Source organism: Adiantum capillus-veneris, chromosome 16, assembly GCF_014529385.1.
Source record: "Adiantum capillus-veneris isolate H3 chromosome 16, ASM1452938v2, whole genome shotgun sequence".
NCBI lineage: Eukaryota > Viridiplantae > Streptophyta > Polypodiopsida > Polypodiales > Pteridaceae > Adiantum > Adiantum capillus-veneris.
This window is the reverse complement of record NC_140946.1, coordinates 91,599,090-91,671,178: the sequence shown is the minus strand read 5'-3', so window position 1 is coordinate 91,671,178 and position 72,089 is coordinate 91,599,090. Positions and strand designations below refer to the sequence as shown.

General features: G+C 42.9%; 1 protein-coding gene across 3 annotated transcripts; it reads right to left on the bottom strand.

The window, feature by feature from the left end:
* Positions 1 to 33,468: 33,468 nt before the first annotated feature.
* Positions 33,469 to 68,535, bottom strand: LOC147439449 (BTB/POZ domain-containing protein At1g01640-like). 3 transcript variants are annotated; one of them, XM_086485302.1, is made up of 5 exons: positions 68,401 to 68,477; positions 67,731 to 68,282; positions 35,343 to 35,751; positions 34,753 to 35,254; positions 33,469 to 33,963 (listed from the first exon to the last, which is right to left on the bottom strand). In XM_086485302.1, exons 3-5 carry the CDS (start codon positions 35,733 to 35,735, stop codon positions 33,950 to 33,952), a joined length of 909 nt encoding a protein of 302 aa, XP_086341428.1. In that variant the 5' UTR covers positions 35,736 to 35,751; positions 67,731 to 68,282; positions 68,401 to 68,477; the 3' UTR covers positions 33,469 to 33,949. The 3 variants fall into 3 exon arrangements, with proteins under 3 accessions (XP_086341428.1, XP_086341427.1, XP_086341426.1); XM_086485301.1 differs by having other exon boundaries at positions 67,763 to 68,282; XM_086485300.1 differs by lacking the exon at positions 67,731 to 68,282 and having other exon boundaries at positions 68,401 to 68,535.
* Positions 68,536 to 72,089: the final 3,554 nt, after the last annotated feature.

The following is a 72,089-nucleotide window of genomic DNA, read 5'->3' as shown; positions in this document are numbered from 1 at the left end:
ACAACTAGACTTGTAAAACACCATAGACGATTTGAATCTCAATAGAATTGACTGACTAGAGATGCTTGAATTTCATAAATATGATGATTGATTACATTGGCATAAAAATTACATCAAAAGTGCCATCGATATCTTGAAGAATAATTATAAGTTGTCCCGAAGAACCAACCAAAAATATGATCAAGGGTTCGGACAAAATGGAGATATTGATTTGATTCCAAAAGGTCTACAATATCTGAATGCAAACTTACAGAATTTCCCTAGCTTTAAGGAGCTGCGTTTGGGTTTGACTCTGAGGAAAACTTGTTCGCCTTCGCTAAAGCTTCTAGTGATGCGATGAAGATCAGCGGAGCTCTTCTGCTTATCACTAGCTCTCTTCAGGTTGTCTGTAATGACTAGAAGTTGATAATCTATCTCTTCCAGGGTAGACTTAACGGCAGGAATATGAAGAGCTGGGTCGGCTAATTGAAGAGGGACTAAACATTCCTGACCATATAAGGCTTTAAAGGGTGACATTCTGAGGCTGCGATGGTGAGAAGAGTTATAAGAAAACTCAACTAGGGGAAGAAACTAATCCATTATTGGGGATGCTGGTTGCAGTATGCTCAAAGCATATCTTCAATGACTTGATTCACTCGCTCTATTTGACCATCAATTTTCGGATGATATGCTGAGCTGAGATTTATTTGGGTACCCAGATATTGAAACATGGCTTGCCAAAACTTAGAAGTAAATTTGGCATCCCGATCACTGACGATTCTTGCAAGGATTCCATGTAATCTTAATACCTATTTGGAAAATACTTGGGCTATGTCGATGGTGGTGGTTGTCTGCTTGATTGGAATTAGATGAGCCACCTTAGTGAGCTTGTCTACTATGACAAAAATAGAATCATAGTTTCCAGTTGTCTTTGGAACACCATTGAAAAGGTCCATACTCAAACATTCCCACTTCATCTGAGGAATATCTAGGGACTGAAGCTTTCCTGGTAGTAAAGAAAGACCATCTGCTAAGGTATAGTCAGTTAAGTGTTCCCTCGGGCTCTGAGCTTGAATCTCTTGCAGAAGAGGTCTAAAATAGGGGTCTACCTGAATTTCTTGTTAAACTTCCTCGGGTAAAGAAGAGCTAAGGAGTGAATTAGTCAGGGTTGATGAGGACAGGACTACTGGTCAAGAGGTCTATTGAAGGCAACATCTCTCCCCAACAAAAAGGAATAAAGAGGTGTCCTCAACTCGAATAAAATACGTAATTGATGAAGCTTCTTGGATACGTCTTGCGACTAAACTTCTTGTTAACGCTTTCAACTTGACTTCTCTCTTACACTTCTTCATCTCCAAAAATCTGCTAATATAATATTGGAGTCATGGGAAATCAAGTTTTCGGTTGTCTTTGGAAGACCAGTCACAAGGTCCATACTCAAACATTCCCACTTCCTCTGAGGAATATCTAGGGGCTGAATCTTTTCAGGTGCTAAAGAAAGACCATCTCCTAAGGTATAGTCAGTTAAGTGTTCCATCGGGCTCTGAGCTTGAATCTCTTGCAGAAGAGGTCTAAAATAGGGGTCTACCTGAATTTTTTGTTAAACTTCCTCGGGTAAAGAAGAGCTAAGGAGTGAATTGGTCAGGGTTGATGAGGACAGGACTACTGGTCAAGAGGTCTTTGAGTCTATTGAAGGCAGCATCTCTCCCCATCAAAAAAGAAGAAAGAGATTTCCTCAACTCGAATAAAATACGTAATTGATGAAGCTTCTTGGATACGTCTTGCGACTAAACTTCTTGTTAACGCTTTCAACTTGACTTCTCTCTTACACTTCTTCATCCCCAAAAATCTGCTAATATAATATCGGAGTCATTGGAAATCTTTCTTAATAAGCTATCTTCTTGAATAAGTCATCGTGTTTGTGGCTTCTTCGATACGCTACTTCTTCTTTATAAGCTACTAATAATCCCTTCTTTATCAGCACTTGTTATCCTCTTATTTTTGCGATCTTCACTCTCTTGTAACTTAGTAATTTTCTTATATGATGGCGTCTTGGCAAGAAGACTTCGTTCTTCCTGTATGCATCTCTCACTTGCAAAGTGCAGATGAGGCACTTAAAAGACAGTTCTTAGAGCGATACAAAGATCTCCTCTTTTCTCAGTTAAATTCTTGTGTCAGCTAGACGATATGGAAGACATGGGGACATCTCACAATAGTGACTCTCTCGGGTAGAGACCATTTCCGCATCAACACCCGACTTGCTATGATTACAGAGGCTCTGGGACTTGGCCCGCAATACTACTGTGCCAAAAGGACACGAGATCATGGGTTCTCCGCAAGATTATTCTTGCTTGTGCAGTTTATCCCCCATTCCAAGATTTTCCTTGATACCATCTGGAGTCTTCCTCTTAGAGGTCCTTTTCTTTTCTCAGCTCATACCCGAGAAATTGCTCAAGCTGTTTCTCGTAGAACCATTGCAGAGGGTGAGCGTCCTAATATGTGTGGGGATTGCGATACTTGGTTATGTGACCATATATTGGAGGATCTTGAGGAGATGTAAATTTTCTTGACTCTCTCGTAATTACTTCCTGCCTCCCTTGTAATCCTTTTTGGCTTTAATTGAAGAAATAACACTTTTTTGAAAAATTTAAGTATTGGCCGTACTTCCTTGTCTTGAAATGTCAGTCTGTCCTCTTTAAATAAATTCTTAAAGACATCTTTTTTTAGTGCTTTCAACAAAGGGTCTTTTGTCTATGATAGTCTTGAGTAAAGATTCCAACTTTGAGTTCTTGGCGAACTCATAAGTTTGTTTTTTTCATTCTCCTTTGGAGTTTAAATGTCTACAATATTTATGAGCTTACCTTTTGCACTTTCCTATCTTGTTTCCTTGTGAGTTTTTAAGCACGACTCCTTTACTGTCTTTTCTATTTGACTTGAGATGCTATAAGTAGAAGTTTACTTTCAAAATCTGGAAATAAGATTGGACCATAACATATCTCTTTGGTCCCAATCCCAGCTTTCTCTCATCATTGCAATCCGTAAATTATTCAATAGTTGTACGCGTCCCCATAGGGTTAACCAAGTAACTCCACTCGACCCACATGTTCTCTATTTCTTAATAGAAATGGTACTTTCATTAGGAGAGAAAAGTTTGATAAGGTGTGTCAACATGGTTAACGTTGTGAGCGGGATGAAAACACACACAGCGCCTCTATAACGACCCGACACACACTCTTGGAAGGATATACACACACACTATGGGACACCACTCGGCTTACACAATACCCTTGGGCGAGACGGGGAACACACCTATGGAGTGCGAGGAGAGAGACTACCCGTTTGCCCACTGCGCACACACACACACACACACACACACACACCCAAAAAACTCAGCTCAAAAGAGGAGAATTTCTGATGTTTAGATACAAATGAGCTTGGGCCGACACCAATGGGGCAAATAGCTCACACAATATGGGTAAAATATGCCAGATACAATCACAAATCGGAGAAGAAACTTCGCTCGTAGGAGAAACTTACACAGCCAAAACAACAGAAAAAGAGGGAAGAATTTGGAAAAATGGACAGTGCCATCGCGTCCGGAACGGCCCAAAATGCCAGTTTACAATGTCAAAGTGCTCAAATCCGACCTCGGATGAGAAGTTTACGACCAAAACAGGCTCCAAAAACCCCAAAAACACACCTGCGGCTGTTCCTCCTCTCTTCTCCATGTTTTTTCTGGTCTTCTCTCTGTTTTTTCAGTTCCCACACTTAGCTTTATTAGTTGGGCACCTTGGTCTTTTAGATGACCTCAAACGGACCCCGAACAGGCCAAAAACTGACCTCAGAGTGCATAGTTGTCACCTTTTTGCATCATCCGCACACCTGGCACTCAGCTTTTTTCAATAATGCATCCCGCCACCACGTGAAGTGGCCCCAAAGTATGGTCCTCATGATGACCTTTCTGCATAATTCTCACAAGAAAACATCCACGTTGTGTCTGTACTTATCCACGTGCAAGTATTGACCCCATTTGGCCTCCTGACGCCACTAGATGCCATTTGACGCACCTGCTTACCTCATGTCGTCGGCCCGCGGATAGCTTCCTCGAGAAGTTTTACACACTATAAACTCCTCATTATTGTAGAAAAAACATACTGGTACTAGTGATAGTGAAAATCGATGCACTATGTACATGTTGTCCTACCTGTACACATGTGGGCCCCACGTAACCACTTGGCTATGGAAAATGGGCAATCCTTTATTCGATGCACCATGCATGTGTATGTACATATGCGCAATCCCTTGCTCCAAAAAACTCCTGACGTAATTTACCCACCCCCTAGCCTGCTAGAGCATTCATGCTCAGCAGCAGCACTAGTAGATGCTCATTCCACCTGGATCAAAAGGCCAAAGGCATATCACCTGATTCACAAGAAGCATCATAACACCACACATATATTTGTCACCAATCAACCAAAATGCACCAAAGGCATATCCAACTAACACATCCGCCCTGTCTGGAGTTCCGAAAGCATAAATATTGCATGCCACATTCCACCTAACCGATAGAGACAACTCAAGTGACTCATCACTTGGCATCTTGGCTTCACCAGCCATAGTAGCAACTTGCAAATCATGCACCCAAGTACCTAAAAGCATTGTGTGAAGGTAAAGTTGTTGATATCCAAAGCACAAAAGTATCCCCGCAGCACACATATCCCTAGCATAGGCATCCACATAGCTGAGATTGGACTCATATATACCAAAACCCCTTCTCATCATCATAAGCATACTCATCATCACACATAACTTTATCCACATCATACTCATGGCTAGCACCACTATCCATAGCTTTTAGCATGGGTTCATCAGTCTCCAAGAATACAGATCCCTGCTCTAAACCACAATCATGCTCACAAATCGGTTCAATCACTGCACATACATCAAAATATGGCTTCAAAACAGGCTCCACATCCAACAAATCCACAAAATGGCTCTCAACCTTGCCCTCTTCCCTAATTTCCAAGGAACTAGTATCCAAAGATACGTGCTCATCATCAATAACCTCAACCTCACACTCACACCCAGAATCACAAGGTACACAAGTAGCCAATGCATCCTCTTCAAGACTTTTCAATCCTGCATCCAAAACATTACTCACCTCTTTAGGCTCTTCCATAAACCTGTCAACCTGCAAGAACTCTTTACGCTTCACAATAGACCTTGGGAAGAAACGAGAAACATCATAGGATAGGCTACTTTTCACCTGCTTAGGCTTAACTTCATCTTCCATGTCAAATCCATCTTGCACATGCATACCTGTACTGATACCATGTTCCTTAAGACACTTAAACTTCCATTCCTTGTGCTTTGCAATGCATACTGCATCTTCAAAAGACTCGGGCCTCTTCAACTCAACCTCGAACCGCAACCAAGGTGACAAACCATCAACAAAAAAACTTCTCTTCAATGAACAAGGGGGGGTCTCATCCTTAAGAGCAACACACCAACGAGTCCATAAATCTGTAAAACCGTGTACATAGGCATCAACACCTTGACAAGAACCTTGCTTAAGAGCATTGAGCTCATTCCATACTGCATTTGCATCTTCAAAAACTTGGAAACGCTCTAAAAAAGCTTCTATAAACTTGTCAAGACTCAAACCATAAGAAGAAGCCATTGCTTCTTTAGCTTCCAAATCCATGAACCAAACACGGGCCTCATCTTTCAAAAGCAATCCAAATAGCCTCAAAATCTTGTCCTCATCACACATATTGTTGCTTATGCATGCCACCTCGACTTGCTCCAGAAAGTCTTCCGCATCTTCACCACTTCTTCCATGAAATTCCGGATAAGAGAAAGCCATGGCTACCCAAGTTTAATGCTTTAAGAACCTCTTCGAACACACGTGCAAGAACCCAAAACTTTTCAGTACCTTAATCTTCTTGGCCCGAACATAAAGACTAGGCGCTGCTGGAAAAAAATCTTCCTGGACACATGAACATTTATCTGGATTCTTTGAGTTAAATGAAATGGAGTGAATTGAGGGCCATTTTGATCATCCATTAAAGCCAACCATGAAACTCCCAAGAAGGCACACCTGACTTAACCTCTGATTTTGCCAAAATTTCAGCAGCATAACAGCATAAATGGCTCAAAAGACCAAAAAACCAGCCATCATAACTTGGAAAAATTTTGGCAGAGTTTCCCTAGAAATAGAGCAGTAGGAACCCAAAATATAGACTGTATATGTATGCATAAACTGTCAACAATAGAACCCGAGCATCAAGTAGGACTCACTAGTACATAGCCTATGGCGAGGTCACAAAAAGGGTGCTCCAGCTACCTGTATCACCGAAAGGATCTCCACATTTGAGAATCCCCCAGCTCAATAAAACCTCACGCTATCGACCCTCACACGAAGGCTAATGCAAATCGCGTATAGTCAAGTCTCAGAAATGACTATCTTCCAAACCAAGTCTCAGAAATGGGTGGGACTGCCAAATAAAACCTAAGTATGGCTCCACAAATACGTACAATGGCAGTTTCCACAAGTAACGTACAATCCAGCAGACAATGCGCTAAATGATGCATACCCACAACAACTGCAAGTGACTCCATTGCTAGTATATCACTGTACTCCAACTACCTGTACCTATGTGAATCACTTATACCTATCCCTGTACCTGTAACCTGTAACCTGTAATCTGCACCCTGCAACCTATAATCCCGAAGCTCGAAGCTCGAAGCTCGAAGCAGAAGATACTCGAAGAAGATCCTCAGTGGGGGCCCCAAAAGAATGTGAGCGGGATGAAAACACACACAGCGCCTCTATAACGACCCGACACACACTCTTGGAAGGATACACACACACACTATGGGGCACCACTCGGCTTACACAATACCCCTGGCCGAGACGGGGAACACACCTATGGAGTGCGAGGAGAGAGACTACCCGTTTGCCCACTCCACACAAAGACACACACACACACACACACACCCAAAAAACTCAGCTCAAAAGAGGAGAATTTCTGATGTTTAGATACAAATGAGCTTGGGCCAACACCAATGGGGCAAATAGCTCACACAATATGGGTAAAATATGCCAGATACAATCACAAATCGGAGAAGAAACTTCGCTCATAGGAGAAACTTACACAGCCAAAATAGCAAAAAAAGAGGGAGGAATTTGGCAAAATGGACAGCGCCATTGCGTCCGGAACGTCCCAAAACCCCAGTCTACAATGTCAAAGTGCTCAAATCCGACATCGGATGAGCAGTTTACGACCACAACAGGCTCCAAAAACCCCAAAAACACACTTGTGGTTGTTCCTCCTCTCTTCTCCACGTTTTTTCTGGTCTTCTCTCTGTTTTTTCAGTTCCCACACTTAGCTTTATTATTTGGGCACCCTTGGCCTTTTAGATGACCTCAAACGGACCCCGAACAGGCCAAAAACTGACCTCGCAGTGTATAGTTGTCACCTTTTTGCATCATCCGCACACCTGGCACTCAGCTTTTTTCAATAATGCATCCCGCCACCATGTGAAGTGGCCCCAAAGTATGGTCCTCATGATGACCTTTCTGCATAATTCTCACAAGAAAACATCCGCGTTGTGTCTGTACTTATCCACGTGAAAGTATTGACCCCATTTGGCCTCCTGACGCCACTAGATGCCATCTGACGCACCTGCTTACCTCATGTCGTCGGCCCGCGGATAGCTTCCTTGAGAAGTTTTACGCGCTATAAACTCCTCATTATTGTAGAAAAAACATACTGGTACTGGTGATAGTGAAAATCGATGCACTATGTACATGCTGTCCTACATATACACATGTGGGCCCCACGTAACCACCTGGCTATCGAAAATGGGCAATCCTTTATTCGATGCACCATGCATGTGTATGTACATATGCGAAATCCCTTGCTTCCAAAAACTCCTGATAACGTGTTCTCTGGTTTGGCTATCCCCATTCTTTCAGGACTATCCTATAAACTTATTCTTTTTGAATATTCCAAGCCATCAATAATTTTACAACGAGTCTTATTATATATACTTATAGCTTTATCTGTGGCTAACCACAAGAACTTCTTGGATTTCTTCATTATTACTCAAAATTATCTTTCAGTAAATGGCCCAAAAATTAATTCTTCAAGTGGTAGCTACTTTACCCAATCTTGCTCCTTATTACTAAGCTTAAGGAAGAATGACAAGTAAAGCTCAATAGAAGTTTTATCCATGCCACTTTCATGTGTCTTCGCACAAGTGCATGCGTCTTTATTCATTTATGCCACTTCCATGCGTCTTCGCACAAGTGTATTACATATTCTTTCACAAATTTCTATATCGTTCATTTCCAACTTTACTCACACTTTCCAATTGCTTAAATGCTAGGGACAAGTATAGGTTTCAGAAAATAAGAGCTCCCTAAAATGTTCCCAGCATAGCGAGCCTTCACTCTAGCGTAGCAGTTTCCATCCTCTCATAGATAATCCGTTGAATTACTTCTAGCAGATCCCAATCCATTTTGAAATTTTTTGAATAATTTATTGGAACATCAAGACTTCATTTTGGGTGTAGAATAGACTGAGTTGTTTTTCCCTCATGCATTAATCCAAAATTCCAAGGTCCAAGATTCAAAATTAGACTCTGATACCACTTGTGAGGGCCATACCCAGACTGAACCCTTCTCATCTCCCTCAGGCCACCATACCGTTCAAGGGAATGACGTAGATGTATATGCAGGTATCCCTCCCACTTGGGATCGACACCGAGACAGAACTCCGGCCTATCTCGAATGCCAACCCAACGGGGTACATCCCTTCATTCAATGATTCTATCCGCTTCTTATAATCAATCTGTCCTTGACAACTTTCTACACCCCAAGATGTGGTGCTTAGTTTTGATTCTCTTAATCTTTAACTTAAGGATGTGCTCTTGCTTTCTTGTTCTCCCTTGGTTCATGGCGATAACCCCTTTTTCCTGACAAGCAGGCACAGTAGTTATCACTTTCCCCTAGGAAGAGGGATCTTGCAATCCTACCTGGTCTTGCTCGTCCTCGGTTACCCATTTTTATCCCACGTAGTCCGAACGTTTAACATAAAAATTTTAAATCAACATCCAGCCATCTGACCCTCCAGATCCGCCTACCCACCGAACTATTTCATGAAAATCCCTTTTCGAGGTAGTACTTAACTACTACAAAATCAGGAAGATAGTAGTCTATCAAACATCATCAAACAACAAGCAGCATGCAATCTGTTGCATACTCTCGTTCAAGGAAATTCATCTGGTTGTTCCTACCAGATCTTTATTTAGAAACTTTTAATTCATTTCCTTTCATTTATCGACTATAATTAGCTTGTAACTAGTTTCCTAACTAATCATGCAACACATTTAGTTTCAACCAATTCATCTTGCCTACCCATTCAAGGCAAGATAATCGGTTACAAGCGATCAAAATGGCAGCACCTTCACAATATTTCCCAGAATTAAGTGTTTGGGAAAGGCTCATTAAGTAATTTAATCATTCCTTCCTAAGCATTTTATTTCGAGAGGTATAGCACCATTTGGTGACAAATGCACAGGATAGCCCCTATATTCCTAGCCTTTCCAGTTCCTTTTTAAGCAATCAAGTCGAACAAATTTTCTTAATTAAATTCACATCATCCTCCCTAAGTATGACCTTCTCATCCAACTATTGGCATCAAGCCCTACCCGGATTATGGCCGATTTCCAATAAGATACCGCGGGTAGTTCACCCGACAGGGCAAAAATAAAACAACTTGCCGGTTACACTGCTCTCGTCGAAAAGGGTCAATCTCCGTAAAGCTCCCCAAGAGCATCCTCTCAATGGGCCGGCCTTTCAATCAAATTTATCCCAAGAAGAGCCATCTTGGTTTTCGGTCATTTCCAGACAATCTTCAAAACTCCTAGTTAAATCTATGTTTTGCAATGGGCTATCCCTATCACCTCTCGAGATTCCTTTTTAACTCCTAGTTGGTAATTCCCAGGTTCATTCCTTTATAAACCTTAATTCCTACTTTCATTAATTATCTACCAGCCAAGTTTATTTAGAAAATACAAGTGAGTTTTTGCCATAGGCAGTTTTGATGATTAATGTCTCTTCAAAAATGCCAACTTTTTAAGTTCAATCCCCGTTTTGTACGAATCCCAGGTTTTGCAATACTTTGCCATCCATGGGGCATCTCCATGGAAGCCTGTGGAGTTTTCGGTTCAAAACAACACGGATATCAATTCCACGAAGTTATCCCTTATCTCCCCCATCCCATATTTGCAAACAAACCTGAAATTGACAACTTTAGAAATACTCTTCAATACCAAAAATTGAACTGCTTCTATCGAGCTTAGACTACTACTCTTTTCTTATGGTACAAAGTTACCATTAAAGCTTAGCTTAAGAGTGCAATTCTACCTTTAGTGCTTAACTTAATGATGCATAGATACTCTTAGCACTTAACCCTAATTGTGAGGTTTCAATTAAAGTTTAACCCTAAAATACAAGGTAGTCACTAAAGCTTACACCTAAGTGCAAATTTACCATCAAAGCTTCGCTTACGAGTGCAAATCTACCTTTGAAGTTTAACTTTATGATGCATAGATACTCTTATTACTTAACCCAAATTGCGAGGTTTTCATTAAAGCTTAAACCTAAACTGCAAGGTAATCACTAAAGCTTACACCTAAGTGCAAAGTTATCATTAAAGCTTAGCTTAAGGATGTAAATCTACCTTTGGAGTTTAACTTAATGATGCATAGATACTCATAGCACCTAACCTTAATTGCAAGGTTTCTATTAAAGCTTAAACCTAAAATACAAGGTAGTCACTAAAGCTTACACCTAAGTGCAAACTTACCATTAAAGCTTAGCTTAAGAGTGCAAATCTACCTTTGAAGCTTAACTTAATGATGCATAGATAGCACCGAATCCTAATTGTGAGGTTTCCATTAAAGGTTAAACCTAAAATACAAGGTAGTCACTAAAGCTTACACCTAAGTGCAAAGTTACCATCAAAGCTTAGCTTATGAGTGCAAATCTACCTTTTAATCTTAACTTTATGATGCATAAATACTCTTATTACTTAACCCTAATTGCGAGGTGTCCATTAAAGCTTAAACTTAAAATGTAAGGTAATCACTAAAGTTTACACCTAAGTGCAAAGTTACCATTAAAGCTTAGCTTAAGGATGTAAATCTACCTTTGGAGTTTAACTTAATGATGCATAGATACTCTTAGCACCTAACCCTCATTGCAAGGTTTCCATTAAAGCTTAAACCTAAAATACAAGGTAGTCACTAAAGCTTACATCTAAGTGCAAAGTTACCATTGAAGCTTAGCTTAAGAGTGCAAATCTACCTTTGAAGTTTAACTTAATGATGCATAGATACTCTTAGCACCTAACCCTAATTGCGAGGTTTCTATTAAAGCTTAAACCAAAAATACATGGTAGTCACTAAAGCTTACACCTAAGTGCAAAGTTACCATTAAATCTTAGCTTAAGAGTGCAAATCTACCTTTGAAGCTTAACTTAATGATGCATAGATACTCTTAGCACCTAACCCTAATTGTGAGGTTTTCATTAAAGACTTAAATCTAAAATACAAGGTAGTCACTAAAGCTTACACCTAAGTGCAAAGTTATCATTAAAGCTTAGCTTACGAGTGCAAATCTACCGTTAAAGCTTAACTTTATAATGCATAGATACTCTTATTACTTAACCCTAATTGGGAGGTTTCCATTAAAGCTTAAACTTAAAAATGCAAGGTAGTCACTAAAGCTTACACGTAAGTGTGAAGTTACCATTAAAGCTTAGCTTACGAGTGCAAATCTATCTTTGAAGCTTAACTTAATGATACATAACTACCATTAATACTTAATCCTAATTCCAAGGTTACCATTAAATCTTAAACCTAAAATGATGCACATAAACCTTCCTAGTATTAAAACACATGGATTAATTAAACCTACTAGAAGTGAAGATTAGCTCCTCTAAACAAGAGGGAAGTGAGATTGAAGTCCTTCTTAAAGAGATGTGAGGCTCAAGGAGGAAGGAAAGGGATTTAGGATGAAGAGGAAGGAGAGAGGAGCTTCTTCACAAAAACCTCAAGGGTTTGGCCTTCAAGAGAGGGAGAGAGCAAGAGCAAGGTTTAATGGAAACCTTGATTTACTTAAGCATAATCTTGAGCATGACAAGTATGCAAGTAGCTTAGCAATATGTGTGTGTAAAATTACAAACGAGAGGGAGTGCTTATATAGAAAACGGTGGGTATTCTTTTCTCAATTCCTATTGGACCCCAATTCTCTTCTCAATTCCTATTGGACCCCAATTCTCCTCTCAAATGCTATTGGACCCCAATTCTCTTCTCAAATGCTATTGAACCCCAATTCTCTTCTTAATTCGTATTGGACCCCAATTTTCTTCTTAGTTCTTATCTCTTAACTTTATCTTTCAATCAAGTTAGTCCCTTTTTCTCCAAGTTCCCGATCTAGATCAGTTCCCATGCGGATCTTCACGAAGAAGTATAAAAATAATCGTAATCTTTCTGGAAAAATATATGGATGACGTAATTTCTTATCCAAAATATCCTTGTCTTTTCATGCTAGAGTAAAGTCTCGTTGTCCGCATGACTTCTTTGTCGATCTTGCTTTTTCTAAATTATTTTCTAGGCTGAAAAAAGTGTTGAATGGCTCTAGGGTTTAGGGAGGGACCTTACACATGAGGGATAAAGTCCTTTAATACTTTATTTATGTTGTTATCATATGAGCTACATAATTAGTAGGACCTTGTGGTAGAGGGCACATCCTTACCAAATTGAGAGGTATGCGCATCGTAGTAAGATCCTTGCTCTCCAAAGCTAACTGAAATTGATCGTATCTAGAGTAATTGGTAGATAATCAATGAATGGCATAGTAACATGAGGGATAAATTCTCTCAATACCTTATTCATGCTATTCATCATATGAGCTACAGAATTAGTAGAACCCTATGGCAGAGTGCACATCCTTACGAAATTGAGAGGTGTGTGCATTGTAGTAAGATCCTTGCTCTCCAGAGCTAACTAAAATTGATCATATCTAGAGTAAATATCACCCATAGAGTAACTAGATCTACCTGCAAAGGCCTCAACAAATTCATCCACGATTTGGTCAATACCCACATTGCGGATTGTTACCTTGTTAACCGGTTGCATGTCATGTATGAATCTTAAAGTACCATTTTTCTTTGAAACAATGAACCACCAATTGGAGTATGTTAACCATCGGCGTCCACTTCTAGTAGTCATGGACTAGGCTTGTCGGTCCAATAGAAAAAGGGTAAGAGTGATCGTCGATGAGAGGCGCACTCTAACTGGAAGGATTAGTTGGGTAAGCATGGGCACCCAAGTGTTAACGGGCGAGATAATATAAAAGTCACCTAAACCTAAAAAGCGCTCATTCTCTCATTTGTGCAATTGAAGAGTGCTCTTTCTCCATCTCCATCTTCTTCTGCATCTCCTTGTGTGTGTGGGTATGCGTGAGAGAGAGAGAGAGAGAGAGAGAGAGAGAGAGAGAGAGAGAGAGTGATTGAGCATTGCGACGGCACGGTCGCGACGAGGCGGTTGAGCGTGGCACGGCGGTAGCTCCCTCTTCTTCACGGAAAGGAATCCTCTACGAAGGTGAGCGTAGGGCGGTGAGTGACACCCCCTTGCTCTCTTGAAGTTGCTAGCTTAATCTAGTTGTGTGCTTGTAACCATTTGTGGCTCACACACAGTGTACGACAAGTCCCTTGCTTTGACACGTGTGATAGATGCGTACATTTTTGGCGCCGTTATCGGGGGAATGCCGTGCACTAAGCTCGAATAGCACTCTATGCTGCTTTGTGGTGCAATTTGAGATATAGAAAATGCAGAGAAAGAAGGTGTGTGGCTGTTGAGAAGGATTTGTGAACTTTGTTTTTGCTGCAGTGTATTGTTTTCTGTTAATAAGGTGTTAGTTTTTTTTGTTGCAATGTACTATTTTCAGTTCATAAGGTGTTAGATTTAAGGTATTAGATCTATAATATAAGCTCTGTAAGGTGCAGTAAGTAGATTTTCTAGTTGATTAGTTGTTGTAGTATTGTGTTAAACAGTGTAGTAAGAGTAGCTCTGTTAGTTGTAAGTAGGTAGGTTAGGTGTGTGTGTGAGCGCGCGCGCGATGACCTTATCCAAAAAAAAATAAAAATAAAAGGAAGGACCGTGAATGAGAACATTCCCCAAGTCCAAGCCCAAGCCCAAGCCCAGTCTCAGGCCTCAGTAACCCTTTGGATTTACTTATTTTCGCCTCACGCATAAGTAAAAATCGACCCTTTTGAGGACCATCGAAGCTTCGGGTAACCGAACACTGCTTAAAGCACATCACAACCCCCTGAGTGGTACGCTCGTTTTGAGCTATCACACGCTCTAATCCAAAAACCGATCGTGAAAAGACATTAGCAAATATAAAAAAAGAGTGAAAACGGGGTACAAAACGCCCAAAAAATTAAGCGGTTAACTTTCGAGGGTATTCACCGACGCTTATAGGGTACCAAAGGCACATGCATCTGAGCTCTGGTCGTGTGCTAGAGGCCGAGCAACTAGCGAGCACTTCGACTTATGTGGATTCTCATCCCACCTACCTTAGGTTCCGGGCCCTCGACGGGGACCCAAGGTAGTACAACCCAAGACCCAAACATAGCGGCTAGTGACTCTTCATCTGACTACGATATTACGGAAGGGCATCCTACACCAAACCCCAAGCAAGTAAATGAAAATGTACTTGCCTGGGCCCCACAGCTTGGATCTAGTGTGTTTAGTCGCTTTATAGAAACCTTTAGTAGAGCTACTCGCTCTGAACCTGTGGGCTAGTGAAGTTAACGAAGGTGAGGGAGAGGTAGATTCTCCCCCTTTGGTATCTCACGGGGAGCCTATACTAGCCAAGAGTGTCCACGTTGATATCCTGCCCCCTGCTTGCATGGAAGACCTTACAAAGCAATCATCCCCCGAAGTTCTACTACCCGATGGTAGGAGTCTTGCAGAGGTGCAAGAAGTTGAGCGTTATATGCAAGCAGCTAGGGAGAGGGAAATGGAGAGTTTCCTACAACAACACCGAGACATGAATGGAAAGACCCCAGAGACAATAGGCATAGCAATTGAGCAATCAAGTGCTCCTGAGTTAGTAGGAAATGTGGGTCAAACTATGGGGACAACAATGCTTCCACCTCAAGGGAAACCTCTAGTACATCAGGCCTAGAAGGGTTATTTATCAACAAAAATTGGGAATATGACCTACAAACTGAAACCTCGACTAACCTGTACACGGGTTACACATACAATATAGGTTGGTTAGAAGTTGTACAATCTACTTCTAGCGCCACAAGTCTAGAGGAGCGGCAATAGATGGTTTGCAATGTCATCCATAACATCATCCAATCGGAGAGGCAAAATTGAGGAATTAACATTCCTTCAACGGGACTTATGAGATTCTTGGATACGGGCAAGGCCAGACAACCAACACTATCACAGATGGAAACTCCTTCAGTGAGTCCAATGGACCCTTCATATATTGTGTCGCCTGGAGTCTCAGTACAGTTTGAACCCACCAGTAGTAGTTTTACTTTTTCAAATCTAGCTTATCTGTCTCTCAGAGACACTATTGCTACGATACCTACTCTGGATATGAGTACAAAAAGTGCACCTTGGACCTTTTTTGTTAGCACTATAGCGCTACCTAGTAGCACAGTGCCCCCAACAATACTTACAGGTGTGCATCAAGCCTATATACCTATTGCACCTCATGCCCACGTAGCTCCCAAACCCTCAGTTATGTCAAGGGATCACACTCCACCATGGCATAATATCCGAGCTCTTATTCAATTTGGACCATACCATTTAGCAACAATAACATGTTGTATCCGGCACTGGCTATGCCTAGGGCCACACCTATGAACTTTGGACCACCATGTGGTACACCACCATACAAGGTATGGGACCCGAGACCTTGCGTATACCAAGGCCAAGGACAACTCACATCCCACATGTAGTTCCAGGAGCACTTGCACCTGCAGCCACTATACTTTCTCATTTAGGAGATTTGGCCACATTTTCTCAAACCATCGATCGATCTATTGCTGAGAATATGCGTAACACACCTGATAGAGAGCCTAGAAGCAAGGCAATACAAATAGACAAGCTCACACAAAAATTTAGTAGAGACGGGGATGTGAGAAAGCATATCGAAGTGTTTGAACAAATATGTGACTCTCTAGGAGAACACAATCTCCTGCATAAGAGTAATTCTTTAAGCCTAACCTTAAGTGGGAAGGCTGAGGATTGGTATAGAACCCTAAGGGTGGAGGAAAAAACGATTTACCCTACTCTTAGGAGACTGTGCTTGAAAGAATACATACGAGAGGGAGTGCTTTGGGGTGTAGCCTCTCAACTCCAGAAAGCCCAACATAATCCAAAGGAGCGCTTCAATAATAATCAATTGCTTGATAGATTCATTAGGGGATTACGACATGAGGATATCTACAATGGCCTAGTCATTAGAGGTATCATCACTTGGGAAGTAGTCACCACCAACACGATCCAATTGGAGGATAATTTAATGACTCAAGGAGAAAGAGTGTCTGTTGAGCCTAAATCTACTAGCTCGCAAGCATCGGGGCATCAACCAATGACCCTAAAGCCTATTGCTAAGGAGCCAAAGATATCTAAGATGACTTTAGCGGATCTCACCAAGGTCATTCAAGAGAGTCTTAGAGAATCGTGCTCTGCAAAACAATCATATGTATCCAAGAAGGGAGCAACAATGGTGCTCAGTATGCTATGGTCTGCATAGTACCAGTGAATGCCCTACTTTTAGAGTAAAATTCAATGGGAATTGCAATGCCAGTGGGAGGTATGGTCATCAAGCTAAGGATTGCATAGTATCTAAGCGAACGATGGCCAATAGACTAACCTCAGCATGGACAGACACACCTCGAGTGTCTGCATTGATGCCGGACCCACCTCTTGAACAAACGTCACAACACATGGTCCCTAGGGCCCAAAATGTTGTTCAAACAACACCCTTACCACCTCCAATTCTAGGACCGCAACCACCACATCCGAGCATCACTTATGTGAATCAAGTGGGTTGTGAGTCATCTATTGCTTGTTTGGAAGGCTGTATGGGAGATATAGACCCTAATATTGCCTATGGCATTGATGCACTTGAAGAAAGTCCACAATACTACATGGATGACTATTGGGGACAAGTCAAACCTGTCTATCAAGGAGCTGCTCTTTTTGCAAGAGCCCAAAATACCAATTACACTGCCAAGAGACCACCTCTTCAATGCTATGAGTGTGGAGGTCCACACCATGTAGCCGAGTGTCCTATTAGGCTACAAAAGAATGCGACACTAATGCAAACCAATCAAGCGAGTACATCTACAATGTCGATACTCATGCGTAATCAATGTGCCATAGATCATTTGATTGCCCAATGTCCAAATAATCCAAATGCACCGAGGATCACGCCATTAAACTTGATTGAGGTTACCAAGGAGCCATCATAAAAGTACACCTATGGTACCAGTAAACGTACTCACACGATCGATGCTCCAAAAACAAAATTATATTCTTGAAGAAAGAGACACGGCATCAATTGCCCAATCTCAGAAGAAGAAGAAAACACGAAGAAATAGATCACAAAAAGTAGCGAAGTCAGACCCCAGTTCAAAGACCAACATAGGGACTGGTGATGACCTCATATATATGGGTCATCCACGAAGAAAGTGACTTAAAGTCATGGAAAAGTGGCCGTACTCACTTCTTGTTGGTTGGAAAGAATGTTTACAGAGGGACTACCTGACCCTATCAAATAAATGGAGATTATCTTCCCCACGTCAAGGGACTGAAGCCCAAAAGGTGCCATTAAATATTGTCAAACTGATGGATTTCATGGCTTTAGAAGTCAGAACCACCATCATGTCCAAACTATATGGAGGCCCTGAGCTATTCTTAGCTCTTTGAGCTTTCCTCAATTGAGAACTGAAGGTTGGGCTACCACAACTTGCACAGATGGATGGAGCTACGGAGATGCCAATAGAGGAGGAACACTTAGATCCACAACCCAACCTAGATGAGAACCTTGTTGTAGAAATACATGTTAACAAGTTGGGACAATACTTTGAGGGTGATGAATCCAATGCAGCCATACCAATCACTAACAAGGGATAACTGTGAAGGGAATCCTTGATGGTGGCGTTGGGGCTGGCATTGTGACTAAGAATTGCTAGGAAACTATGGGAAGACCTCACCTTGGGACCACAACCATAGTAGTAAAGATGGCCAATGGGTCTATTGTTAAACCTATTGGGATGCTAGAAGATCTCAAGATCAAGCTCTTTGGACACAAAATAAGAAATACCTTCATTGTTATGGATTTCTCCAAGCACACTATGGCATCTAAGATGATATTAGGATGTCCTTTCATGAGGAATCAAAAATGATGCATGACTGGTCTAAAAACCACGTCTACTTGCAGTTCCAAGATTCTATCATTTGAGTGGATCTTGTAACTGGTCAAGCACATCCTCTAAAAAAGATGTTTATAATTGATCATAGATCTGACACCACAGTTCACTCGGTCCCATTGCAGTATTGTTACACATGTAAAAAGGACACGAATATTTGGGAAAACTCTCCTTATATGGATGTACTACCTGGGATGACTGAGTGGGACAATGTGGATTAGGTCCACTTAGCAGCAAGCATAAACACTTGGGGAAATAGGGGGACGACCTTGGTAACACCTGAGGGGGATGAAATGCCACTACTCGTACCCTTAAATATGCTAGAAGCAATGCATATAGCTTTTGATGACCTACAAGATGAAGGTTTGACTCACATTGGAACCAGTAGCGTCTCACAAGACTATAGCCCACATGATTTGGGTCAAAATCATCAATCGAAATTGACTCTGAGGACAAATAATCTGAGTTAAATCTTAGTGCAAATGTGTGGACAAACCATTAAGGGCCCAGTGGTACCCTAGATGACAATCTATCCAAGGGAGCAGAAGACACAAGTAGCGATTCATCTAGTGACTCTTCACTAGAGATCGCCCGTAATAAAAAATTAAACAAGAAGAGTAAGAGATATAAGAGGCAACGATATCAAGAAAATGTGCGTGCTAGAATAAATGAAAAGAAATCTACCGTAGAATGGCTTAATTATATAGGGGCATGTGATGCTCATCGGTAGTTTGTAGATAATTGGGGTGAATACCTTCAAAGCGTTATGTGGTGTAGTCCACAACCCATTGACATCATACAACTAGAGGCTACAGAGGAGCCAAAGTTGAGCCATACCATAAGGAGATGACATAATAAAGAGTTACAAGCCATCCATCAAAAGAAAGCAGCCAAAGAGCTTAAAAAGATCCAAGCCAGATTTGAGGCTCGAGAAAGACAACAACATCTTAGACGCCAACGAGAGGCTAATCTAGAAATCACGGAAGCATTTTTTGAAGACACTGATGATGATTCATTGGAATCTGAGCCACCTCTATGATATCCAATTGAACTAAATAGCCTCTATGGGAGAGTACTATATAACACACTATTAGATACAGGAGCTCAACATAATTTTATCCTATGAAGTTTGGTGTCAGCTAGGAAAACCACCCCTATTCACAAGCACCATCCAAGTCAAGGGTGTCAATAAGAAGAAGACCACTGTTTTTGGAATCCTACACACTCGTGTTATTTATGACAGTGGGGGGACAATGGAACCGTGGTTGGTCTTGTTGATCTTCAGCCGCTTCTTGTGATTGATTCCTCTGGACGGCTGTTGCTGCAGGTGCGACTAGGTGTGGTTGGGTCCTACCCGGTTCCTCTTCCTCGTAGTCTTGGCTTGTAGACTTCCCTTCAATTGTCCCGACGGTCCTAATGTGTTCACACACATCACAACCACATGTATATGGTAACACGAAATAAGAGAGATGCAAGATGGAGAACTTACTGCCTGGATGTTGATGACGGTGTATTTTGGCAGTAGCACTTCGATGAAGGCTCTTAATTCTTAATGCGTCTTCAATTTCTTCCTCCTCCGTTCTCCAATTGGAGAATTCCTGCAGCCACTCGTCCATGGTCAACAACGTGCATCATTTTTAGCGTTGTGACTCTGTGGGGGCACCAAAATGACAAGCGCAAGTGTAAAACAAATCCCAGCGGCCTCGTGTACCCAAAACTCGTCACGAGGAGTGAACAGGGGAAAAACCTAGCTTTGAGTGGCTAGGATGCGGACATGAGTGATTCAAATAACACTAACACAGCACATCACAGGGGGGGGGGAAGAGAGAGAGATGGAGACGTGGACGAAGGAGATGAAAGGCCTTCGGAATGTGAGGGCAAACTTGATTCAAGATGGTATTTACAAAACCCTTTGTTTCAACAAAATGGAGACCGCGGTGAGAGAGAGAGAGAGAGAGAGAGAGAGAGAGAGAGAGAGAGAGAGAGAGAGAGAGAGAGAGTAGTGCATTCTCTAGGGAAATTTCATGTGTGCAAAGATCCTACTCTTGTGCATAGTGACCCTTGGATTCAATGTGTGTGCATGACTTCTCTTTCAAGTGCTAACCCCCCCTGATAGTAACCTCTCAGTGCTCTTTTATAGGTGCAGGCTGCATTAGTTTAGTATAAACTAATTCGGTTTAGGGTCCTAAGCTGGACAGACAAAGCATACAGCCATGTCTCGGATGGTTGATTGGTGCTTTGTTTTGGGATAAATAAGAAAATGATATTCTCCTAGGTTGGCCTTTGTGAGCATCACCTAGAGAGAGGTGGAATATACTAATGCTTTCTTTACAAAGTTTGGCTTGGAAAACGGAAAGTGAATTATCCTACGGATGTTTACTAAGGAAGTGTGTCGTGGATGGGATGTCGGTGAATTGCAGGCTTTACTGGTGTGTTGGTGTAGCGCGCTGGTCAAATTCGGTGCTGGCTAGGGCATGCCTTCGGTATCATTCTTTGATTTGTTGTCGTCATCGCGTGTTTTTGGTCCTTCTTCATTTGTCGATGCGTTGATGTCCATTTTCTTTTGCTTCTTCCTTCTTGTGTGTGCCATGTGTGTGCGTTGTTGGTGCGTGTGTGATTGTGTGTGTGTGCTTATGCGTGCAGTGTATGTATGTGTGTGTACATGTATGTGCTTGTGAGAGTGTGTGTGTGTGTATGTATGGAAAGAGAGAGAGAGAGAGAGAGAGAGAGAGAGAGAGAGAGATTGAGAGAGTTGTGAGGGTGAGTGTGTGTGGGTATGTGTACATGTATGTGTTTGTGAATGTGTGTGCGTATGGAAAGAGAGAGAGAGAGAGAGAGAGAGAGAGAGAGAGAGAGAGAGAGAGAGAGAGAGGGTTGAACAAGAGAGACAGAGAGAATTGAGAGAGAGCGAGAGATGGAGAGAGAGGTGTGAGGGTGAGTGTGTGTGTGTGTGTGTGTGTGTGTAAGTGTTTGGGTAGTGTGTGTGTGTGTGTGTACGTATGGAAAGAGAGAGTGGGAAAGATATTTTGCACTGATAATGCTCACACACACACACACACACACACACACAGAGATGGCTTTTTGCAATAATGGAGGAGAGAGAGAGTTTGTGGCGGCCCCTCTGTGAGCGCAAGGACAAGGAGGGGAGTTGGTGGCGAAAACCTACAACAGAAAATGTTTTTTTATTTTCTTTTGGACTTATAATGCTCCCCTTCTTGGGGTCAGTACCCATGGTTAGGGCCTTCAAAAACCAGCCATCATTGCAAACTGCTGCATCATTTGTTCCATGGCTGCCTTCCACGGTGTAGACATCTTTCTTCAAAAAACATTTCCCACCTCGGCTCAATTTCGCGTCGGGTTCACCAGGTTGTCGGGGGATAAAGGGTTTGAAAGGCAAGCCGGGTGAGCGATGGGCTGCTAGTTGTGGAAAAGAGAGAGGAAGAAGAAGCACCACACCACACAGTATACTAATAATCTCTTTGAAATGGAAACGAAGCACATAAATAATTAGACTTGCAAACATAGACAAGATATGACGCTCAATTGCCAAGGCGGCACCGTTAATGGCATTGTTAATCAGATTGCTGTAGATTAAGGAGTTCAAGCTCCCTTACAACGAGTTAACCTTATTCAACACTGATAATAGAGAAAAAGCTTAGAAAAAGTATGCACAAGGAGATAGAGAGCGCGCGGCGATCTCGATGGTGATGGTGAAGCTCTCTTCTACCCACTATCATAATTGCCTTCAAGAACTCTCCTTCTCCTGCTCTTCTTGCTCAAAAATTTTCTCTATGATTGCCTTCCAAAAACCTCTTCTTTCTTTGATTGCATTTTAAAAACTCCCCAAAAATGTTCAAAAATTGGGTTTTATAGAGCCCATTGGCTACTTTTAGCAAGTCCCATGAGCATCGGACACTTGTCCCTCTCTTTTTGAAATATTGCATTCAAACTACCTCTTAGTAGGCTCAACAACTTCTTCTTCTCTCTCTCTCTCTCTCTCTCTCTCTCTCTCTCTCTCTCTCTCTCTCTCTCTCTCTCTCTCTCTCACACACACACACACACACACACACACACACACACACACACATTGTCTTTGCACACCCGCCGCAGGAAGGGCTCCTCCCCTAGCACTAGCGTTAACACTAGTGGGAAGGGCCATTAGCCTTGAGAAATATTAGGCCCTTAAGGGCGCTAGGGAAGAGCCCCAACAAACTACCACATCATCATCTGCACCACGGCCAATAGCAGACGGTCGCAATAGCACCACCATCAGCTCCGTCATAGCGCTCCGCAAACGCTCGGTAGAGCGCCCACAAGCAATGTCAAGCACCAATAGCCATGGACAAGCTCAAGGGGTACCTCTTGCCCACCTTACACTACAGTATATGTAGAATAGCTTCTTGACCTGCTTTACCCCATATAGCTTCATTCAACAGACACATGGCAGCCTCCCATCGTCTCCCCCCTTTGGTGAGTGACATAAGCCGCACTAAACTCAAATTTTTCACTCCCCTTCAGAGCCTTGCAACCTAGTGCCCCAAGATCCAATGGTTGACCCGTGAAATCCAACAAAAAGCTCTCCATGTGCCAACTCCAAGCCGTGCAAACTCCATTGTCTTTGGACTTTTATGAGCATAGCAATTGATGCCACCAAAACTGGAAAAGATTATCTGTAACCATCCCTTGGGTTATTGTCCCAAACTTTCATAAGCCATAACTTGGCGCTCGAGACTCAGAATGAAGATCCATCACTTCTTGTTAGCTACATATGATGCACACTACCTTTGCAAACCCAATAAAGCTTCCAAAAAACACCGGATGGTACATTGATCAAAGAAACCAAATTGTTACAAAACTGGCCCCGGTGAAACTTTAACTAGCAATATCTTGGCAACCAAAATTCTGATTGCCGATCTGAAAAGACCAACGTGCTCTAGATGATGAGCACTTGAGGCTCATGCACTCACTTCAGCCCTGATCCTTCCCCAACAAATGCCCAATCCAGTACATATCAGCAATCGATCCCAACTTCAAACTTCCACACCATAGATCCAATTGACAATCCATAAAGACAAGTATGTAGAGCACTTCGAGTACTACAGTTCTTAGATCATAAACTTCCACTTCTCATAGCTTCAAACATCTCCACTTTTTAGCATTACCAAGACTAGTTTTGGCCCTTTAAAGCCACATCTGGCATACATTTATTAGCATAAAGCTAGCTTGTTACCAATCCTTGATCATTGTTTGATAATCATGTAGACTTCAATTAGGCATAATGTGCATCCTTCTGCTCTTTTTCTCATCATGGCTGCTGAAAGCATGAAATGATGGTCAGTTTTAAGGGCTTTTCTAGGTGGTTTTTGAAGTAGTTCTCAGGTTTTACTTGTTCCCTTCAAATAATTTGTTGGGGACGTGGAAAATTACAAAAAATGGAAAATGTCGCCACTTCAAGAATGCCATCATTTTTTGAACATTGTTTACGGGTAGAGGGTGACTGTGACTTCTGCTATATGCCAATCTACATAGCAAGAAGCTACCCATGCGCTACTCCATCTTCATGCACCATGTTTGAACAGAACAAGGAAGAACTGCGGACGCCTGCCCTCTCTGTGTGGCCTCAATCTTCATCGGGGTACTGTAATCCCCCCCCCCTCTCTCTCTCTCTTGTTGCAGTTGAGCAATGTGTTTGTTTGAGGACATTGTGAATCATGGATTGTGTTTTTTTGTTTATATAGTGATATGAAGACTCCACCACGAAAGTGCACCATGGCAGCACAGCTGATGGTGGTTCAGCTAGCATGCTTTCATCTAGTAGCAAGCCTAGGAGCTCCACAACATTGGGCATAAAGTCTAAAACTATGGGTGACAAAAGCATTGGTACATATCAGCTCTATCTCTTCAATTGTAGAAATGCTCTTTTCAATGTTTGTTTACTCTGTCAAATGTGGTTTGCAGCAAGATCTTCCTAGAGGATTCAATACCCCAAGAAAACTCAAATTTGCTACACACAAGAGGAGTTGCATGAGGAGTATGGCTTAAGCTTGGAGGTAAATCTCTACCAACACCTCGATGAGGCTGATGTCACAGATCAGGATTGGTTGTCGGTCTTCATGAAGAAAAGGGAGAAGGGCTCTAAATCTTTCTTCATATGATGCGACCTGAGTTTGTAGACGAATGCAGGTTACTGTTTCACAAAGTCTACCAAATCATGCCAGCCAACAAAGAGGTCACACACAAGTTTGCAATGTTGTTTGTGTACGAGCAATGCCCAGCTGTTCGGCAAGATCCTACAGGTCGAAAGGTTGCATGGGCTGCTTTTGGTGAATAGGTTTTGGACCATTGCAAGAAGCTTCTGGGTGGCATTGACAAGAAAGTAAATATTTGGCTGGAGAATAATAAGGGGACATCACTTCAGCCCCTTAGTCTTGACAATGTCGGGGCAAGTCAGAAAAGTGGGCAAAATGCTCTCTGTTCTGGCAGCACTTCTCTAGTTAGTGCCTCCTTCATAAGCCAGTAAGTAGAAGCACAGGTGGAGCAGATTCTAGATGCAAAAAGGGATGCATTAAAGGTTTTGAACACAACATTGGATAATGTGAGAGTAGAGCTACAAGACAGGAACCAAAATATGTGGAAGATACAAGGGACATCTTCAGCGACGGCAGTGCTTTAGGGGCAATTACAGGAGCTCCAGATATTGCGATCTAGCATGAAGGGAGCTATCAATACTGACCCTGATTTTTTGGTGATTGAAGGCAAGATGGCTGCTCTAACTAGTGCACTCACAACTCTTGGGGCCGATGCAAGTAGCTCGAACATAAGAGATGAGGTGGATCGTCTCCAGGTATGTGTCGACCAAGTCAAGGTGGGATTTTTATTTATGTGGTAATGCCCTAGGTACTTGAGATGGTACTCTCTTCTATTTAGGTGGTTGTTTTTGTCATGCTAGTTATTTTTGTTTATGTGGTAATGCCCTAGGTACTTGACATGGTACTCTCTTCTATTTAGGTGGTTGTTTCTGTCATGCCAGTTATTTCTGTTATAGTGCTAAGTGCCCAACCTACCTGACAAGGTAGTTTTTTCTATTCTGGGGTTATATCATGGTAATAGTGCCCAAGGTAATTGGCATGGTACTTTCTTTTAACATGGATCTCTTTTTGTTACGGTGACATTGACCAAATACTTTTTCATGGTGGTTTTCTTTGCTATGGGTGTTTGTTTTTTCCATGGAAGTTTGTCTATTATTGTGGTACTTGTCTGATAGTTTTTTCTACCATGATAGGTGCAGGGGTCATGGCTATTTTTCCACATATCATGTAATGGCCAAAATGCCTATCATTGTACTTCTTTTGATCATGGTGGTGTTTTGTTCATGGCAGTATTTCCTGCTATGGTACTTTTCTTTTGCTATGGTTGTAGTGCCCAAGGTACTTTTCTACTTTCCATGGTATATGTCATTACCTTAGAGGTTTTTTGGAAAGCCATCTCTATGATGGTGGCAGTGCCCAAGGTACTTTTTCATGGTTTTTTGTGCTATGGTTGATTGTTTCTTTAAGGAAGTTTGTTTGCTATGGTGGTTGTGCCCAAGCTACTTGTGAAGGTAGTTTTTTCTACCAAGGTGGTTGTAGGGTCATTGCTGATTAGTGTGTAGTGTCCAAGGTACCTGTCATTGTACTTTGTTTTTGGTCATGGTGGCTTTTTTATCATAGCAGTCTTTCTTGTTATGGTAATAGCTTTTGCCTTGATATTTTTAATGGAATGGTAGTTTTCTGTTATGATGGTAGTGTCCAAGGTACTTTTCTACCTACCATGGTATTTTTCATTGCCTTGGTGGTTTTTTGGAGTGTCCAAGGTACGTTTTAATGGTAGTTTTTTTTGTTAAAGGTACTTGTCATGGTACTTTGGGCTATAATGATGCTTCTCAGATCTAATCCCTGTCGGCATTTTGTTCTTCATTTGTCATGCAGAAAGAAGTGACTGACTTGAAAGCATCAGCGAGTACGTGTGTGTAGCAGATCAACTTTTGTGAGAGCATGTTGGAGCAGGTGAAGGCTAGTGACACAATGTTACTGCTTTCGACAGCTGGCCAGCACTTGAGCCACTTGTAGGCTACAGTCTCTGTTCCAGGACTATGTGCCGCATGTGGTCTTGCATTTATGGCTTCCCATGTGGTTTGTGTATACACGCTAGCATGTGGTCATGCATACCATGCTCTGTGTTTTGCTGCCTGGCTTGGATCAGAGACGGTATGTGCGGATGCCTCTTGCAAGAGTAGTATTCTAGATTCACTTAAATCAATGCTCCTGCATACAGGTTGGTTTCCATTGCTCCCAATCTCATATTAAACCAAGAACTGTTCAGGTTGCCTTCAAGTATCAGCTAATTGCACAAGCCTGAACTTCACTGATGTGCTTGTTGCAGGTTTTGGCCATATTCCTTGTGTGGCGCCAATACAGGATGACGTGCCAAAGGTTGTGCTACAAGCTACTCCTGAAGCCCATAGTGTGGACTCCAGTGAGGGCACTCCAGCTGTGAAGGTAGACCCCCTTGTAAGGACAGCAGTAGTTGAGCCACAACCAAGCGAAAGCATTCCAAAGGAAGATGCAATGATTGACGATGCGGAGGCAATAGCACAAGAGGAGTGGATGCAATGTAGTGCATGGTAGCTGGTGATGAGAATCCAAATTCTCCCATCTTTCTGAGTGACATGGTGAAGGTGTCAAAGAAGCGCAAGAAAAACGGCAATGGTAAGTGGTAATGGTATTGGACTTGTCAACTTCTAGGCAATGTCTGCATGGGGCTGATGTGTTGTTTTATACCTACTGTACATACTACTAGGTCCTATAGTAGTACCATTTATCGGCACATTTGTCTTTTGATGGGAGATTGTTAGTTAGGAGATTGTTAGGGTGAAGGCGGTGTACCTCTTAACCCGATTGAACATGCCAAAGGCATCCGACCACCCATAACTTGTACACACCTTCTTCTTTACTAGAGAGAAGAAAAAGGGACTCTCACACATATGGTGGTGAGTTGCTCCACCTTGTGAGTGCACGTGTGTGAAGATGCATGCGTGCGTGCGTGTAGATGCATGCGTGCGTGCGTGGTGCAATGCGTGCGGGGAAGGGGAGAAGCACGAGACCATGTGTGGGTGGAGCAACCTTTGGAGGTGATTGTGAGGAGCTCCTTATTCTCATGTATATGAAGAATAAGGGTATGTACAAATGTGAGCGGGTGGCCGGCGGACACTAGACGTCCAGGCCGAGCAAAAGGTGGAGCACCTTTACGCTAACAATCTCCCACTTAAAGGTGATGCACCGATAAGTGACACCTACTAGCTAAACTACTAGTGTGTACAAGAAACTAGGTGAGAGACTCTCTCAACCTACGCCCATTGGCTCACTTTGTCGATCTACATGCAATCATATTGGCTCTGGTGGTAGGCAAGTGTGCGTACCCACACTAGAGCCTTCATGTAAATCTTATAGACTACTTTGTATGGTCTATAAAACTCCACTATGCATCATGCTAGTGTCAGCCATCGCACGACCGACAACCCCTGTTGCAAATGCTCCCATTGCAGCTGTTAGATATGGCCTCAACACTAACAAGTCGAACATGTGACGCCCGAACGCTGAAAAAATCTACACAAACCTGGCTGCACTCGCCTCTCCTCCTGTGCTATATGCAATCACTGCATCATCAAGACTACCCATTGCGTATGGATGTGTCAACGTCGACACTAGGAAACCTACATCCTTCTCACCCATAGGCAAAACTGTGTGTGATGGCACCAACTCATCATCCTCTAACATGATCATATCAAAGAACTCCATGTTTGTCAGCTCTGTCTGTGTCGCTAGGGAGCAGACCTGCTCAACCTCTGTCTGCACAAACTCTGACAACACCTGTTGTGTCTCACTAGAGCAATGCTGCTCTACCTATGTCTCTACAGAGCCCATTGGCATGTCCTGCACAGCTAAATGCTTTGTCTCGTGAGCAACATCGCTATCTAGTAACCACTATGGAGAAAGTGTGCTATCCATAGATAAATCTGCAAGAGGTACTCTCAAGGCAATCATGACATCACCGTCACTGGCATCCCATCTCAACCTATGCCCACTGGCTCTCTTGAAGTCGATGCATGCCACCAAATACGCTCTAGCGGTGTGTGGAAGCATATGTCCCTGCTAGAATCAACATGCATACCTTGAAGGTATCATGTAAGAACCTGCACTTCTCCATGATGCATCATGCTATGATGTGACGTGGAATGCTACATACTCATCTAGCAGCCATTAAGAGAAAGTGGCATCTCTATCAGATATATCATATAAAATCAAGAGGATCACTAGAGGTAAACATGACATCATCGTCACTAGCATACAAAGCCACCTCTCTAGTCTATGTCGTCAAAACCATCTTTACATCATGCATACATCTGTATCATTGTCTCATGCGTCTAAAACTAAGACATCTAATGTGCCTTGTGTGACCATAAACGAGACCGTCGTTTCAAATGAGTCATTGTCGTGGACTCAAAACTGTCACACATATCAACTTCCATAAGTGAAGCTATGGCTCTATAGCATATACAAGGGCAATGTGCATATAATAATGTAGAAGAGAAGTGCACAAAACCTGGAACGAAAAGGTGTCCTTGCGGGGAGAAAACGCTCTCAAAGAGCTCACCAACACTGGGAGTGCTCAAGCGCATCAACGCATAAAGTCTCTCGCAGTAGTGTAGCCACACTATGCTCTACAATCATCACATTGATGCAAGTCTCAAGTGCCAAAAGTACATGGAACCTCTAACCAATGACTACCTGTAGATTATATGCAGTAGATTCACGATCCGAATGTTCACCAATAAAAAATAATGCATGCCATGAATCTACCTGTAGCAACAGTCTCATAATGCAATGCCACAATAGTATGGCAAAGCAAAATGCAATCAAAGCACAATTGCAAACCATGCGCATGAACGCACAAAATCGTGGAAAAAATTCGACAGAGTGCTGGCAGTATTCCATCTATCTGTCCATAATAACCATGCATGCCATAGACATGCTCAAGACCATGAGAAAATCATGCCCAAAATTCACATATTATTGCAATCTGAGCAACTTGTAATGAATCCGCTCTCGAATCTTGAGAGTCCACAAGAGTGTATGCATCCTTCAAATGTTCTCAGCTTATGCACTTTTTTTCTTTGAAATTTTCAGCCCACACTCTCTTCACTTAGAGAAAGCTAGGAATGTACTAAACAAGTTAACAACCAAGCTCAATCTGACCTCTTTGGATGTAGCAAATCATCTCCAAAGGCACTCTAAATCACCACAATAGGCATACATAATCTGCAACTTTCAGAATATCTTGCAGTCAGTCAGTCGATATCTCTCAAACCATTCAAAATTTACATAATTTTCTTTTGCAAGTTGTAGATCTCAAAAAAAGAGTCAAAAATTATGAGAATGGCATGAAACGGGTCGTTTTTACACGTCAAAACAGATCTGTAAAATCTGCAGTTGTCTATCCTTGACTTGCAGGCAGTCTGCAAAATATACAGCAAAATCAGTGCTAAATTTGAAAAACCTTTCAACTGAAAAGTTATAGAGCACAGCGTTTTCGGTAAGGCCAATAGGAAGCAAGTTGAAAACACCCTTTTTCCTTGGGAATCTTTGAGGTCTTGGGATAGTTTCCTACAACATTAAAATCCTCTTCTTCTTCTTTTTCTTCTTCTTCTTTTTCTTCTTCTTCTTTTTCTTCTTCTTCTTCTTCTTTTGCAAAACAATACTGGAAATTTTGTAGGCTCACCGCATTCTTCGTCATGATGCTGCAATGATGCAAGGCCTTCACTCTCCGGCTCTGATACCAATTGTGAGTGTGTGGTGCATGTGTGGAGAGGAAGAAGAAGAGAGAGAAAACACAACATGTGGGTGGAGCAACTCACCACAATATGTGTGAGAGAGCCCCTTATTCTTCTATGTAGTAAATAATAAGGTGTGTACAACTGATGGACGGTCGAATGCCTCTGGCATGTTTGACAGTAAGAGGCACACTACCTTTACCCCAACAAGTCTTCATGAAGGGCCCTATACCAAGCTCCTCATCAAGACTTCGCTTTGAAACACTTGAATCACCATCATCATGACTTGCACTCAACTGTGGAATCCTTGGGGGTTCATCGACCTTTTCCTTACGCTTTGTTGATACATTTGATGAATTTTTTGGACTTACTCTTTCACATAACTTTCCATTCCATGTTCTGAGCATGACTTGTACTAGGTGACCCTTGCAGTCAAAACCTAAGACTGCGTATCCACATTTGCTGCAATCACATTGTCCTTTACATCAACCCCATAATCATCCTTTCAACAACATGCCCGTTCTTTAATTCATAAAAAAAAACAAACCTACTTACCTCAATTGATGTGTGACATAAAAGTTAAGATGGACTACGAAGCAAAAGAGAAAAGCATTAGCACAACATAATGTAATTAACATGAAGAATGTATGTCTGCAAAGTCATGGGTTAAAATGTAAAGTGGGAGTGTGGTGTAAAACGTGTCTATCATGCATGAGAAGACTCAATAAAAAAACATAGATAAAATATATGTGTTATTTTGAAGGAGCATGAAAGTATCTACGTCTATTCTAGAGTTGTAACAACCTCGCTTAGGAAAAGAGATCAAATCGCAATAGTTACATGAGATTGTTGATAGCATGGCTCCACAAGCATCTAGCCTCCACTCCCTCTTGCCACTCTTGATGACATGCCTCTTCTTCACTCGAGCCAAACATCGGTTCCGGGCTTCATCTTGAAGCATCATAAGATTCACCATCATCCGCATCATGGATTCCATGCGGTTGAAAAAGGGAGGAGGATTATTGGCCCTTGTCATGCCTCTTCATTGTATCCTTGATGCAACAAATTATCTATGTCTCACTCATGCAAGGAATTTTACAACATAATAAAATTGGTAACATCCTTCACAACAAGGCACTATTTGTCCCTCGAAAGGGCATACCATAATTGCAACCTTGAATATATATAATGTTTGTTTTCTCCTACACTGAAGGCACACAAGTCTACCCCAATCCATAGGCTTCATGGTTTCCCCAGTGGTAGGAGTGTCATTGGGATACCATTAAAAGCACACACTCACACATATGAGAATAATTTTGGGGGCTTAGCATCTTCTCAATTGCTAGCATAGTGACAGAGATAGAAGAGCCTCGCCCAAATAGATAGGAAGTTACCTTGCATAGAGAGAGAACTCAATTTCTTGTCCCATATACATCTAGGTCAATGGATATTGCTTCATTGTGTAAGAAATTTGAGCTAGATTGGTGCATCTAAATAAATTTATTTGTTTAAATAACACTTTACACATAAATGGAACATATTTTGAATAAAAGCTCTTTTGAACTTAGTGCATAACATAATATACAATTGAACCAAAAAAAACATACCCTAGGCTTAGAAAGAAATAATGAAGCCGAGGGAAGAAGGTAGAAAGTCACAATTGCCTACATACACAAGAAGTTTTAGACAAATTCTCACAATAATTCCCACACTATGACTTACCTCAACATCATGAGCTTCTGTGAGGGAGGCACTGCATACCTAGCTAGGTACGATTGGGGGCAGGGGACAGCTGGCCCGGTGGGGGATCCGATGGTCGCCCCCCCCCAATTGTACCTAGTTAGGTATGTGGTGCCTCTCGAACAAAAGCTCATGATGTTATTCATTGTATGAAAAACACTGGAAAAGACTCCGTTTTCTTACATGAGAAAATTTTTAAATCTTCTTGTGATAAGAGGATGAGAAAGAGAGTTGGTGACCCACCACTAATGTCCATACTTGTAGAAATAGGAAAACAAATGGCCACTATCTCTCACTATCTCTCAACAGGATCTACATATATGTATGTAGAAGACCATGCTTAGTTAATGTGCCTCTTCCAAGAAAAAGGAAGAAAAAAGCGATGTCATCCTTCATTGGCCATGTGGAACTAATTGACAAGCTTTATGCAATCATCCACAATTGCTCCCAAAAGTGACATGCTTTCCCAAGGCCTTATTGTCGACGTCGAAAAGGTCGATGCTAATGCTTTATCGTTCACAATTATGCTTGACAAAAAGTCAATCTAAGAGAATATTAAATCACATTGCTCCACTTCGGTGAAACTCACAAGTTTCATGCATTCAAGTTAAACATGTCCTTTATTTAATTTTAAGATGCACCATGTGGGTCCATGCCACATACACAAGAAGATTTAGAAATTTTCTCATGTAGGAAAACGGAGTCTTTTCCAATGTTTTTCATACAATGAATAACATCATGAGCTTATGCTCGAGAGGCACCACATACCTAGCTAGGTACGATTGGGGGCAAGGGACCGCCGGCCCCCCACCTGCCTCCCTCACAGAAGCTCATGATGTTGAGGTAAGTCACAAGGTGGGAATTATTGTGAGAATTTGTCCAAAACTTCTTGTCACATACATGTACATAGATTAAAGAATATTGAAGTAATATTGAAGGTGATATACATTAATATAGTAAAGGGTTTTATTCTAGATTCAAAAGTTGCGAACACTAAGACAGTAAAGATAACTTTAGAAACCTTTTGTTAGTAGAACTAAGTCATAGCTAATTACTTTGCAAGGGGGCATCTACAACTTCATTTACAAGCATGGAAGAGTCTTATTGTTCTGATTAAATTGCCAGATCAAGATTTCAAATGTTTCTGGTAGATTGGAGCCCAAAACTAAACCTTTCGATTGACCTTGGATCGTTAACTTCAACTTAAATAAAAGACCAAAACCAAGTTTCCTCTGACATTTTAAAAATTGGATTTGTGAATATAACCTGACTACATTATTATAACCAAGACTTAGAAAGCCTCTTGTTAGCTTCACAAAATACATAATAGAAAGGCAGATCTCATCAAAACATGCGTGCAAAATTCGTTTAAATCTCCGTGCTATCCAAACATAGACAGCATTGAAGCCTTCCAATACAAATAGTTTAAGGCTCAGCAATGTGCTGTTCTGCCTAAGCTGCAATACTTACGAGTTTTTACAAATTTCTCAGCCCATTTTACCCTTAAGATGCCTAGAAAGTGAAAGAAATATTCAAAAAGCTCGAAGAGATTGTAATTATGATGGTGAGACAAAGAATTACATTTCCAAACCAGAGATCAAAACTTAACTTATCTCCTTTCAAAGAGACGAAATACAACCTTAGTCTCAAGTCTCAGCAGCTGAGCCTCATGTGCTGCCAATACCAATTTAATTTCGATAAGCCATCATCCCTGCACCTCTACATCTACTGCGCCATTTTGACTATCTATGAAATCCAACAACTTCTTCGCGTTCCAATCACCTTCGGTCTTTCTCCTCTCTTCTTTGCATTCCAATCACCTTCAGTCTTTCTCGTCTACAACAATCAGAGATCAATACAATAAATCAGCATCACACCCCAAAAGGTCTAATAGACCCTTTCCCAACACTCTATTTGACTTATTCTTGTACACTCTAGAGATGCCCTTGCTGCTTGTGCTCTATTTGCATGTGCAACCATGTCAGGTATTTCTCGAGCCACTTCTTGTGTGTTTACTATTATTTTCAACTCTCCTTTGAAAATAATAGTAAACCATAGCTTAAATTGCACATTGGAGTTGTGAAGGCATAAATTCAGCTCCCGGGCAACATTTCCCTTCTTTGGCAGAAATTGCTAAGAAGTCCATTGAGGAGAAGGCTTCTAAGCCTATGAGGTTATCTAAGCTTAATCCCCATTCCTAGCCTTGATTTGAGGCAATCTTGTATTTTAAATTGCCCTAGGACTCTTATCCTTCGGTGATACCATTTATGGTTGATTTTCTGTTGTATTATTTTGATGTAATTTTACCTTAGGGTCTGTGCCCTTGAGGTGATTCTTGGGTTGGCGTGATTAACAAGGGGACATGCAATAAATGACATGGCATGGAAAGACTTTTTACTCCCCCGAGGGGAAACTTGCTTCCTGCCCCCACCGGCTTGCCAGCGGCTGTAGGCTCTTTCCCCCTGTCGACTTGCCGACACTAGCCTGTCAAAGTAAAAAGTTGTGGGTACAGCATGCCTTGGACTAAAAGTCTCATATGAGCTAGCAACCATCCTCTATCTCTCTGTGTAAAAATTAACACATGTCTAGTGATATTAGTATACTTCAAGAGAAAGTAAGCCATACCTGCTAAAAAACTAAAAGATCTGATCCTCTTCTTGCAGCCAACCTTATATGCAACCATTGGTAAGCGATTCCTTTCAATCAGGCGTTCATACAGTTCAAGTAGAAGACTAGGGTCCTTTTTGGCATAAATCTGGTACTCTTCAAGAAGAAACAGGTGTTCTATATCTTGGGACACAAAATCCAGCACCGCAGCATGCAAAACCTGTGAGCCAAATTTCCTTGCCAGCTCCAGAATGCTAATGGCATTATGGGCACCAATGTTCTTCGCAATGGCATCCTCACATACTATCCGCAGCAATGCAATATCATATTTCTCTGCAGCACTCAAAAGTGCTACAGAATGCTTTTGCATCACCTCAGGTACTACAACTGCGGTGTACAAAAAGCCCACAAAGGCTGTGAGAGCCTCCGCATTCAAGTCGTCCATCATCACCACACCACTCTTGGCTTCTTTCATTGGGCAACTACAGAACATGGCCCTAAACACCGATGACCTCCCAGCCTGCATTTGGAGGTTCACTAGGTTCCATAAAGCCAAACAAAAAAACGCAATGAGATGCGCATACTTTCACCTTTCTTTGACAACCTACCAGAACAGCTTTGTGTGCAGGGACTGGGGGTCCATCCACCGGACATAGTAGTACATCAGCGAACAGCAAACCTTGCCCACTCAAGTTCTGGAGCTCATGACTTTGTGTTGAATCCACCTTGAGCTTATGCCCCGAATTACTCCAACCACTAGCCAGGAACTCCACTCGTCTCAAATGATCGCTTAGCCACCGCTTGTCCCACTCTTCCTTATGCTTTCGTACACCCGTTCTGTAACTAGCTATGGTGGCCTCCAGCTCCACAACTCCTTCACGATAGCACCTCTTGCAGTATGCATATTCAACATCCAGCTCCACACAGAACTGTCTGCTGTTGTGAGCAGACAGCACACAACGACAGACTAGGCACTGTACACGGTGTGGCATTCCTCGCATGAGGCTACATTAAGCACTGTTTTGACATAAGAAAAATACAGCAGTAAGTCGTACTGTTTCCAGAAGCAAAAACTCACAACAAAAAGCTAAGCTTTTATTGTTTCCAAGTCTTGGGTAGTAGAAACTTGTCGTAATATAGTAGAAAGTGATGGTGCCAGTCATTGGCATATATGACGAAGGATATCCATGCTAGATTACTAGCTCCAAATTCATCATTACAAGCTCCAAGAGGACTCAGAGCAAAAACAAAATTTGTAAGCACAATAAATCCCTATGTTCAAGCCTAAACAATTCACAATTTGAGCTCAAAAGGGTGTAAATCTTGGGGCAATAGGAAATAAAGCCAGTGTTTTGTAAATAAGTTTAACAAAGCAAAAAAAGACGAACTGAACGATGAAATTTGCAGAGAGCTTAGTAATAAGCAAAAATAAAGTTTCTAGGCAGTTTGTGTCCCTCCATGGTGTCATCAAATGTCATGTGAACATATTGCTGGGCAAAGGACAGCGAGCTTTTCTGAATTGCGGCTAGTCTAAGTCTAGCCATGTGATGCCATATGGAAAAAACCAGACTTGATTAGATATGCAAGACTTCTTACCAGAGAGTTTGTATACTGGTACAAAAATAATACGAATGTTCATGGAGTTTGCTCTCATAGCAAAACAGTTTGCTATATCAATAATCTTGTACGAGAGTGGTTTCTAGTGTGCTATAAAAGCAAGAAAATTTTCGCGTCTAGATCCATGCAACTTCCTTATATACGGTCCCTGGACAGACACCCCTTCCATATCCTGCCCATCTACGAGTACCTTCTTTATCACTGAGATGGTAAAGAAGGTCATTGACAGGATGAAGACTAGGAGGGCATATGATCACAATGGCCTTGTGTCATCAAGAGGTGTATTTCTCCTATTGCCTTCTTTAAATATGTATTACATATTCTTATTTATTTTATTTTTACTTGTTTTCCCCAGAACCCTTGAAAAGGTGCAAGTGGACATTGCATGGCCAGTGTGAAACAGCTGCGTCGAACCGGTTTCTCACATCGGGAATCTAGGTCGATCAGTCTCAGACTGGACGGGCCAGTTAGCACTAAATCCTGATGGTATAGAAGCCTATGTGCGTCATAAGGGAATTTGGGCCACTCGGCAAGTCACTTACAACTTTATAAGTTCGTAGGAACTAGGGAATTAAACCAAAGGGGCAAACTGGACACTTGGCAGTTGGAGAGAAACCTGAAGGACACCTCAGCAAGAGTGGCCGCCCAAATGAGAGTGGAGGCTAATTTTTGAACTTAAGTGACCTACAATGTGTGTGTGTGAATAGTGGGTGCACGTTCACAGCTTTAATGGAAAGCTTGCCTTCTCCTTTGCCTCATGTAGCACGATAATTTGCTCTCGTGCATCTCCCTCTCCCCTTTGCACATATGGTAATGCCCCACTAGTTGGGCTTCTCAGTTGACTATGTCACCAGCGTGTGACTACTATCTATCCTTTTTGTTGATTTCTTTCTTATTATCTATTTACTTTCACTTTTTGGAAACACCCCTCGGGAAATCTAACTGCCCTGCATTGCATAGCTAGTGTGGAACTATCCAGAGGGAGTCCAGGCCTGAGGGCAAGAGAGCACTAAGGTTGGACAAGGACTATGGTTAGCCAAGTGGGGTCATTGACTAGCCAAAGTGGAATCCTTTGCTACAAAGGCTACATTTCAGTTCTGGATGTGGCCGCAGTGTACAAAGAGGGTCGGAGGACCTAGAAAGATACAATGGCAGCATCTCCTAAAATTTAGGGAACTGCTATTTTGGGACCTGAAAATGTGTTGACGTCATTACCTCCGGAATGACAAGGGGAACACTTTCTTACTCTGCCGTGAAGTCAATTGGGCAACCGGTTGGGATATTTTTAGACAGCAACCCCGAAACGGGAAAATGCTTATAAATGTGCCAAGTGGCACCTTCTGGTGCACTTGCCTCATGCAACAAGAAGTGGCGCTGAATTTAGGAGGGGGAGAGCCTCATTTTCAGATTTGTCACAGGTTAAGAGCTATGGAGTGCTTGCTTTCCCTCTTATGCACAGTGCGGTGCCAGGAGTGATGCCCTGCACGCTACGCATTGCCCTCTCTCTCCCCTTTGGCAGTATGTTATGCCCCTCTAGTGGGCTCTTCATTTGACCAATGTACAGTTGTGTGGGTTCATGCACGATTGCCGAGGCAAGAGCCTCTTGCACAAGTACTGGATTAGCTAGCGGCTAATTCCCCCGCAGGTACAGGTGAATTCGGAGAGGTTTCACGCCAGAAATCTCGTCCGATTCAAAGGGCAAGTAGCCCTACAGGTGCGGGAGCTCGAGGACTTGCTACGGATGCGACCGGCACGCGAAACGGAGCCCAAAACAGTAAATTACAGCCTGCTGTGTATTTTTGCAGGTTTAGGGTTTTGGCCCTAAACGGACCCTAATACCCCCAGGAGGTTCGGGGACGCAAGGGGACCGCTGTACAGGTGATCTGGCGCATTTTCGGGGCCGAAAACAGAGAATTCAGCGTGCTGCAAATTCTCGCCAGGTTTTGTAAAGTGCCCGTATGCGTCGGGAAGGTCAGTCAATGCGTGGGAATACTGACTGTGAAGGGTCCTAGTACAGTTATGCTGCCGAAATCAGGCCGGAACAGTTGAAATTCAGCCAAGTTTGTGCGGGGCAGCTTGTAGGGATCCACAGCATTTATTCCCTCTTTTGAACAATAAAGAAATAAAGTTAGGGGCCAATCTGGTGTCGGTCTACTCATACAGGTGCAATCTAGCAACCTGTATCCCTCTCCCCTTTGTTGTGTCTTGAAAGTACAGGTAAAATAGACGACTAATAATGGATGAAAGCTAAATCAAGGTTTGAAGTAAAGTCTACCGCCCTTTTTGGATTGAACACGCCGGTTACATGGTTCCATCGACGGGATTAAATCACTTTTTCCCATAGAAGTGAGCCTTGGTCAGTTTTGGGCTTGAAGACATAGGGGATCATAGACCAAACACAGGGAATTGCAATTATGGCTGACAGACCAGATGATGTGACTGAAGAGGTTTCCTCTTCACAGGGTCAACAGACACATGAAGTGGGTGAGTCCTCAAGACCACCACAGACTGATGACGATATATTCAGGACCCAGTTGGCTACTGCTGTGGCTATGTTCACACAAGTAATGCAGAACCCGAGGTCTTTAGCCTTTCTGCAACCTCCTGTTCCGTCTCAGCAAGTTGGGTCACTGGATCATATTCAAAAGCCTGTTAAGGCTCGAGCACAGGTGATTCATACCGCACAATCAATGGAAACACCTGTACACTTGACGGAGAACATGCAGTCTCCACAACCTGTGCCTAAGGTGCAAGAACATGTGGCTGAGATGCCAGTCTTTCAGGCTGTACCAGTTCAGCCCGCCACCTTTCATCAGCCTATAGCTGGTTCTAATGGGCAGGGAAGCAACCTACAGGCTATGCAACAGGTCTTCCCACCACCTTCAGTACACCCTGGCTATTTTGGAGGTGGATCGGTATTCCAAAGCATGGCTGGTCATGCACCTGGAAATCAGTTTTACACGCCAGGAACAGTGTTTGGGGGTGCTCAAACGATGATGCCTAACCCCATGTATGGTGTCACGGGCATGCTACCAGGGTTTCAGAGCACTCAGGGCCAATTTGGGATGCCACAGGCAAATTTTGGTATGGCTGGAATTACAAATCAGCAGCCAAATATGGCATTTTCAGGTCAAGTTAATAGCGGCCAAGGAACACAGATGAACCCTAATAGTGTTCCCATGTTTCAGTCACTTCCATATGACAATTTAACGCTGCTGGAGAGGCCAACTCCGTACAAAGAAGGTGACAAAGTTGTGTCATTCACGACCTTTACAGGGTTTGATGACAAGAAGAAGGCTCTCTCATTCCTCCAGCAGTTTGACAAGGCCTATGCAGGGGGAAACTTTACAGAGGCTTCAAAGGTCCGCAAGGCAACCACTTTCTTGACAGGGAATGCGGGACAATGGTGGACAACTTTATTGCTTCAAGGGCAAGCTCCGTCCACATGGATTTACTTCAAGCAGATTTTTGCAGCAGCATGGTTATCTGATGACTTTGAAGCAGATGTCATGACAGAATGGCACCAGCTAAATGCTGCCACTTGCAGAAATCTGGATGATTACAATCGGAAGTTTTGGAAAGCTCTACTTCCAGTAACTTCCTATAGGTTTGTGCCATTGACAGAACAGATTGAAAAATACTGTTATGGCCTACCCAAAGGATTGAGAAATACTGCACGAAGACAAAAGTCACTACTTTGACGCAGCTCATCGAGGTAGCAAACACTGGCAATGGTTTGCTCAAGGGAGAAGATTGTGAATTTAACACTGGCGTCAAGGCAGGATCAAGCAAGAAAAATTCAGCCAAGAAGCACGTTCCCAATGAGGCTCCTAAAGGGACTCAGGAGTTAGCCAACGCAGGGAAAGATAAAGCTACGGCTGAATCAGAAAAAGGACCAGCAAAGAAATGGAAAAGACGTTTTCCTCGCAAGTCAGAAGAGCAAAAGAAGGTCGTGAGGACAGAGAACAAATGCTTTATATGTGAGCAGCCTGGCCACATTGCTTAAAATTGTCCTACAAAGAAAAGGCCAGCTGATTCTGATGACAAGGAAGACAAGAAAGGAAAGAAGCCCATGGCTGGTCTAGTGCCAGATATGGTGGGCGACAAGCCAAATTCAGATGCAAGTGAGCTTTGCAGAGCATGGGGAAAGGTCAGGGATCAAACAGTGCTTATCTTCTTTGATCCAGGTGCCAAAGCCAACTTCATTTCCCCAGAATTGGCTTCAAAGTTGGGAATCAGACCTGAAGAGATGGGGTATACAGCAGAGGCAGGTTTGGCATGTCCTGGCCATACAGAGGCTGTGACACCCATCATTGGAAAGTTGCGTCTACATATCCAGTCCTATGTAGATACTGAAGAATTTTACATCATGCCACTGGACGGATGTGATGTGTTGTTAGGTATTCCTTGGTTGTTTCGTGTACAGGGAATCATGGATGCCTACAACAAAAAGATCACTGTACAGAGCAGGGGAAAGACTCACATTCTGGATGTAAAGCTTAAAGGGGAGTCTATTCCTACTGTATCAGCTTCTGCTATTACTTCTGTAATGAAAAAGCATCTTTCTACGTACTTGGTTTTTGCACGTGAAGTGTCAGATTGTGATGAATCAAATTTATCTATGTTAGATAAAGAAAGGTCAATGTTTTTACAACAGTATAGTGACTGTTTTTCCGATTCATTACCGTCTCAATTACCGCCAGAGAGACCGTGCACTGAACAAGAATACCATCAAGAATAGGTTTCCTATACCTAGAATTGATGATATTATGGACAAATTAGAAGGAGCAGCTATGTTTAGCAGGATAGATCTAAAGAGTGGGTACCATCAGATCCGCATTAGATCAGAGGATGTGCACAAGACTGCTTTTAGAACGACGTTTGGCCTTTGCGAATTTTTAGTGATGCCCTTTGGTCTCACAAATGCTCCTGCTACGTTCAATAGGATGATGGACAGAATTTTCCGTCCACACCAGCAGTTTGTTGGTACATTCTTTGATGACATGATAGTCTACTCAAAGAATGAAGAGGAGCATAGGCATCACTTGGCCATTGTGTTCAAAGAGCTACGCAGTCATAGGTTGCTCATCAATGCAAAGAAAAGTGAGTTTTTTCTGGAAGAGATTCACTTTCTGGGACACATTGTCTCAAAGGATGGTGTCAGAATGGATCCTGCAAAAGTTGAAGCGATCAAGTCATGGCCAAATTTGAAGACGGTGCATGATGTCCGAAGCTTTTTGGGACTATGCTCCTATTACAGAAGGTTTATCCGAAATTTCGCTGAGATTGCTTCACCTTTACATGCTCTTCAAAAGAAGGCAGTCACCTTTAGGTGGACACAGAAAGAGATTTCAGCTTTTAATCTCTTAAAGGAAAAGATGACTTCGGATCCAGTCATTGTGTTGCCAGATCTTAGGAAGTCATTTGTGGTCCAGTGTGACGCCTGTGGTAGTAGCATTGGTGCAGTGCTAATGCAAGATGGCAAGGTAGTAGCCTATGAGAGCAGAATTTTACAAGGGCCAGAGATGACCATGCAGGTCTATGAGAAAGTGTTACTGGCTGTGATTCATGCGCTCTTAAGTTGGAAACACTACCTGCTAGGTGCAGACTTTGTTGTCCAAACGGACCATCAGACCTTGCGGTACTTCTTGACACAGGCAAAGTTATCTGAGAAGCATATGCGATGGGCAAATATTTTGTCCATGTTCCATTTTCAGATTGTGCATGTGGAAGGCAAGAAGAACGTTGTGGCTGATGCCTTGTCAAGGAAGCCACAAATTTCAGCTGTGTCGATTCCTTATCATCATGAACTTGATGATATGAGAGAACAGTATGCAAATGATGAAGATTTTGCAAGGGTCTTCGAGCAACTAATGGATGGACAACGTCATGAACACTATCTTCTTAAAGACGGGTTCATGATGATGCATGGCAGATTGTGTGTCACAAAGCCATTGTGACGCAAAGTTATGGAAGAGAGTCATGTCCCACCGTATGCAGGGCATCGTGGTATCGATGCTACAGTTAAAGCGGTTGAGACATTCTTCTACTGGCCTACATTGAGAAGAGATGTGGATGCCTTTGTGTGAGAATGCCTAATATGCCAAAAGGTCAAGTTTGACAGGCAAAAGGCACCAGGGTTATTGCAACCACTACCTATTCCAGATAAACCATGGGAAAGTATTGCTATGGATTTTATCTTTGATCTTCCGAGAACGCAGACAGGAAACGATGGTATTTGGACCATTATTTGCAAGCTCATTTTATTCCTGTCAGGAAGAAGATAAAGCCAGATCAGATGGCACCCTTGTTTATGAGCAATATTTTCAAGTATCATGGCATGCCACAGTCAATTGTTAGCGACCGTGATCCACGCATGACAAGTTTGTTCTGGAGAGGCTTGTTTGAGAATATGGGCACCACGCTCAAATTCTCTTCGTCATTTCATCCTCAAACAGATGGGCAGTCAGAAGAGGCAAATTCTACTGTCCTAGATCTGCTGAAGTGCTATGTGTCAGAGCATAAAGGAAAGTGGGAGCAGTATTTGCCATTGGTGGAGTATGCATACAATAATACAGTGCATTCATCAACTGGCAAGGCACCTTTTGAGATAGTTGAAGGTGGCAAGAAAGTTCCTCCCATACTGCATACAAAGGACAAGATATTTGAAGCACATAAGTATGTTCAGGACATGGATGAAATGTACAAGAAGGTCAAAGTGGCCTTAGAAAGGACTCAGGCAAAGCAAAAGAAAGCAGCTGATCGTCACCGTCGTGAAGTGGTATATTCACTTGGTGATTGGGTGCTTTTACGCTTTGAAAAGGCAAGGTTAAAGAAGATGAAGGGCAAGGAAAGACTGTTTCCAAAGCTCAGCATGCGTTACTATGGGCCTTTTCAAGTGTGCGACATAATCAGTGATGTTGCATATAGGCTGAAATTGCCTGACAGTTGGAAGATTCACAATGCGTTTCATGTGAGTCTTCTCAGACCCTATGTGGGTGATGTGCCAGAAGATATGCCAGCTGAAGATCAGCCGGAAGTCGAGGAACTTGACGAGATCTTGGTCCCTGAACAAATTTTGGCACACAAAGAAAGGAAAGTGAAAGGCAAGGTTGCTAGGCGTTACTTGGTAAAGTTCAGAAACTATCCACCAATGGATGCTAAGTGGATGGAAGAAGGTGAACTTGCAGAGTCACCAACTGTGTTATCACTTTACTTGGAAGCCTTCGATTTGCAACCTACCTTGACCCCTTGAGTTTCAAAGCTAAATGGATTGTCAGTGAGACAATGGCTTCTGAAACAAATGATGTACATGGTATCTAAAGTGAGCTCAAATCAAATACCTGTTACATGAATGTTAGAGCTGTACAGATTGTCAGTTTGGCAATTGCTCTTATGGAATGTCCAAAAGTTTGGTTAGTGCTATAGAAGTGAGTATTTCTTGTCAGTTTGTCAAGGATACAGTAATTGCTTCTATTAAAGAGTACATGTGTAACTGCATTCTTAAACTATCGATTTGGGTAAGCTCGAAAGTGTTACGGGATCCAACGTGTACTATAAGACAGTAGCAAAATGTGCAGCTACCATTTTGTCATTGGAAAGTTAGTGACTCAAAGCAATGGCAGAGTGCGCAGCTACCACTATGTCATTGGGACAGGGTTCACACGCAGGCAATACATGAGTCGACGAGGTGTTGAATACACCAGGGTTGACAATGAGCATGTATGTGTCGTATATGTGTCGACAGGTGTTGAATACATCAGTGTTGACAGTAAGCATGTACGACATAGATGCAAACGAGGACGTTTGAGATTTCAAGAGGGGGGTATGTCACCAGCGTGTGACCATAGTTGACACGTACGATCACGTACGACGGGTACACGTACGAAGACGTGCGGTACTAATCGAACTAAAAAAAATTATACATACGGTGACGTAACGTACGATGCAAAAAAAAATCATGCGTCTTACACATGATAGATCATATGAGTCATGACATCGACCTTAGTACTTAGTACCAGGGCAAGAAACAAACATTTTTCCTAGCCGATCAAAATAAGGGAAAATTTGAGTTTTCAGGTCAAAATTTGAAGCTTTTGCCGGTAATTACACTAAAACTCGTGTAAATTTGCCGGTTTTCTTAGAGGCAAGCTCAAAATCTAACCGGGATTTTATAATTTCAACCGGTTAAAATACACTAGACCCCGGCTTTTTTCTAACACTGCTTAGTACTAAATACTTGTAACTTAAGTCTTACAAGTTAGAACATGAAAGATCTGTCCATGGACATTGGAAACGGCAATGTCCGAAGAAAGAAGAATCATGATCTCCAAAGTGGTGGCGGCCATAGTAGATCCGCTACCCAAGCCTCGTCGCACATAGGTCATGGTGGTTTGAGCCAATGCAGCCATTGGGCTCTTGTTCAAATGCAGTCGAGATGCAAAACATTCCCACACCAAAAATCGCCCCGCAACAACAACAACAACAACAACAAAAAAAACGACTCATGTACGGAACGTACGAGTGGTACGGAACATCCCGTACGTCGAACGTGGACAACCCGGCGTGTGACTACTATCTATCCTTTTTGTTGATTTCTTTCTTATTATCTATTTACTTTCACTTTTTGGAAACACCCCTCGGGAAATCTAACTGCCCTGCATTGCATAGCTAGTGTGGAACTATCCAGAGGGAGTCCAGGCCTGAGGGCAAGAGAGCACTAAGGTTGGACAAGGACTATGGTTAGCCAAGTGGGGTCATTGACTAGCCAAAGTGGAATCCTTTGCTACAAAGGCTACATTTCAGTTCTGGATGTGGCCGCAGTGTACAAAGAGGGTCGGATGACCTAGAAAGATACAATGGCAGCATCTCCTAAAATTTAGGAAACTGCTATTTTGGGACCTGAAAATGTGTTGACGTCATTACCTCCGGAATGACAAGGGGAGCACTTTCTTACTCTGCCGTGAAGTCAACTGGGCAACCGGTTGGGATATTTTTAGACGGCAACCCCGAAACGGGAAAATGCTTATAAATGTGCCAAGTGGCACCTTCTGGTGCACTTGCCTCATGCAACAAGAAGTGGCGCTGAATTTAGGAGGGGGAGAGCCTCATTTTCAGATTTGTCACAGGTTAAGAGCTATGGAGTGCTTGCTTTCCCTCTTATGCACAGTGCGGTGCCAGGAGTGATGCCCTGCACGCTACGCATTGCCCTCTCTCTCCCCTTTGGCAGTATGTTATGCCCCTCTAGTGGGCTCTTCATTTGACCAATGTACAGTTGTGTGGGTTCATGCACGATTGCCGAGGCAAGAGCCTCTTGCACAAGTACTGGATTAGCTAGCGGCTAATTCCCCCGCAGGTACAGGTGAATTCGGAGAGGTTTCACGCCAGAAATCTCGTCCGATTCAAAGGGCAAGTAGCCCTACAGGTGCGGGAGCTCGAGGACTTGCTACGGATGCGACCGGCACGCGAAACGGAGCCCAAAACAGTAAATTACAGCCTGCTGTGTATTTTTGCAGGTTTAGGGTTTTGGCCCTAAACGGACCCTAATACCCCCAGGAGGTTCGGGGACGCAAGGGGACCGCTGTACAGGTGATCTGGCGCATTTTCGGGGCCGAAAACAGAGAATTCAGCGTGCTGCAAATTCTCGCCAGGTTTTGTAAAGTGCCCGTATGCGTCGGGAAGGTCAGTCAATGCGTGGGAATACTGACTGTGAAGGGTCCTAGTACAGTTATGCTGCCGAAATCAGGCCGGAACAGTTGAAATTCAGCCAAGTTTGTGCGGGGCAGCTTGTAGGGATCCACAGCATTTATTCCCTCTTTTGAACAATAAAGAAATACCGAAAGGGGCGCCTAAGTTAGGGGCCAATCTGGTGTCGGTCTACTCATACAGGTGCAATCTAGCAACCTGTATCCCTCTCCCCTTTGTTGTGTCTTGAAAGTACAGGTAAAATAGACGACTAATAATGGATGAAAGCTAAATCAAGGTTTGAAGTAAAGTCTACCGCCCTTTTTGGATTGAACACGCCGGTTACAGACTATGTACAGTTCAAGGGGTTTTATGCACGTTTGCCAAGGCAAGAGCCTTCTGAACAAGAACCGGATTAGCTAATTGCTAATCCCCCACAGGTACGAACAATTCCATCGCAAAAGATTGCGAATTTGGAGAGTTTTCTCGCGTGAAAACTCGTCCAAATCACAAGCGACTGTCCCATTGCGTACGGGAGCCCTTGGGACACGCGTAGACGTGTTCGCTCTGCTAAAAACGATTCAAACAGATAATTACAACCTACTGTGCATGTCCAGACACTTGAGAGTAGATGCATATCCTCTGGTTGCAAACATCATGATCATCAGCAGTACCATCAGATTCCATCAGGAGCATTTTACAATGCACAAAACCTATTTTCCCTATTTTAGCCATTTTTCACTTATTATTAATAAGTGATTTTGTTGGGAAACTAGGTAGGGCAATTATGGCAAGATAATATATAAGAAACCTAGCGCTAGCACTTTCTGGCAGAAGAGGCAGCAAGGACCAAGTGTCCAACAGAGCACCTTCTAAGCAAAACTCCCCGGAAAGACAACTAGCGTTTTCTTCATCAGATGAAGCCTAGCGTTTTGCTACAAGATTCAGCCTTGGCATTTTGCAGTTGCAGATCAGCCCTGGCGTTAGAAGATCCCAGCTCTCAGCCCTAGCTTCAGCATTTTCAGTTTTCAGCATATAGACACCGCAGAACAGCCCCCAAACCTCGCAAATCTCACCTTCCCGCAACAGATCAGCCAGTGTTTGCAAGTTCAGCCCACTATTCGCAGATTTCAGCAACTGTGTTTTCAGCGCAACGTCGTCCTGTTGTCATCGTCGCCGTAGAGTCAGAAGTCAGCAGATACAAGATTTGCAGATTTCAGCCCTTAGCATTTTCAGTTTTCAACCCGTCTCGTCGTCGTCCTCATTGTCGTCGACATCGTCGGCAAGTCCATTGCATTGTAGAGATTTGTGCAATCAATAGTCGACCGCTCTCGCCATAGAGAGTGGGGCCTTCGGAGGAGGGTTTGACAACATTCTGGTGTCGTATTCTTCTCTCTCTATCTCTCAATCTCGGCACCTTCATTCACAGTGTTTACCACTTTGTTTGTGATCATTTGCACTCTCACTAAAGGAACGAAAGGCTCTCCCTTTCGTAAATAAAAGGAACCCTTGAGCACAGTTTGGAGCACTCATCTTGAGCAAAGTTCAACATTCACCTCCACTGCACCTTAAATTGGTATCAGAGCTTTGGCAATGTTCTGAATCACTCAAGGAAAGAACCACAGAATTTTTTTTGCTTGTTGCGGTCGCACGTAACCCAAGTCCACTTGGGCGTGTCGATTCCTAATCGTGTTTTGAAGAGTGACAAGAAACCCAAGAAAGAAGGGCTTGTCTAGCCTCCCCTTGTTTCTCTTTTCACTCATTGAGAGCAGACCGTGCACTTAGCGGCCAGCCAATCGACGTGAGGTGGGAAAAAGCAACCTTGGTGTGAGCGCAAGGCCGCCAAGGGGTGCGGCCACGGAAAAGAGAGGAGCTCGGGTAAGAGAAGATCCTTTTCTAACACAGATTGCAAGCTAAAGAAAGACATCAAGAACCTCAAGAACTCAAGACCCTCAAGAACCCAAGTTCCTCGTGAACTTAAGAACCCAAGACTTCAGTGTATGGTCATCACCCGAAGCGGAAAGGATACTTCGCATGGAGGTGATAAGCATGGAAGTGGAGAAGAAGAATTTTTCTCACCAGGAGGTTTTTCCGACCCTCCCCCTTCCCCATCTACGCAAGGATTGCACCAAATCCTATGGAGGCTTTGGTCAAGATGATGATGGACATGATGATACGATAAGAAGCGCAACGCGCCGCCTTGGAGCGCGAGCACGAAGAAAGAAAGGCAGAATTGGATCGTGAACACAAAGAAAGAACGGCAGCCTTAGAGTGTGATCGCGAGCAAGCGCGCTTGGCGGTTGAAGAAAGAAAGACAGAATTGGATCGCAAACGCGAAGAAAGATGAGCGGCCTTGGAGTTAGAGCGTGAGGCGCAAAGAGACCAATGCATGCAAGAGTTGGTCCTACATGTACTTACCTCAAAACCCGAGCCGGTCAAAGATGTTGGTAGTTCATCAAGTAGCAGAGACTCGAACTCCAACAACCCCGTCACAGAAAAGATCAAGTTCAGTAAGTATGATGGTAAGATGGATGCTAGTGTTATTCATTCTTGGTTGCATCAATTTAATGCTTAGTTTGCGACAAATAAGAAAACAGGAAATAGTAAGGTCTTGACGGCAGCCATGTACCTTGCCGGTGATGCCATTAATTGGTACCACGCATGGGAAGAGGCACAGTTGGCCGCGCACCTAAAGGAAGCCGACGAAGACGCGCCCCTCTCCTTCAATTGGGCCGACTTCCAAGACAAGCTCAAGGCACGGTTTATGCCACCCTAGTACCTAGCACGGTTGAAAGACGATTGGCACAGTCTCAAGCAAAATGGTTTGCCAATTATGTCTTTCTCTAATCGTGTTTTGCAGATCGGTACCCAATTACGCAAATCGGATGATGAGCGCAAGGAGGCTTTCATTTTCGCGTTGAACGACTATATCAGGTTTGATGTCGAAGTCCTCGACCCCATAGATCTCAACAAGGTGGTAGCAATTGCTCTCGCACACGAGATGAAGCACAATAAAGGAAAGCCAAAGGAGAACAAGACTTCTCAAGGTACCACTCAGACTTCTCAAAACCCTAAGAACGGTAAGAATGGTACGAATGGTAACTCTTCTAACCAATCTTCATCTAGTCTCTCAGAAAAGAACTCTCCAAATGAACCTAAGGGTAAAGCGCACACAATTACTAAACCTAAGCTCACTCAGATGAAAAGACAGAACAAGGAATTTTAATAGGATACATTACGTCGGAAGAGCAAAGCATTTATTCTAAGGAAGGTTGATGTTATCATTGTCACATCAAGGGTCACATTAAAAGAACATGTCCTAAGCTTGACTCTAATGAATCTAAAGAACCCACAAAAACCACATTCTCTGTCAATGCAATAAATGAGAACACGAGTGTGACCCAAGTTTCTCATGATCCTCCCATTGATGAGTCTCTCATTAAGTGTTATGGTCATGTGAAGGGTCAGTGTTTTGTCATATTGTTTGACCCAGGCAGTATGCATGATGTGATTAGTGACTCTCTTATCCAAAGAGCCCGCTTGGAGGTTAGCAAGACATCTCCTTTCGAGGTGTCGGGTGGGCATTCGATGGTTTCGTGAGCATAACCCTCTCATTGATTGGGCGGAAAATACGTTCACTTTCAATGCCAAAAGTGACTCTCCCATTGTCATTCGTGGAGAGGAAGTTGTTCATTCTTCATCTCTCATTTCTAATGTGCAGGCAACGATTGAAAAGAATCAGGAGAAGGAGACTCTCTCAGTCTTGTCTTCTCCAAAGCACGACACACATGAATTGCATGATAAAGATGTGATTATTCACAAACATGATGATTTGCATGATAAAGATGTGATTGTTCACAAGGATGATGATTTAGTTGATACTTTGTCTAGTGAAGCTAACCTCATTGCAGATTCGATCAATCACGAAGAACCGATCTTGGCTCTCGAGTCAAGGTCCCAAGAACCCCCACAAGAAGTATTATGTGTGCGCATGATTAGTCAGCACGCATTGTTCGAGTGTTTCATTCGTGATGGTTTCCTGTATTTTCATCATCATCCTCATGTGATCCCTTTTCATAGGCATGCCATATTGTACGATGAACACGATTCACTCATGAATGAGCACGGATGTATGCAGATTACTCATGAAAAGATGAAATGTTTGCAGTCAAGAAATTCACATTCCATGTCTCTTCCTTGGCATGAAGAGTATCCAAAAGAGCACAAGAAGGATTGAGCATCAAGCATCGGCATTTCCATTGTGATTTGCCACAGTTGATTGATTTAGATCAGAAAGTCAAGATTCGATCCCATTTTTTGCGTATGTTTGATGAACGGTTTGACACTCCGTCACTTTATTCATCTACATTGCATGCACAGTTTTTTCGAAAGAACGGTCTTTTTCTAGTCACTTTACATAGAATGGGTATGTTCATGTTTTTGTGTTGAAAGTGGTTTCAAGAATTTTCCTCCTCGGAGATTCTTGATGAAGGTGGACCTACGTCCATAGACTCATTTGGACCATTGAAGCAGCCACAGATGACTTTGTGTCACTTTCGGCGCGGCCCAAAGAAGCAAGCATTGTAGACCTTTATGAAGTTCAAGTATCGCATGACCCACGCATTAGAGTGGGCCAGCGAAGAGTCTTTTTCAAGATTCCAGCCATTGTTGGCGATCTCCCTCGACGCCATACAGTTCGGTACCAATACCTCACTTTAAAAAGGAGGGGATGTCACATGCACATCTAAGCCTATGTGTACGTGGACAAGATACTTCATGACAAGGGTTCAGTTAGCCTAGCTTAGGAAGTGTTCTGGCACTTTTGTGAGTCTGTTCGCAGACAGTGTATGTCCAAACACTTAGAGTAGATGCATATCCTCTAGTTGCACACAGCATGATCATCAGCAGTACCATCAGATTCCATCAGGAGCATTTTACAGTGCACAGAACCTATTTTCCCTATTTTAACCATTTTTCACTTATTATTAATAAGTGACTTTGTTGGGAAACTGGGTAGGGTAATTCTGGCAAGATAATATATAAGAAACCTAGCGCTAGCACTTTCTGGCAAAAGAGGCAGCAGGGACAAGTGTCCAACAGAGCACCTTCTCAGCAAGACTCCCGGCAAGACAGCTAGCATTTTCTTCATCAGATCAAGCCTAGCGCTTTGCTACAAGATTCAGCCCTGGCGTTTTGCAGTTGTAGATTAGCCCCGGCGTTAGCAGATCCCAGCATTCAGCCCTAGCTTCAGCGTTCTCAGTTTTCAGCATATAGACACCGCAGAACAGCCCCCAAACCTCGCAGATGTCACCTTCCCGCAGCAGATCCTCGCCGCACGGTCACATCAGCCAGTGTTTGCAGATTCAGTCCTCTATTCGCAAATTTCAGCATCTGCATTTTTAGCGCACCGTCGTCGTGTCGTCGTCATCAACATAGAGTCAAAATTCAGCAGATACAAGATTTGCAGACTTCAGCCCTTAGCGTTTTCAGTTTTCAGCCTATCTCGTCGTCGTCCTCATCGTCGGCAAGTCCATTGCATTATAGAGATTTGTGCAATCAATAGTAGACCGCTCTCGCCATAGAGAGTGGGGCCTTTGGAGGAGGGTTTGACAACATTCTGGTGTCGTATTCTTCTCTCTCTATCTCTCAGTCTTAGCACCTTCATTCAAAGTGTTTACCACTTTGTTTGTGATCAATTGCACTCTCACTAAAGGAACGAAGGGCTCTCTCTTTCATAGGTAAAAGGAACCCTTGAGCACAATTCGGAGCACTCATCTTGAGCAAAGTTTAACATTCGCTTCGCTGCACCTTACAGTGGATTGTTGTGGGCGAAAGCAACACAGAGCTTTTCATTATGGCAGAGAAGAGAGACCAAATATCTGAAGAGGGATCTTCCTCACATGGCACAGAGACAATTCCTTCAACTCTTCAAGCAGAGGACAGGTTGTTCAAAGCTCAACTGCGTAGCTACATGGAAATGTTTCAGTAGTTGGCGAACAACCCAAGGATGCAAGAGTTCTTGTAGGCTCCTATACAAGATTTACAGGCTCCGACGCATAGCGTGACTAAGCCCTTGCAGGAAAAGGAGATTTCCAATGCACATAGGACTCGTGATGCTCGAGGGAAAGCCCATGTGGTTGAGCAACCAGCGGTGTCCATTGATCCAAAAGGCAATTTTCTTTACTTGGACAGGAACCGTTTGTGAATGGTCAAGGGAGTAATGAACAGGCTATGTGTAAGACCCTTTCGTTACCTACTACATATCCTGGTTATTTTGAAGGTGGTTCACTGTTTCAAGCTATGGCTGGACATTCCATAGATTATAACGTATATGCCAAGGAATGTGTTTGGGACACATTCCATAGATTATAACGTATATGCCAAGGAATGTGTTTGGGACAATGCAAACAGGCATGGGTAACCCTATGCATGGGAACATAGGTGTCCAACTGGGTTTTCAGGGTGCCTATGGTCAATTTCGAATGCCTGGAACACACTTTGGTATGGCTGGTTTTTCGCAGCGATATGTCCAAAATGCATATATGACAAGTAAAACAAGTGATGTGAGTGCAAGAATGGTCAATCCTGGAGCACCACTTTTACGGGCACCTGTTTATAATAATTTGACTCCTTTGAGTCAGCCTAAGGATTACAAGGTGGGTGGGTAGGGAGTGAAGTTTGAGACTTTCACGGGAACTGAGGATCAACTGAAGGCTTTGACCTTCATACAGTAGTTCGATGCAACTTATGCTGGAGGAAACTTCACAAAGTCTTCGAAGATACGCAAGGCTACCACTTTCTTGAAAGGGTCCACCATTGTTGAGTCAAGGTCAAGCCCTAACAACGTGGGTCCAATTCAAACCGCTTTTTACACCTGCATGGCTTACAAACACTTTTGAAGTGGATGTGATGACATAATGACACGAGTTAAATGTTAAACAGTGTGTAAATCTTAAAGAGTACAATAAACAGTTTTGGGCCGCATTGTTGCCAATAGCCTCCTATAGGTTTGTGCAATTGTCAGAACAGATTGAGAAGAACTATTGCGGATTGCCCAAGAAAATCAAGGACTACTGCACAAAGAATACTGCCATGAATATGGCGCAGTTGATTGAGAATGCAATCTGTCGAAGGGAGATTCCGATGGATTGAATAGCCACAAGAAAGGGTCCCCAGGGTAAACAGTTTTCAGCCGAGGGCACTGCTGCAGCAAAGCCTTTTGTGCCCTCCACTGATGAAACTGACACGTCCAAGAAGGAGTCTAAATCTTCTTCTGGGCTACGAGAAGGACATAAAAAGCATTTTTCTGGCAAAACTTTTGAACAAAGGAAAGCTCTGAGAGAGGCCAAGAAATGCTACATTTGTGAAGAGGAGAGACATTTTGCGAATGAATGCCCACAAAAGAAGTCACAGGATAAGAATGACAAGTCAGAGCGTAAAGGAAAGATGCCAAAGCCCAGTGCAGGACTTGTCCCAGATTTCGTTGGTGACCAACCAAACATAGATGCCACGGAATTGTGCAGAGCTTGTGGCAAAGTTAGAGACCAGACAGTATTGGTTTTCTTTGATTCAGGAGCCCGTGCAAATTTCATATCACCAAAATTGGTATCAAAGTTGGGCATTCGTGCATAGAAGATGAGTATGACAGGTAAAGCAGGTTTGGCATGCCCAAGTCATTCAGAGCCTGTTACTCCCATTTTGGGGAAGCTTCATTTGCACATTCAAAGTTATGTGGATGCGGAAGAATTTCATATTATGCCACTTGAGGGCTGTGATGTGTTATTGGGTATCCCATGGTGTTACAGGTGGCATGCTATGGTGGATACAACAAAAAGATTACCCTTGTACAGAGAGGAAAGACTCATGTCCTTGATGTAAAGCTTAAAGGCAAGTCTATTCCAGTTGTTTCTGCTTCTGTAATAAAGAATCATCTTTCTGCATACTTGATCTTTGCAAAAGAAGTACCTGAAGTTGTGTCTAATTTATCTACCTTAGATAAAGATAGGTCAACTTTTCTAAGTGGTTTCAGTGATTGTTTTTCAGACTCTTTGCCAGGGGAGTTTGTCACCAGGAGGTGTATTTTTCCTGTTGCCTTCCGTAAATAAGTACTAGATATTCTTATTTATTTTTATTTTTACTTGTTTTCCCCGGGACCCTTGAAAAGGTGCAAGTGGACATTGTATGGCCAGTGTGAAACGGTTGCGGCCGAATAGGTTTCTCACATCGGGAGTCTAGGTCGGTCAGTCTGGGACTGGTCGGGCCAGTTAGCACCGAATTCTGATGAGTATGGAAGCCTGTGTGCGCCAAATGAAGTCTGGGCCACTCGGAAAGTCACTTATAACTTTATAAGTCAGTGGGAACTAGAGAATTAACTCAAAGGGGCAAACTGGACACTTGGCAGGAGGAGAGCTGCCTGCAGGACACCTCAGCTGGAGGGGGCGCCCAATTTGAGAGAGGAGGCTGATTTTTACTCTAAGTGAGCTACAGTGTGTGTGTGAGTAGTGGGTGCAGGTCTACAGCTTTAATGGAAAGCTTGCCTTCTCCTCTGTCTCATGTAGCGCGATGATTTGCTCTCGTGCATCTCTCTCTCCCCTTTGGCACATATGGTAATGCCCCACTAGATGGGCTACTCAGTTGAACATGTACAGTTCTGGGGGTTTATGCGCGTTTGCCAAGGCAAGAGCCTTCTGAACAGGAACCGGATTAGCTAATTGCTAATCCCCCACAGGTACGCACAGTTCCATCGCGAAAGATTGCGAGTTCGGAGAGTTTTCTCGCGTGAAAACTCGTCCAATTCACACGGGAACTGTCCCATTGCGTGCGGGAGCCCTTGGGACACGCGTAGTCGTGTTCGCTCCGCTAAAAACGATCCGAAACAGCGAATTACAGCCTGCTGTGTTTTTCTCGTGAACACCGGGGGAGTCTCGTGAGAGCCTTGGGATGCGTGTACAGGCTTTTGGGCACCCGGCAGTGAAAAACAGGGAATTACAGCCTGCTGAAATTCTGTGACAGCTCGCCAGAAAGCTTCCAGATAGCAAGGGAATCCATCCTAGACAGGTGCTTTTGACCTACAGGGGTTTTTGCGCCGTTATGCTGCCAAAATCAGGTCGAAAACCTGCGTTTTCAGCCCTCGCCAGGTTTGGACAGCTTTGTGAAAGCTTGTGCTAAGTGGTCGGATCGTCTACTTTAATTTGAGTAAAGAAATACCGAAAGGGGCGCCAGTCTTTGGGGCCTACAGGGTGTCGGTCTCGTGTGCGCAGTGACATTCTAGTCGCTGGACGCAACTGTGTTCTCTTCCCTTCTCAGTGCTCTGTGTAAAGTTAACAGGTAATTGAAATAGTACCGCCCTCTACGTTGTACAGGCCGGTTATAGAGTTACCTCCTGAGAAACTTGAGGATCATACCATAGATCTAGTGCCAGGTTCTAGTCCACCGGATAGACCACCGTACAGGGTTAGTGCAACCTAGCAAGAAGAGATCATGAGTCAAGTCAACGAGCTTTTAGAGAAGGGGCTGATTCAACCCAGTTCATCCCCTTTTTGTTCGCATGTACTCCTAGTGCAAAAGAAGGATGGTTCATGGCACATGTGCATTGACTATAGTGCCCCAAATAAGAATACCATCAAGAACAGGTTCCCCATACCGAGGATAGATGACCTCCTTGATCGGCTTGAGGGAGCGTCACTGTTTACCGGGATAGACCTAAAGAGTGGGTACCACCAGATACGCATTAGGCCAGAAGATGTCCATAAGACTGCATTCAAGACAGCATTTGGTCTCTATGAGTTTCTTGTCATGCCATTCGGTCTCACAATAGAATGATGGACAAAATATTTAGATCACATAGAAACTTCGTGGGTACCTTCTTTGATGACAGGATTGTCTACTCAAAGTCTGAAGAGGAGTATAGGGATCACTTGATCGCAGTTTTCAATGAGCTACGCAAGAACAGGCTACTCATTAATGTGAAAAAGAGTGAATTCTTTTTAAAAGAAATTTATTTCCTTTGGGCACATTGTTTCAAAGGATGGGGTACGCATGGATCCCACCAAAGTGGAAGCAATTAGGTCATGGCCAGACTTGAAGTTCGTGACATTCGAAGCTTTCTAGGCTTATGTTCCTACTATAGGAGGCTCATCCAAAATTTTGCTGAGATTGCTTCTCCACTCCATGCATTGCAAGGGAAAGGAGTTACTTTCAATTGGAGAGCCAAGGAAATTCTAGCCTTCAAGCACTTGAAAGAAAAGCTGACTTCAAATCCGGTCATCATTTTGCTAGATCTTTCGAAACCTTTTGTGGTTCAATGTGATGCATGTGGCCACAGTCTTGGTGTATTTCTAATGTAGAAATTAGAATGGCCGAGTAGTCGCATATGAGAGCAAAATTCTTTTGAAGACCGAAAGGAACTTGCAAGTTTATGAGAAGGAATTGCTCGCAGTTATTCACGCTTTCACTAGTTGGAAACATTATCTGCTAGGGGCTGATTTTCCACACAGATCATCAAACCTTGCGATACTTTCTCACACAAACGAAGTTGTCTGAGAAACACATGCGATGGGCAAACATCTTGTCAATGTTCCATTTTCAAATTGTGAATGTGCAAGGGAAAAAGAACGTGGTGGCTGATGCATTGTCACGAAAGCCCCAAATTTTAGCAATGTCAATTTCGTACCATTGTGAACTAGACGAAATGAAGACACAATATGTTGAAGATTCAGATTTTTTGAGGATCTATGATCAGCTTGTTGATGGGCAACATCATGAGCACTATGTAAGGTGCAATGGAAGTGAAAGTTGATAGTGCTCAGGATGAGTGCTCCAAACTGTGCTCAAGGGTTCCTTTAACTTACGGAAGGGAGAGCCTTCCGTTCTTCTTAGAGAGAGAGTGCAAGTGCAATGATCACAAACAAAGTGAATACTACTGTGAATGGAAGTGCTAAGAGAGAGAGAGAGAGAGAGAGAGAGAGAGAGAAGAATACGACACCATACGGTTCTCAAACCCTCCTCCAAGGGCCTCCCTCTCTATGGCGAGAGAGGTCTATGCTATAGATTGAACAAATCCCGTACAATGGTATAGATGCTATGCAATCTATAGCATAGACATCTCTCGCCATAGAGAGGGACCTTGGAGGAGGGTTTGAGAACAGTCTGGTGTCGTATTCCCCTCTCTCTCTCTCTCTCTCTCTCTCTCTCTCTCTCTCTCTCAACACTTTCATTCACAGTAGCATTCACTTTGTTTGCGATCATTGCACTTGCACTCTCTCTGTAAGAAGAGCGGAAGGCTCTCCCTTTCGTAAGTAAAAGGTACCCTTGAGCACAATTTGGAGCACTCATCTTGAGCACTATCAACTCTCACTTCCGCTGCACCTGACATTGGTATCAGAGCTCTGTGTGCACTGCACCTAACATTGGTATCAGAGCTCTGTGTGTGCTTTGGCTTCGCGAACTCAAGGGAAGAACCATCAAGAACAATGAACCCCAAGGACCAAGAAGAACCCAAGAAGAACAGAACCCAAAGAACCTAAGCAAGACCAAGAACCCAAAGAACCTCTCCCATTTTTTTTCCTTAAAAAAGCTTCATGTCCCTACCCCGGACTTGTTAGCCTCTCAAAACCCTCAGTATCATGCATCCAGTACCACCTCCGATCTTCATTGCCATGTCTTTGAAGGAAGATCGACATCGGATACACGAAAACCTAGATCTTGAGTACCAAGATCTACTTGCCTCTTACGCAGATATGGAAGGAGTTGGAGACAGGGTCCCTAGCCTCTTCTGCATTCGCATTCGCATGTAGCATGCATCCACTTCCGTCGACAAGAAACCCTTGGATTTTTCTCCGAGCACCCTTACCTTTTAACTTCACCCGCAATGTTTTCACGACAGGACTATTCAGGTGGTAGTGCTTGCTTGCAGGCAGAGTCTGCACGAAGGCTAGAATTCTACGACAGTAATAAGGCTACCTAGTAACTCGTATGGTCGGTGTTTACCAATGTCAGGTGCAGTGGAAGAGAATAAGGATTTTGCTTGGATCTAGTACTCCGCATACAAACACAAGGGACAATTTACTTCAATTGAAAGAACTGAATGGAACTGAGAGAGACAAGAGAGAGAAAAGAGACGACACATGGATGTCAGGTTTCAACCCTCAAGGGTCCCCTTGCTTTGTTGCCAGAGCAAGTACTTTCTTTATTCTTGCATAAATGCTACTACAATGATTGGATGCTAAGATGCTGATGCTAAGGTGTAATGATGTTGTGGTACTTGATGACGACTATGCCGACGACGACGATGATGACGATGACGACGATGGTGTCGTCGTCAAGTCCAAGACTGCGATGATGAGGACAAAGGTGTCATCGTAAAGATAGGGATCTGCGATGACGATGATGATGACGATGACGAAGGTGTCGTCGTCAAGATAAAGATCTGCGATGACACTGACGATGTCAGAGACGACGATAGTGTCGACGACGACAGCGTCAAGGCTGAAAACTGAAAACGTTAGATGCTCTGCTGGAGATCTACTACTGTGGAGGTACTGCGGCCTGGATCTGCAACTGCTTCGCCAAAGTAGGGCTGAAATGCAAAAATGTTGGCTGATCTGGCTGGAATCTGAAAACGCCAGGCTTATCTGCTGAATTCCGAAAACGCTAGGCTGATCTGGTACTAAATGGGGTATCTAGCGAGGATCTGCAACCAAAGGATGCGGGTTCTCGCGAGGCTAAGTGTCACAAACGGGAGCGCATAACAATATAAATATATTCGGATAAATAGAATTTATCACTTAATATTGAAGCCAAAGGATATAGAGAGAAATAAATAGAGAGAGAGAGAGAGAGAAGATCGACACAGTACTGGGGACCAGAAGATGGGCTGCCCCCCCCCTGTAATAGTATCTTTATTACCGAGGAGAAGTCTATACAAGCACTTGAACCGAACGTATTACCACGTTCGTTCTAGAATAAGACTCGATGGTTCCCAGAAGCCTAAGCTTCCGATTCCTAGGGCAAAACCCTATTCCAAGGAACTTCCGTTCCTTATTCCAAATCCTTGAGAACCAAGGTTCTCACCTCTGGATCTCACTACCAGACTCAGGGCATGACATTCCTGCAACTCTCTTTTCCAACTCTGTTTGCAGAGTCCTCTTCCCGCAAAACAACTCTGCTTTCCCGGACACAAAGTCCCTACTTGGGAATCCCAACTTCCGGATCACAACTTGAGAGACTACCTTTCTCCGATCCGTGGATCTACTTCCCAAACTCGGGTACGAAACCCTTGGGCTGATCTGGCTCTAATTCCTCAGAGCGCTTTCTCTGCTCCTACTCCCTCACTAAGAGGAAGTACACTTGCAAACCAATACCTAGAGATCATAACATGAAAATCGTTACCTTCAAAGTCTCAACGCTCGAATCGCAACTCGGTTCTCAAAAAGCAATTCCCCGGAAGATACTTCTACATAGAAAATCCTCTCTTCCAATCCTACACACAAAAGAGGTGTGTTCTCGGGTTCCTTCTCGTAAATCAGCCTCGTCTACGATGTTTATGGGCTGAAAACAGAGAAAAACAGCAGCTTGTCACGATGGAAATACGCTCCGTAGGCACTTCTTCGCGAGGGAGCTCGCACACTGTGTCTTGGCGACATCGGGTACACTTGGGACAGTCATGGGCATCACCGGCAAACGTCTTCTTTGCAGGTGAACTCTATAGCAGCATCTCCTTCTTGCAAAAACTGATCCTCTCCTTTGAGTGAGGGTATGTGATGCTTTTATAGCTCCTGGCCACGGACACGAATAGCTGCTCGCGTAGAGATCGCGGCCCTTTTTTTTTTTTCGTCTTCGCTGTTCTGTCAGATAAAGAGAGAGGAAACGTTGGCTGATCTATTGCCTTATTTATCAGATGGCTGTCCACTTATTAAGTGGGTGGCTGGCGTCTTTTAAAAATAGTCTGAATCTGCCCAGAAACTCAATAAAACCTTATAAGTTAAAAACAATGCTTTCACAGCACTTCCCAGGCGTCCCTTCATGCAATCACATGCACTTTTCAATGCAGACATAGACTTCCTCGCGGGAAAGCATCTGCTTTCCTAAAAGGCAATCCCGCTTTCTCAAAAAGCATCTGTTTTTCCTCAAAGTTTCCTCTGAACCCATCTTCATTCAAGTGCTTTCTTTTCCTTGTGCACAATTCTAACACACTTCGGAATTTCCTCTCGACTATGGATATCCCCTTTCCAATGCACCCGTCACCCACCTTGTGACGCATCAGGAATACCCATCACCTAGTCCTTTCCTACGGAACTTACGGTACAATCTCCTTCGCGATGCTCTATGTCACCCACCCTATGACGTATCAGAAATGTCCGTTCCCGGATGGTCGAATACTTCTTCCCGATGCTCCCTGTCACCCATTCGATGTGACGCATTAGAAGTACTCATTCCTCGTGGCCTTACAGATTTCCCCTTCTCAGTGCTCCTGTCATTACTTTGAACGACACACTAGGAATACTCTGTACTCGAATGTCTCCAGTGAGAAAAACCCTCTCACTTAAAATTGTAATAATTCATTTAGAATTATTTTTCTTGGTGTTCCAAGCGAGAAAACCCTCTCACTTATAAATCCAATAATTCATTTAGAATTATTTTTATGTCAGATAAAGCCAATTTAGCAACATCCCTCTCACTTATAAACAATTGTCCTCAATTGTAGAGGTCTAACTGAACTGCCGGGGAGAAACCGGAAAAATTTCAAATCTTGCTCAATGGTGAGTTGAGCTAGTCCTTGGAAATTAAATTAAATAAAAATTCAAAAAAAATCAATACTTACCTTACCGGTTCATGTCCTTCCTCTAGTACCTTGAGGATATCCTTCACCAATCATCAAACTTACGAGCCATGTAAGAACTCGTCATTCGCGTCTTTCCAACAGATCGGAAGTTTCCTTATCCAAAAATCTGTTAAGTTAATTCCATCTTCTCAATCCGAGAAGAATAATCCTCCTAGAAATCAATTCAGGTCTCTGTCCTTGCGCATAACCTTGCGTTTTTAGTCCTGAGGATATTAAACCTCTTGTGTCCTCCCACATAGGGAATGCCCAAATCATAGAGTATTAATCTCGATGTCTTTCTTTCACAAACAAAGTCTGCGATCACCTTAAAGAAGGTTCCTTTTCCGGGCCGCTGCTCAACGTAGGCAGATGGTTCCAATCCGAAGATTTCTTGTGTACGGCAGCACTTCTTTCCAAATTTTCCTCTTGCGAGTTATTACCACCAGCAGTGTTTTCCCGACGTGCATTAGCGTCTCTCCCTTGCAAAATAAAAAAAAATCACCTTGCAAGCACCAATGATGACTTGCAAAATCTTAGGCAAATAAAATTCTAGCCATACCATTCTGTGAACATAAGTTCAAACTCTGCCCACTTATGGGCGAACCCACTTTAGATCTCAATGATGTTCTCCCATATGTGGTTAAGGTAATTCTTACCATTTTAAAACTGTTGGCGAATTATACTCTTACGAATATAATTTTTTGAATTTATTCCAGCAGCGTGTAAATGCTGCTTGACCTGCTCATGGAGAAACATATACCGCAACCAAAAGTTGCTTTTGTAATGTTTAAAGCACATAGCGTACTCAATGATTGACGATCATCAGAAAACCTCTTCTCCGTAGAGACTCAAAGTCCTGCTACCGAACACATCTCAAATAGAGATTCTCGTGTCGGAATATCCTTGCGTGCGAAAAGGCGCTCAAGAGAGTATAACAAACTCCCGTCCAGTTCCTGAAAAGGAAGTTGGTTCATCTCATTCCGTTCAACAGAAAAAAAGTTCGATTGGTATATGACCCACCTTAGCACAACTCTGCATCTTCGTGTGTTATCTATGTATCCAAAGGTGTACATAAATTTCAGTGAGCCTGGGAAATTACCTTCCCTTCGTAAGATCCTAGAGCGAAGACACTCAACCTGACGATCCCTTGGCTCAATCTTAGAGCAAAACGCGCTCATCAAATAAACTAGAATTTTAATCCTTGGATTCCTCGATCATAGGCCGTAGTCGTTGCTTGTTCCTTCCCTCGTAAAGAGAGTATTCCTTCACTTGTGCGAAAAGCACTACCATATCTTCCCTTACCGGGTCAGGGGTGTAGGCTTAAAGAGTACTCAAGCTTAATGAAAGCTTTTCTTTGCTTGTAAGCTCAGAATGGTTCCTTCATAATTTCCTACCCGCAATAGCAGGTAATCTGTTCAAGAATTACCGAATGCCAGATCAATCATGGACCTTCCGGATGGTTATACAAAGTAGTTCATCGTATAAAACAATGTTCTGACTCAACCCTACTCTCATAAGCACTCAAGAGTGATCAGTCCTCGTTAGACTTATGCATTCCTCGTGCGAAAAAGAAAGCGCACTTTGTAACTTCCTCAAAGATGTAACTTTAATCAGACCTGACCTCTCACTTGAAGTTTGAGGGTCTTCTATTCAAAAACTCAGAAGTTAGATTGAATTCCCTTACTCCAAACTTTCTCCGGATAGCAACGTATCCTTCGAGGAGGGGTAACAAAAATTCATTGTTCTGTGTTCAATGGTTCCCGTCCCACTGTGGGGATTAGATTCTATGTACACTGAGGTGTACACTTTCAGCTTGTACTGCTGACTCCACCATCCGCTACAAAGTATCTTGCGAATGCGTTTAAAAAAGTCCTTCGTTAAACTTCTTTATCGTTTCTTCCTCAAAGAGGTTCAAGAATGGAGCCACCTTGGAAAGAGTGAACAAATACTCATTCACATAATCCATGACTCGCTCGTGCTCCTATCGGGCAAACCGATCCCAATCTTCTTTGATGCCTTCCTCAATGCGTAGAGGAAACAAATTTGTCCAAATATTCAACCTTGAATTGAATCTAAGCCTTGTTGTGAATTCCTTGCAGAGCTTTGGTATATCACCAAGTACTTGCAATTCCCCTTTAGGTGTTTGGTCACATGCCTCACCTTCGACGCTTTTCAGAAATTGCCCTTTGCAAAGGCAATCTTCAAACTGTCGAATGAAAGCCGTAGCTTTTGAAACATCTTCCCTTCCGTCAAAAGTATCAAACTTGACTGGAGTGTTCCTATGTCTAGACACCTTCTTCCTATCCTTCCCAAAATGACTAGATTTCTTGGCTATGGTTCTGGATTGATGTTCATGGATATCTTTTGGGTTCTGAAGGATCTTGAGTATTCCGCTCCTTGGATTCTCTAGGTTCTTGAGCATCATACTCTTGTCGCCTTCTCGACTTCTTGCAAAAAGAAAAAAAAAATTTCCCAATTCTACGAGCTTTTCCTGCAAAACTTAGGTTTCTACCTCCTTACTTCTCTCTTGGCTTGTCATGGCTTCTTCCCGTATCTTCCCAAAGTCATCCTCCTTTACAGAGAAAGAGAGGAGACCATGCTCTGATACCACTTCACAAACGGGAGCACATAACAATATAAAATATACTCGGATAGATAGAATTTATCACTTAATATTGAAGCCAAAGGATATAGAGAGAAATAAATAGAGAGAGAGAGAGTGAGAAGATTGACACAGTACTGGGGACTAGAAGATGGGCTGGTCCCCCCCCCCGTAATAGTATCTTTATTACTGAGGAGAAGTCTATACAAGCACTTGAACTGAACGTATTACCACGTTCTGTCACAAAGTGATGACGTGGCTACGGACAGCAGAAACCCTAATTTCTGCCAAAAACCCTAATTTCCGAAAATCGCGAAGGTAGAAAAGAAAATTTTTTAAAAAAAATTTTCTGGAAGAACTTGCTTTATGTGTGCAGATAACAGGATCGAGAATGAGATGATGATGATTTTGGAGCAATGACAGCTCTAGAATGAACCTGATAACAAAAAGAATCATGAATTTTGAATCCTGAATGAATCAATGGAACTTTTGTGAGCGCATCAAGAGTTCTCGCGGGATGAGAGGGCCACACAACTAGAACTGTATGATTGAATCACTTTGTTCAGTATGAACTCAATGTGTGATTGATGGATTGGGATCCTTGGAAATGATTACTCGCACATGATTGTGCTTAAGTACATATGGAATGATTGACCAAATGACCATAACATTTCGGTTTTGAGAAATCTATGGACATGATCGCAATATGGGATTAGTTAATCGACATCAGTGAGATCCGGGATGGATCTAGATGTGGTTACTAAATACTTTGTCAGGAATCATGGTCCTAGATCAAAACGAACTCCATGGACATGATTGCAATATGGATTAGCTAATCCGACATCAGTGAGGTCCGATGCGGATCTAGATGTGATTGCTAAATACGTTGCCAAGAATCATGGTCCTAGACTTTATGTGATATGGTTTGAATGTGATGTGATTGTCGTTTTGTACAAGTGCTGGATTTGTGTCGTCTAGAGCGTCAGTACTTAAAGTCAGTGTCTACTGAACTGGTTTATGGCTTATGTATGATTTTGCAGGCGTAATCAAGGGTGATTACAATACTTTCAAGAGGGGGGTATGCCACAAAATGATGACATGGCATAACGACCCGCGGACAGAGCAGGCTGACGTGGCAACAGATTGTACGGATAGGCACGAACTTCGCGCTGACTACTAACGTCGTGTACAGAATCCTAGAATTTGCACTGGCTGATGACGTGGCAACAGATTGTATGGATAGGCCCGAACTTCGCGCTGACTGCTAACGTCGTGTACGGAATCCTAGAATTTACGCTGGCTGATGACGTGGTAGACTGCATGGATTTTCGCAAATTGCACTGACTGCTTTTGACAGATTTTGGAATAAGTTTCTTTTGGGACAGATTGCTTTTGAGTTTTAACTGCCTTTGGGGCATCCCTTGTAAGAATAAATAGACCCTTGGGGCCTCACTCTTTAGAGCATCTGGACTCAGAGTTTGAGAGTAGAGGTCCCCTCGGGAGTTGTACTTTGCTCAAGCATTAATATAAAGAAGAAAGGAGTGCCAGATTTTGGGGTCAATACCTCTGGGTACGGAACTACGTCGGGCCGTGTCTACTTAAATTTTAAAGTTGTGAAGTATTTTAAAGCGATTCTCTTGTGTGTCGTGCCGGATTCTGGACTTGGGGTGCTCAAGATTGTGACAGTACGGTAAGACCTCCCATCATCAACATGAGCACACACATGATAAGCACACACACAACCAACAACAACACGACAAACGAGGATCACAGTAGGCTAAGGATGTAAAACAAACGAAAATTTGAAGGGACACAAAACTCCTCCCAAGGAATCGGTAGAGGACAACAGCAAGTTTCCGAAGGGGGATCTTGACAAGGTGTGTACACTGTTCAAGAGTCAACTCCAAGTTGATACCTGTGCAAAGCGAATGATCAAGCACTCCGAGGACCCGAACTATGTGAAGTATCTAAAGAATCATCCACTTAATGAGGGTCACTCCCGATGGAAGAAGGCCATCCCACTCACCTATCAAGTCGGCCATGAAGATCAAAGCAAAGCTGGGTGCAAAAAAGCAATAATTCCACTTGCAAGAGGATTTTGACAAAGCTCTTGAGTAGATCTGTCAAAAGATGAAAGCCAACAAGAATTCTTGGTAGAAAAGCAAGTTGGAAATTTTTGCCGGTTACTCGAACCAAAAAACGACTTTTGAGGCGGCTAGTGGATCCAAGAAGTGTGTTTGCTTTTAAGGATGACCCCAGTTCTTCCTTGTCTTCAAACATCTCTAACATTTCATCTTCCTCTAGTTCCAGTGAGGCTAAAAAGAGGTAGAAGAAGGAGAGAGAGAGAACAAGAAAAGCAAGAAAAGCAAATCCAAGAAGAAGTCTAGAAAGCACAGAAAGCAATCTAGCAGCTCAGAGGAGGAGACCTCATCCTCTTCCAAAACTTCTGATAGTGATTCCCACACGTTTGGTACCATTTACAATAGAATCAGATCACCTGTGTGGAGAGCCACTCAGTACGACAACCTTGAGAAGAAGAAAAAGAAGACTAAAGAGTTCAAGGATGGGGTCAAGCAAGGTTCGATATACCTAGATGCATCCAGGATATACCCAGATTCACCCTTGAAGGAAAGTGCAAGGTATAGCCTCATGGTAGTCACCCACGAGACAATATAACCATCAGCTCCATCATGCATAGTATTGACTAAATACCACGACATCCCCACTAACGTCGTCAGTGCCCAATAGTGGGTGTAGAACTAGGTACAAACATATGCTCCCAAACACAACACACACCACACGCACACACACATGAGCATACAGCGTGCTGAGTTTCTGTCATGACTCCGGAGATCAAGGGCAGACTCAACCATAATGAAGCCTAGCACTAAGAGAAGCGTTAAATTGGAAAAATTAGCACAAAAGAACAGGTAGTTGATAGGGCATACACACCACAAAAGATAGAAAGGATGGGGTCAAGCAAGCTTCGATACTTTTTCGGGTTTTCATCAAACCCTTTCTCACATACAACAATTTGACACCACTTTCTCTAGAAGCAACTTCTATGAAGCCTCCAAAGTAGGAACAAAAGGCGGAATCTGTTCTAAAGCAGACATGGTGGTCAACCCTGCTTCTGTACAATAAAGCTCTGAAAACGTGGGTAAAGTTCAAGAAAGTGTTCACTTAAATATGGTTCACCAAGCAGTACAAACACGATGTGGTTACGACTTGGAACCATTTGAAGGTGCACGAAGACAATACCTTGGCTACATATTGTCAACAATTTTGGAGTACCTTTTTACCAATTGCTTGATTCCTTTTTTGGAGCGGATGGAGCAGTTTTGTTGCGGATTAACTAAAGAGATCCGAAGATATTGCTTGAAGCAAAAAGTCTAAGAGCATTCAGAAACCCATGGAACTTGCAAAGGATGGTTTTTGTTATGAGCGCGTCTCGAGCTAGAAGAGAGCAAGAGGAGGCGTTCACAATATACAAGAGCTTGCAACTTGATCACGACTTTAATCTTGATTACAAGAGCTCTTAATACTTGATTAAAAAAACTTGATTACGAGACTTAAATTACAAGAAGCATTACTACCATAGTGTTGTTCATCCACCTATGATGGGTACACATTGCTTCACGTCCTTTGTTGCTTCACAATTTGTATGTATAAGGAAAAAGGTCAATTACACTCGGGTATTTCTGCCTTAGGGAGCCACATTTGCCTTGCTCTTGGCTGCAGCTTCGAATGAGAATTGACCTTTTGAGCAACCCTCTTGCGCATAGGAAATGATTGGTGCGTTTTGCTTTGAGAATTTAAAGACCATACTTTGTTTTTAGTTTTCAATGGTCCCTCTGGATTGTGTACCCTAGATTGCACCCTGCAGATTGTGGACTACGATATTGGGGCTTTGACTTTCTTTGGCCCTTCATACTATCTTGTGAGGTCATTTCTAATCCGACCCTTATTGCCCAAGCCTGGAATATGACATAAGGTATCATACTCTTGAATCTACCGTCTCTCTTGTAACCTCTGTTTATGTTCATAAAACCACAATGTTTGCAGATGAATGATGTCATGTTTTCCCCTTTTGTTTGTCGGGTACGATATCCGGCAGGAGCACCCTTTCAGTCCTAACTTCATGCATCTTGTCGTATTTCCCCCTTCTGTCTCTCGTGTAGGAAATCCAGAAAATGGTAATTATAAGGACTCTGAATCGAGCTTTTTCCATAATTGAGTCATAAAAGGTAAGAAAGGCAACTGGGATAGCACCTAGTGTAACTGTGCACGTTGAAAGCTCATACCAGAAGAGCATATAACCATTCCGTCAAAGTCGTGAGTCGGGGGCCGTCCATCAACTCAACATTCCTGTGCGGAATGGAGAGTTGCAGCTCTTGGATGCACACCATGTCAGCACGCAGAATTTACCCATTCTCTAGGCAATGAAGGAGCTCCAACTCAGCGCAGGGAATGTGATGAGGTGCTGCTACATCAGCGCTCATAATTTGCACTTGCTTGTCAGGCTTTTTCTTTGCTACTGCAGTCGCCTTGTCAGGGTACACTCTTTGTCTCCTTGCCCCCCTCCCCACGACATTTGACGGTCAGGAATGGTCATCCACTGACCATTCCCTTCAGAAAATGCTCCCACCATGGCTCCTGGCATCAACCGGTCGGCTGTGGTCACCCTTTCTTTCAGGGAATGGATCATGCATTCGCTACACCATCTCCAATCCGAACCGAAGCCCATCCAAGAGGTATCATTACTGACCGATGTGGTCAATGCGTACAACTCGACTTAGGCAGACTGATGAGCAGATAGAGTACCTAAACGATTAAGTCGATTCAGAGAAGGAATTGAGCGCTCTCTCTCTCTCTCTCTCTCTCTCTCTCTCTCTCTGTGTGTGTGTGTGTGTGTGTGTGTGTGTGTGTGTGTAGCAAATACCTGTTGCATTTTGAACGGGCTGCGGATAGTCACCTGCACGCTTTGGTTTCATTCAGGGAGTCGCGGCTTCTCAAAAGTTAACGTGAAAGTCGTGTGACCGCCGGAATGCTACGCTTGCCACGTGTCGACTGTAGATTTTTCCAGCCCACTAGCTTGCACGACCAGTCGGTAACGGGTCTCACTCGCTCTTACCATCAGTGAATGTATGTACATGTGTGTGTTTATTTTTATACATCCCTCCATGACACACACACACAATGGACACTATCACCATTAACTTAATGATACTTGTTTACATATGTTTGAGTGAGTGTATGTGACAATAGGAAACTTGAAATACTCTTTCTACCACCCATGTGTAGTAGATTGGTTATGTTAAATGCCACTTGAAGCGAATCATGTTTGTAAAGGGGTTCTTTCTTATTTTGTTGGGTTCATTTTTGCAATTGGGACAACTTCACGTTCCCTATAGAGAACCTCCTAATTAATATCTATGCCTACTACTTTGCACTCAAAAGATCAATCTTGATCAGTCTCTATGGAGAATAGATGCAAGTGTGTACATCTTTGTCTTCTACATATCCAATGGCACAATTGTCTAGCAGTGCTCATTCTAGCTATAGAAGAAAGCATTAGATATTGCTTCTCTAAGCCTCCTCATCTATATTGCACTTTCTAGATATCATTCGGATGTAACTTTTAGTATCGTACTTATTGGACTTAATACACCAAGCATCTTGAAATAAGCAATTGTCGGGCGAAATGCTTGGGCCTTGTGGTCAAGACGCTACACCCTCTAGTGGGCTCAAACTGTGAGACGTTAGTGTGTTTAGGACTCTACACCCTCCTGTAGGCTCAACCTACCGAAAATTCGTGTGCCCTTTAGAGGTTCCTACAAATGCAAGGCACTAAACCTATGGCTTCCTTTCCCTTACTTCATGTGGTGAATGCATTCTTTGTCACCCATCCCCACACTCCCTTTATATTGCGATAATTTATAAAGGGGGTCTTTCTGGTTTTGGTCAATTCATTCTAGCTATCGGACATCTTCTACAGGAGATCCATAGAGAGAGGGAGAGCATGCCGCAGGACATTAACACGAAGCAGGGGGTTCTTAGTAGTATCGGCCCGTGTAGAATGATGCAAGTGTGTACATCCGTGCACATAAGGAATAGCGCTCTCTCTCTCTCTCTCTCTCTCTCTCTCTCTCTCTCTCTCTCTCTCTCTCTCTCTCTCTCTCTCTCTCTCCTTTTTGTACTCTCTTTAGTTTTTTTATATTCTCTATCTCTCTCTTGTTTATATTTTATAGAGCACCCATTGTATCAGTGATGACACATACCCCTATGTGGTTCCTCAGGGATATATCTTTTTGGTCTCATAATTAATTTGGCCTTTTGCAGACTTTAATATAAAATTGCATTTCACTTCATCTCTCTCTCTCTCTCTCTCTCTCTCTCTCTCTCTCTCTCTCATATTGCATTGGGCACCCATTGTGTTTGTTATCACACATGCCCCGCACACTTCTAGACATGGTATTAGATTCAACAATTTGTAATGGTTTGGTCTCTCTTTGTTTTTTTATATTCTCTCTCGTGTCTATATTGTGCACGACACCCATTGTATCGGTGATGACACACACCCCACATAGTTCCAGTTAGTAGCAATCCTAGATTCATATTAGCTTTTTTTTCTTGTTTCCCTAGACATGGTATCAGATGTACCACTTTGTGGTCTCATAGGTGACACTGACCTCTTGAAGATGTTAATATATCATTTCATCTCTCTCTCTCTCTCTCTCTCTCTCTCTCTCTCTCTCTCTCTCTCTCTCTCTCTCTCTCTCTGTGTGTGTGTGTGTGTGTGTGTGTGTGTGTGTGTGTGTGTGTGTGTGTGTGTGTGCATCGGGCACTCATTGTATCAATGATCACACATACCCCACACAATTCCAAACATGGTATCAAATTCACCAGTTTCTAACAGTTTGGTTGATATCTCTTGTTTTTTATATTCTCTCTCTCGTTTATAGTGAACATGACACCCAATGTATCAGTGACGACACACACCCCACATAGTTCCAGTTAGTAGCCACCCTAGATTCATTTTAGCATCTATTTTATTAATACCTAGACATTGTATCATATTTACCAGTTTGTAACGGTTTGGTCTCATAGGTGACACAAACCTCTTGAAGATGTTAATATATCATTATCTCTCTCTCTCTCTTCTCTCTCTCTCTCTCTCTCTCTCTCTCTCTCTCTCTCTCTCTCTCTCTCATATTGCACTGGGCACCCATTGTATCAGTGATCACACATACCACAAACGGTTCTAGACATGATATCAGATTCACCAGTTTATAACGCTTTGGTCTCACTTTGTTTTTTAATATTCTCTCTCTTGTTTAGGCTATGGTCAAGCGAAGCTTAGTTTCCTCTGACCCTCTTTGACGGTGAACAGCTTTCCACCGGCATAGTTTTGTAAATATGCCCAAAAAAGGCATAGTTACAAAACTATGCCGGTCATGGCCATGTATTTCTCTCATGTCTGCACTTTGCTTTCCCTCTCTCTACCTACTGCTCACGGTGACGCCCTCAGCTCCTGTCAGACATTGTCATAGGCTTACATATAATTAAGCATCGTGTGACCATAGCCTTATATTGAACATGACACCCATTGTATCAGTGATGACACACACCCCACATAGTTCCAATTAGTAGCAACCCTAGATTCATTTTAGCATCTCTTTTTTTTAATACCCAAACATCGACCTCTTGAGGATGTTTATATATCATTTCATCTCTCTCTCTCTCTCTCTCTCTCTCTCTCTCTCTCTCTCTCTCTCTCTCTCTCTCTATATATATATATATATATATATATATATATATATTAATTTGAATAACTGAATAAAAATATAACTAAAATAGATTTTGCTTACCTGGTTGACCTGATTGAGAATGTCTATGCTGCACCACCCGCTGACTTGACACATTTGCAACGAGTCAGAAAATGTTGTGTGTGTGTGTGTGTAGCAAATACCTATTGCATTTTGAATGGCCTGTGGATACTCTTGTGCACGCTTTGGTTTCATTCAGAGAGTTGCGGCTTCTCAAAAGTTGACGTGAAAGTCGTGTGACCACCGGAATGTTACCCATGCCACATGTCGACTATATATTTTCCAGCCCTATGTTTTGATTGTGCCCCATGTTCAATTACTCTTTTTTCTCTCTTTTTTTGGAAATCTGATGCGAAGCTAGATTTACAGCATTGCGCCCACACACCCACACCTCCATGTCGCAAGGGGTTAACCGCAGCAAGCGCGAGAAAAGGGATGTTGGAGCTGGGATGTTTGGGCTGACGTGAGAAAAGGAGGGGGTGAAAGAGAATATTCGAGAGGTATCCGACTTAGTAATCTCGTTTCTTTTCTAGTGAGCCAATAGCCAATAACAACAGGGTAGGTCCCAATGATTCTCAAAAATCAAAATTCTTGCATTATCTAAAAAGATGCTCTAATCGAAGGAGAAATTGCTTACAAAGACATATCTATTTTTTGACATAATTTCTATTTATGATTGAAGGAGAAAACCCCCATGAGGGTCAGTGACGGATTGTGAACGTCTCTCTCTCTCTCTCTCTCTCTCTCTCTCTCTCACACACACACACACACACACACACAAAGAAGGAGCTCTGCTCTTGGT

Coding starts and splice junctions, on each gene's coding strand:
- LOC147439449 (XM_086485300.1), bottom strand. CDS start 35,735: ATGCGAGGAATGCCACACCGTGTACAGTGCCTAGTCTGTCGTTGTGTG. Junction 35,255..35,342: donor CTGCACACAAAGCTGTTCTG/GTAGGTTGTCAA, acceptor CTCCAAATGCAG/GCTGGGAGGTCATCGGTGTT.